The sequence below is a fragment of the Parasteatoda tepidariorum genome, chromosome 10 (genome assembly GCF_982258835.1).
Source record: "Parasteatoda tepidariorum strain Cologne lab strain chromosome 10, Ptep-v5.0, whole genome shotgun sequence".
Classification (NCBI taxonomy): domain Eukaryota; kingdom Metazoa; phylum Arthropoda; class Arachnida; order Araneae; family Theridiidae; genus Parasteatoda; species Parasteatoda tepidariorum.
The window spans coordinates 18,980,691-19,037,627 of NC_141764.1; the positions used below are offsets into that span (position 1 = coordinate 18,980,691).

Genomic DNA, 56,937 nt, shown 5'->3' on the forward strand with positions numbered 1-56,937 from the left:
ATCATGTATATAATATAGTTTAATTTATAGAAATGATTTTAGATTTAAATTAATGGTTACTATCTCATATTGAAAATCTAATACATGAGCGATGTTAGTGTAGACATCTCGATATATATGTACGATATCGATATCGATATATATGTACGACTAATACGTGTTAGACATCTCGATATATATGTACGATATCGATATATATGTACGACTAATACGTGTTAGACATCTCGATATATATGTACGATAATATATGTTCGAATTGTTTCTTTTAATTTTAAATACACAATCAAAAATCTTAGATCAATCAATAATCAAAAGAAATAAACATATAACAAAAGAAAATATTAATTATAAAAAAATATTTCTAACATCGATAGCCTTCTTTAGTTTTTTCAATTAAAATAATTAAGATACTTAAGACCGATTTCTAAAAGTAGAAAACAAACGCAAGCTTTGTTTTTACATTTTTTTTTTATCAAAAATGACTTAAGATATATTGGTTTAAAAATAATGATAAAATTCTATCAAAATATTGTATGAAATATTTTGTAAGTGTATAAAAAAAAAGAAAGTAATCGCACATTTAAGTAAAACAAATTTATAAATTATTTATTGAAAAATAAAACGTGCACTTGAAACATCGCTAAATATTTTATTTATGTAATAAATAAAAATAAATGTGGTACATTTTGTTTAATTTATTTATATTTTTTTTAAGAAAATCGGTAGAAGATCTATTGGTTTGAAAATAATAATGAATATCTAACAAAATATTTTACTTAAATGCGCTTGAAGAATTTTAAGAAAAATTGAAAAATTAAATAAAATTGTAAGTAATATTGTTGAATTATTAAAAAAAAAGGAATTTTAAAACGTAAAACCATCGCTTATCCTTTTACTTAATTATAAAAATTTAGTCGTTTTAACTTTAATGAAACAAACTTTCTTTTAATTTTTTGAAAATAAAAAAAGCTAAATATATATAAATTTGGGAAAAAAAGGAAGGAAAAAAAAAACAAGTAACTTACTTAGTAACATGGATTATGAAATTCTTAAAAAATTTTGGCGTGACAGATCACGATACGGAAATATCCCCAAAATAAATATAGGCCTGTTTTAAGTTTTTATAAATAAATAAAACTGAAAGTTTTTTGATTTAAGGGGTCACAGTACTCCAAAAATGACCAAAATATCAATATTTTTTATGGCTTAAAATAAAACTTCAAACTATTTCAAATGCACTGGGAAAAAATCATCTCTCTATCTATATTTTTTAAAAAGTTATGAATGATTTTAGATTGCCCTAAAACAGAAACTTGATCAGCAGACAGACTTTGCTTTTTCTCGATAATTTTGTGTTTTAATCTTAATTAAATCCCTAAGGAATTTTTTCTAAACTGCTGTTTGTAGAAAATGCAACACCATGAAGGAATCATCAGAATCAAATGAAATTCGCAGCAAATGTCAATTATAGGATATTATGCAAATTAATAAAGTTTCAGAGCCATCGCGCGTGCGTGGCGCGCGCAGCGCCCTCTGAATTGATGCTGAAAGCGTATAAATAAAGTGCTGTAGCGGGACGTTGAAAATAGTCTATGATTATTTGTTAGTGGCAAACGTTTAGTGAGACCTGAGTATGCCTCCACGACGGAAGAATAAGAAATTCAAGCAACTTACGGAGTTTGAACGAGGGAGGATAATCGGCCTTCGAGAAGGAGGATTTTCCTATCGCGCAATAGCAGCTCGTATGCAGCGGAACAGTTCCACAGTGATGCGAGTTTGGAAGCAGTGGACCGACGAGCACCGAACAACTCGAAAAACAGGCACTGGACGACAGAAGGTGACGTCAGAGCGCGATGATCGACACCTGCTCCGCATGGCGGTGAATGATCGCACAGCTTCCTCCAGGCAGCTGGCAGCACATTGGTCTACTGCTACAGGTGTACAATTGTCGGCTTCGTCAATTCGTCGTCGTCTGCTGCGCCGTGGATTGCGTGCAAGGGTGCCATTATACAGGATTCCCCTCACGGCGGATCATCGACGGCTGCGTCGGCAGTGGGCTCTTGAGCACAGAGACTGGCGAGCTGATTGGCACCAAGTTGTCTTTTCAGATGAATCACGCTTCAATTTGTGGACCCATGATGGCCGTGTTCGTGTTAGACGTTATGCCGGTCAACGCTGCCTTCCTGAGTGTATTATTGAACGACATAGTGGTCGAACACCCGGAGTTATGGTCTGGGGTGCGATTTCGTATCATGGACGATCCAATTTGATACGAATTGAGGGTAATCTCAATAGCAACAGATACGTCCGTGAAGTGCTACAGCCCGAAGTCGTTCCTTTCCTTCAAGGCATCCCTGGAGCTATCTTTCAGCAGGATAATGCACGCCCACATGTTGCGCGGACTGTTAGAGACTTCTGTTCAGCACAACGCATGCAACTTCTTCCTTGGCCTGCTTATTCGCCGGATATGTCGCCTATTGAGCACGTGTGGGATATGGTTGGTCGGCGTCTCACTCGTGATCCGCGTCCTGCAGTTTCCAAAGACGAACTTTGGTTGCGCATACAAGCGATATGGAATTCTCTTCCTCAAGCAGATATTCAACATCTGTTTGACTCCATGCCACGTCGTATAGCAGCACTTATTGCAGCGCGTGGTGGCTGCACCAAATACTGATTTCGGACGCTTAATTTGTTTCTTTTGTTTTGAAAATTTCATCATTTATTTGTATCAGTACAAGTCGTTTCTGCATTAAATTTCATTTGATTCTGATGATTCTTTCATGGTGTTGCATTTTCTACAAACAGCAGTTTATTTAAGATAAAGCTTTGAAATGAACTTGTTTATCTTAAGTATAATACACTTATTTAAACTGTGCTTAGAATAAGCATTTTATGAGCTATAACAATTTTTACAGTATGTTATATACAGGGTTGGGGTTTTGGACGTCCTAAACTGGTTTTGAACTGGTTTTACCTTTTAAATATTGTTCATACAAAATTGTAACATAATTTGAGTAAAAGGGTTTGGGACAGTTTAAGACAGTTTTAGGACTGTTGGGTTTTGGACAGGACGGTTTAAACCGTGGATTAATCCATTCTATCCTAAACCTTGCCAACCCTGGTTATATATGCCTAGCAGGAATTTTTAACCTTTTTTCTACTTTTTTTACAAAATAATCAATAAAAAGTGTTCTAATTGGAAGATCAACAAATGAATGCACAAAATTGTTAAGATTAATATTGTAAGCACAAAGAAAGAGAAAAATTTTGAAAATATTTTAGCCTTAAGGATTTAAAAATTTCAAACTTTAAAAAAAATTAAAATTTAAAAAAAATTAAACGGTCTAACTATTTTTTGAAGATAATTTCTTTATTGTAAGTTATGAATGCACAAAATTGTTAAAATGAATATTGTAAGCAGTAGGAAAAAAAATTTTTGAAATAAGTTAAAATAAAAAAAGCCTAAGGGATTTAAAAACTTCAAATTAGTTCAATTTTTTTTAAAAAAATTTAAAAATTAAACATTTTAAGTATTCTTTGAAGATAAATTATTGATAATAAGTTAAATGAGCATGTAAAGCATTCACAAAATGAATGATAATTAACCTTTATTTAAAAAAATGTAGCAAGGGTACTGTGACCACTTTTAAATAAACCGAATTCTATCAAATTGTGATATTTACGACATGCGTTGAGATAATTTTTTAAAAAAAAGAGAGGAAACACAAATTATACATTATTTAAATACAAAATACCACTTTTAAAGGACATCGCTTAAAATAAATTATTAAAAAGGGATCTTTTTTTTTTGTACATATTATTTATTTTTATTCATAAATAGACCGGATTCAGAACCAATCAGAGGTAACATAAGTGCTTCAGAAAATGATTATCAAGAAATAAAAGACGCGGGGGGGAAAAGGGTACATAAAGAAACTAAGCAAGGCGTTCTAAATTTTATGAGTGATCCACGTACGAAACCGCGACTTATGATTCAATTCTCTTCTTGCCATTCGACTTCATGAAGCGAACTTACTCTTCGTAAAAGTCATGTTAATCTTATGTTTAAATTGCATGTTAAATTATGTTAAATCGCATGTTAAATCTTATGTTTAAATCACGAGGGTTTTCTTCTATCGACGGCTGAAATCAGAATTTACGCTTTGCGAAAAACGAAAGCCGCTATATCGGCATGACGATTTATGCTTTAAATCTATTTTTCGTGATATATCGATTCATCACCCAGTTCCAAAATATTAATAGAAAAATATCTCTTTGTTTTCTAGCTAACATTTTACTTAATGATTAGTCACTTGCTCATAAATACATTAAAGATAAATTTACTTCCCGATAATTTCTTACGTTAGCTTTAACATAGAAATATACATTGGTATTGGTTACAAATAACTATCTTTTATCTAACAATAAATGACTATGAACAGAACTATTGAATAGAGATCAATATCTGTTGTACCAAAAACAAACCATTACCATATAAAAAATTTAAAAAAAACCAGGGTTGGGTTTTTGACGTCAAAAAGTGGTTTTTGACATGACAAGGGTATAATACTGGTTTAAACCGTCAAAAACCCGTCAAAAATGTCAAAAACTGAAGTTTGCCAAGAAAATATATAAACTTTAAAACTACCAACAGTTGCCATGCATTATATTGAAATTTAATTATACTATAGGTAATCAGCAGGTTTTAAAATATCTTTTAATTAAAATTAAGATAAAATAACAGATTTAAAATCTCAGAAATTTATATTCAAATGCATGTGCAGAAAAATTTTGCACAAAAATTGTTTAAATATTTATATTTAAAAAAAAAATTTTTTTTTTTTGATACTTAAGAAAATTAAAAGTTTATTACTATGCATTTTTGACATATAAGGAACATATAACTAATATTTATAAGGAACTTACAAGTTATGTTGTATAAATACAAACTTGATACAAGTGTATAAAAAAAATTTTTTAATGTTATACCGAATATCTTTATTATCCAGTATGTTAATTTGAATTTAAAAGTAGTTATATTTATGAATAATGATAAATATAATTCATATTGTTTATCATATTTATTTATAATTATTACACTTATCATTTTAGAACAATTTTTATCTCTTAATTTTTTTTTCTCCACTTGTATTAAGAATACAAATAATGCATATCTTGAAAGCAAGAAGTAATTATTCAACAGCTGAATATTTAGATATTCAACAAAACTATATCGTATTCAGCAAAATGAAATTCACAAGTATTTGGATAAACTAAATTTTCAGCATAGTAAATGAATAGGCTGAATATACTGTAAATCGACACTAACTACTTTGTTTAACAGAAAGCACTTAAATTTGTATTGTCTTATGTTAAAAAGATTATTAAGAAGATTTAAAAGAATATTAAAAAGATTTTTCTTTAAAAGAAGATGTCTAATGTACAAAACTGCTAATGTTTATCTTTAAAGATGTCTAATTTTTAGTATGATCTTTACTATACGCTAAATTTGGTTATAAATAAATTTCTTAATAATATCACTGCAGATTTTCAATAACACATGAAAATGAATAAATTAATTATTACAAAATAATATTACAAAATATTACATAATATTACAAAAGATGTGAGTTTTAAGTACAAGATTTTGGTTACTATTCAAAATATAAGTGTTTCTTCAAAATTTTAAATTTATTTTTTCTAGAACATATTTAGAAACACTATCCTTTATAAAAAATATATAAATTTTATGTATTAATTAAATTTCACATATGAATATAGGTTTTTGACATTTTCGACATTTTTGACAGTGAGGTTTTTGACGTGACGGTTTAAACCACGGCTTAAACTGTCAAAAACTGTCACATGTCAAAAACCTGCCAACCCTGAAAAAAACCATGCATACAAATAACATGAATAGCTACAAACTAAGTACCCATTCAAGCACAGCTTATATTTATTTAAATGCTTAAAACTTTTGAAATTGCTATCCAGGGTGCGTAGCCAAATCTCTGAATCAAAAATAAGCACTTTTTAAAAACTTTTCAAGCACTTTACAAAAGTTTTCAAGCACTCAAAAAATTCATATTCAATCAATGATATTATTGAAAAACAAAAACTTTTTATAAACAGTTTTAGCGTTAAAAAAAAAAGAAAAAAAGAAACGGGCGTAAATCGAAACAATCAGTACTTTCCCACATCACCAAGTGAATTCAACTTGACCCTGAACTCAGAACAAAAGTACCCTTACCCCCTACGTCAAAAAAAGTGTTAGAAGTAAAATAAAATAAACAAGAACAAAATTAAAATAAATTAAAAAGAAAAACATTTCATAAGGATCTGATATTCTCTATACGAATTGAAGCACTCGGGTTTCGGTTCGGTGTGCGCGCATGCGCAAGTCATAACGTGGGTACGACATGAAGTCTGCGTGAATGATTACGTAGCAACACACCCCATTTTTTCGTGAAATGCATGGGATCCACCAGATATCACTGAAGGGGGAAATAAATATTCGGAAAAAAAGCACTTTTTAAAAACGCCAGCTGAAAAAACCACCTTTAAAAGCTTTTAAAAACGAAATCCCCAAAAACGCACCTTTAAGTACTTTTTACAAACGCTACGCACCCTGCTATCAAACGATATTAAAATAAAGAGAGAAAAAAGAAAATGATTGCTTCAACTACATATATTTTTAATCTTCAAACCGCAATACCTTTACATAAAAATCATTTTTTGAGGAAATGCAATAAAAGAAAATTCCTGAAATTTTATTTCCGTGTGGGAAATACATAATTAAAATTTATTTTAATTTAAATATTTATTTTTAACGAATTAAGTTTAAAGTTCGTAGGTTTTCAGACGACGTTTAAAATAACAAATGATGAAACTCAACTCAAAATATTAACCTTTATAGGCATTTATTGAAATATTTCATCTCTCAAGTTAGAACATTTCAATTAATGCATGAACTCTCATTTCTTTTAAAGTTATTAGAAACCGTAAAGTTTAGTTTATTTTTAAGAACTTTTGTCTCGCATGGATCAAACAAAAATTACATAATTAAAAATAGCAGAAATTTAGATTTATAACGAAGTTGGCAATTTAATGTTAAAGAAAATAAAACATTTTTTATAAAATAATAATTGAAATGAATACGGAAATAGTAAAAAATTTAGTTACCAGCATTGTTTCAGTGTAGAATTTCTAAATCCAAGAAGAAATCTTCTATTAATCTCTTTTGTGTAACAAATGCAAAACTCGAATACTAGAAATTGAAATTTTACATTCTAAGTTAGAATCATCACGGGAAAGCAACATTCGAGGTCACATGCGCTGGATCGACCAATTAAAAATCTGAAACAGATTTTGTTCACAACGTCTACTTGAAATTTATGCAAATTTTTTAAATGGTTGTCCGATTTTCATCCTGGCGATATAGTTGGCTACTTTTAAGAGAAAATAATTTTTTGAGACGCAACAAGCAGTTTTTGTTTTCTCATTTCAATTTTGAGTGCTTATATTTTAATGAAAGATTAAAATTAAGTATGATGTAGACAACTTAGAAAGTTAAATAATTTTCTTTTCACTTAGCAATAATATAGGCAAATTTTTGTGATTAACTTTCTTAATTTTTTTGAAGTTACATTTACTATTTATTACAACTAAACGACAAAAAGATTTTTTTAAAAAATTATAAGATAATGCTGTTGTTAAACGCAAGTTAAAAAAAAAAAATATATCTCAGTTTTTTATAATTAGCTTCTTTGTTTTATTTCTTCATATTGCATAAAACTTACTTTCACAGGAATTTAACTTGGACTTTTAAAAGATATGTTAAAAATAAATATTGAATTTATCATATTTCAAACAGAAAATAATGCTATTTTAATACGAATCTCATTAATGGAAAGATTTTGCATAATGTTACTTGCGCTTCACTATGGATACTTGAAAGTTAGAATAGGACAGCGAATTAATTTAGAATGAATAAAATTGTTAAGGATAGGTAATAGGTTAATGCTAGGTTGTTCCGATCAAGTTACCATTGAAATTACCTCTGAAATTCAGTAATAAGTTAGAGGTTTGCGAAAAAATATTTAAGCCAGGAAAAACGCTCTAACGTGTCAAGAGAGAGAGATGTGGCTGCAAAGAATATCGAGGAAAAAGTTGAATTGTGATTATTAGCAATCAAACATGTCTGCGTGTCTCACTTTCATCACTGGTGATTCTTTAGATTCCGTCAGGGTATGTGTATATGTTTCGCCTTATTATTCTGCTTTTTAAAACGTGTACAAATTTTTACTTCGTATTTGATAAGTTTTCCACAAAAAAAATATGCTGAGATTGGTCCTTATCAAACACCCTGTATAATCTCCAGGTGACGAAAAGCTTATTAAACATGATTAACTTATTAAATATTATGAACAGCTTATTAATATAAGAAATATTTTTTTACTCATATCAGGAAACAAAAAAAATTAGGTTGTTTGAATTTAATGCTAGAAGTGCCAGAGGAAGTTATACTGTGCTAAATACAAATGTTATCCCGAATACTTAAATCAGCGAAATCAAATGATGACACAAACTAAGGTGCACGGATCATTGTCTGTCATGATTAGTTTGCTAACCAGGACAAAATCATGATTATAAGGCCGGGATAGCCTGGTTGGTAGGGGATTGGGCCCATGTCCAAGAGTTCGTGGATTCGATCCTCGCCTGCGGAGACTCCCCGCGTAGAAAATGGTGACTGACGCACGTTAAATCTGTTGAGTTGCAAAGTCCTCCATAACAAATCAATACCTCGGGAGTACTGATTCACGAGTTCCCTTGCTTTCTGGATTGGTTCAATATTACAAGGCTACGGAATTGAATATTAGTAATCGTAAACCCAAAATTGGGTCGACTGTTCAACGACGGATATAAAAAAAAATGGGTCATGATTAGTTTGCTCGGAGCTATGAATAAATCAAGGGATACAGCTCTCGCTTATCAGTTGATGATAATGAGTTGACCCAAGTTCGAATCCCAGTGATGGTTGGCGGACTACTCCCTGCTCGCAATGACCACAGTGCTGACGTATCCTCAGTGGTAGACAGCTCATGAGTTCGAATCCCCTTGCCGTCGGGGTAATGGTGGATGTTTTCTGTCGTATTCCTCTTCGTATAATGCAAATGAGGCTAAAACCCATCGAAAATTCTGCCATGATGACTGATTTATCCTAATGCTTGATTCAAGAGTTGTCTTGTCTTCTGTGTCGGGTTCAAAATTACAATGTTAAGAAGTTGGACATTGAGCCAAAGATGCAGAACTTCCCAAATCGAAATTTTTTATGATTTTCCATTGATGGACTAACCATCAATAATTCCATCATGAACCATTATATTTTTGATGGTGACCAACATAAGTAATCATCACCCCTATGTAGGAATTCGAACTGATTTATGATTGTCCAACATAAGAATAGCAACTTGTTTTGATGGTTTGTTCATGTTGAATTATCAGAAATTTCCATCATAGTTAATTAAAAATCAAATGTTGGAACGACCATGAACCCCCATCATAGCAATGTAGGAATTCAGACTGATTGATGATGGGCCATACAAAAAAAAATTGTTTTGATGGTGTATTTCTGCTGAACCAACAAGAATTTCCATTAAACCATCATGGAAATGTATAGTTAGAACCATCATGGATTGTTGGTGCATGAGAATCAAACTTCTCTTGATGGTAAAGCATCATAGAATTAAAGTGGCATTTTCCATCTTGGAATGATGGAAGTTTGTTGGCATATCAAAAACAATGAACGCATAGTGGGATGATGGCGACCATCAAATGATGTTGGACCATCAGGAATCACACTGAAAACCAACATTAACTTTCAAAATATTTTGATGGAAACATCAAGAATTTTGACTTGGGTTTGGTCGGCTGTGCAAAGCTGGTTCTAAAATTAAATGTTCCAAAATTAAATTTACTACCGAAAGCGCATGCCTCTTTTTTATGCTTTTCTAGAGTCAGAAAATAATTATTCCGTCAAATTGTATGACGCCTCTAAAATGACAAGCGAGTTTAAATCGTTACTGTTACCGGACCAGAATAAATCAGAAAATAGAGCTGTCCACAGATTTACGTGATTTTCTTCACTGCGTAACGCAAAATGAGGGTGAGTTCTTATCGCGAATGTTAGTTTGGCCCTTTACTTAATCTAGAACGTCTCTAGTTCGAAACGCGGAATTAATCATCGATAATAGTATAGTATTCTAAAAAAAATTCTTCATCGATAGTATTCTAAAAAGTGTTTTTGCTCTTATATATATAATAACCATATATATATATATATATATATATATATATATATATATATATATATATATATATATATATATATTTCAATTACGCAGTACCAATGGAAAATTTTCGATTTTGAAACGAAAGTTAGATTTGGGTAACGAAAAATAAAAAGTATTTTCCTTATGCAGTTTTTGAGATCAAGAATTATGACCACAACTGAAAAATACAAACATTTCTCGAAGAATATTCTACACATACAATAAAGAATTGAAACGTTAATTTTGTTTTATAAAAATTATATCTTTTCATTGATATTAAATCCTAAATTTAGGTATAATAAAAGTTGAAGTAAAAAATAAGAAGATATTGTAGCGTCTTTCTTCCATAAGAGTGGTAGCCTTATTCAAAAGAATTCAATCAATTACTATATATTAAACGGACTTATTCAAAAAGGAAGCCTTGCAAGAACTTCAAACATAAAAATTAAAATTAGCATGGTAATAAATCCAAAACGTGCCAAATTACATTTAATGATAAATATGATAGCGTGGCAACCCAAGGAATCGTAGACAAAGAAATTGAAAGTTTCAAAACTAAAACTTAGTAGGCAATTCTAAATTAATTTGGCAATTTGCCAGACGTTGCTTTAAAGCTTTAAAATAAAAAGAGAGAAATTAGGATTGATTTCAAGTTCAAAATGTTTTATTCTTTACATTTATTATTATTCAGTTGCTTTAAAACTTTAAAATAAAAAGAGAGAAATTAGGATTGATTTCAAGTTCAAAATGTTTTATTCTTTACATTTATTATTATTCAAAATAATTAATAGTTTTAACTAATTACCAAAATAATTCATATAAAGCTTAAAAAACAACTAAATTATACTCATTACTTAAAATAAAATTGTAACATTTGCACTTATTTGCAATGTGGGTAATATTTTAATTTTACCCACAATATGGAACAACTTTTGTGGAATAAAATATCCGGTTAAATTAAAATTCAGTTTTTATGTTCCCCTAAGCTTGTTTTGTTTCATATCACGCAATGAAACTAAAGTTTTCCAAATTTAAAAGTTTTTAAACTATTTTTCCTCGTTTAGCTTGTTACGTAGCGAAATGTTTGAAACATGTACAAAAGCAAATATTTTTTCTCCTTCTGCAGAATTATATTTTAAAGATATTTTTCTTGTTCATAGGAAAGGAAAGAAATACTCCGGATTCTTCGCTTCCCATTTCGGAATTAAAAAAAATTCGCGAGTAACTGGCTTGCTTCAGTTAGAATTTTAAATTGATAAAATAAAAAAATGAAGAAAAAAAAACAAAAATTCTGAAATCACAGAAGAGATTAAAAGATAATTCGCTCTAGAAATGATGTTTTTTCTTTCATTTTTTGAAAGAACACCATATTTTTTAAAGAACATGATAAAAACATTTTATATTTTATTAAAATATGACTGTGAGTGGGGATTTTGCTACTAATTCAGACATTCAGAACACTATAGAATTGGGAGGGAGGAATTCCACTTTAAAAATCAGATTTTTCGGCGACCTAAAACTACGCCTTTCCATGATTTTTTCTTAAAAAATAGTTAAAATCATGATATTTCATGACAAATTTTGTTCAGTACCGAAATTCATGACTTTCCAGGTGGGCAGATACCCTATTTACTTTCTATCATCCGGGAACCGAATAAATTATGTCTGGTTCTAATTTTTTCATTATTCTAAAATTGCAAAGTATTATGTATTCTAACGCACATTGTATATCAAGAACTATTCATTTTATAATGAAAAATAAGTAAAACATTCAATGTTTTATCTCTAAGAACATCATATTTTTAACATTGAAACATTTATTTTAAAGAACTTTCATTTTTATAATTTCGTTCCTGGAGCAAATTAATGGTAATAATGAGGACATCTTATCTCCATTAAAGTTAATAAACTAAAATAAAATATTTACCATACTACTTAGGTAAAGGGAGGAAGGTAAAGGGAGGAAGGTAAAGAGAGCAGAGCCGGATTATATCTTTCGTAGGCACTAGGTACAGAGCCGTATTATACCTTTCGTAGGCCCGAGGCATAGCGGTTTTGCAGTACCGACATACTGCCGATATTGCAGTTGATATCGATAATACCATTATGATTAGTTCGATCGATAACTATGTAAACACTTCACGTCAACAATACAACAACAAACCAGCAAAAAAAAACAGCGAAATTGATAGTGAGATTAATTACCAGAAATATTTATACTACAAATAGCTTCATAGTTTTCATGATACTACTATGATAACTAAGTGAAGGAAATTAACATTGTCAAAAGTAAATCTTTTGAAATTATTTATAAATAAATTTGCAAGGTAGGTTAAATGTTTACTAATAATAAAAAAATGATTTAATACTATTTTAATAAAATGCGTAGTTTGGAATTCGACAGCATAATACAAGATTTCGTTGAATCCAAAAATCGCAAAAAAGTAATATATTAGATCATAAGATTCTGCAAAATAATTTATTACCGAAAAATATTATATTTTTATTTGTATCTTCATAATTTTGTGCAAAATACACTTGTTGTTTTTAAAGCTAAATTATTTTTGTTAACAATTTTTTTCCCCCTAGTTTTTCGTAGGCCCCTGAATTTCGTAGGCCCTAGGCACGTGCCTAGTGTGCCTATAGGTTAATCCGGCCCTGAAAGAGAGGCGTAGGAATTGGTGGGTATTAGCATAAGTTTTAAAAACAAGTAATGTCTTAGATATCTAAGCGGCTAATGATTATCCTGTTTTGAATTAGGAGACCATCTAATATCTAGATTTGGATACTATTCCACGCATTCGTTGCCATAATGACTAGATAATAGTCATAATGAAAATTTTCAGATCCCATTAAGCTGCTGCATCTTTCAGACAAAACTCGAAATTTATCGTCTGAAGAATAATATCCCAGTTGCCAGTCGGAGAATTTATTTTTACTACGGCTTTTTATTCTAGAATATTTTTAGACTTCTGCCTTGAAGTATTACTTTGAAACACTGTTTTATTGTTTAGTTTCAAATTCATTCATATGGATGAAAAAGTATTAAAAATGAAGAACTTTAATGAACATGAAAATATTCCGTAAGAAATTATGACAGTTTATTTTGGAAAATATGTCATTTAGAATAAACATATTTAACTATTTTATATCTTAATTTATTTATCTCTCAATCTTTATAAGACAAGGTACTTTATTAAAAAATATAAATGGAATAAATCGTGTGAAAAATGAGATTAAACAACACGAAATTTTTAGCATGAATTTTACATTGCACTAAATTATTATACAGTCAAACCCCGCTATAGTGAACATGGTTTATAGTGAACTCTCGGATATAGAGAAAGAAATGTTCTCTCCCGTGTCTTGCTATGTACGTTAAATCTGTCGAGTCTCAAAGTCCTCCATGTTCCCATAACAAATCAATACCTCTGGTGGTACCGATCCAGGAGTTTCCTTGTCTTCTGGATTGGTTCAAAATTACAAGGCTACGGCGTTGAGCATTAGTAGTTGTAAACTCAAAAATTGGGTCGGCTGTTCAACGACGGTTATAAAATAAAATAAAATAAGTATAATTGAAAGCCGGGATAGCCTGATCGGTAGGGCGCTGGGCCCATATCCAAGAGGTCGTGGGTTCGATCCTCGCCGGCCGAAGACTCCCCGTGTAGTAAATGGTGACTGATGCACGTTAAATCTGTCGAGTCTCAAAGTCCTCCATGTTCCCATAACAAATCAATACCTCTGGTGGTACCGATCCAGGAGTTTCCTTGTCTTCTGGATTGGTTCAAAATTACAAGGCTACGGCGTTGAGCATTAGTAGTCGTAAACTCAAAAATTGGGTCGGCTGTTCAACGACGGTTATAAAATAAAATAAAATAAGTATAATTGAAAGCCGGGATAGCCTGATCGGTAGGGCGCTGGGCCCATATCCAAGAGGTCGTGGGTTCGATCCTCGCCGGCCGAAGACTCCCCGTGTAGTAAATGGTGACTGATGCACGTTAAATCTGTCGAGTCTCAAAGTCCTCCATGTTCCCATAACAAATCAATACCTCTGGTGGTACCGATCCAGGAGTTTCCTTGTCTTCTGGATTGGTTCAAATATACAAGGCTACGGCGTTGAGCATTAGTAGTCGTAAACTCAAAAATTGGGTCGGCTGTTCAACGACGGTTATAAAATAAAATAAAATAAGTATAATTGAAAGCCGGGATAGCCTGATCGGTAGGGCGCTGGGCCCATATCCAAGAGGTCGTGGGTTCGATCCTCGCCGGCCGAAGACTCCCCGTGTAGTAAATGGTGACTGATGCACGTTAAATCTGTCGAGTCTCAAAGTCCTCCATGTTCCCATAACAAATCAATACCTCTGGTGGTACCGATCCAGGAGTTTCCTTGTCTTCTGGATTGGTTCAAATATACAAGGCTACGGCGTTGAGCATTAGTAGTCGTAAACTCAAAAATTGGGTCGGCTGTTCAACGACGGTTATAAAATAAAATAAAATAAGTATAATTGAAAGCCGGGATAGCCTGATCGGTAGGGCGCTGGGCCCATATCCAAGAGGTCGTGGGTTCGATCCTCGCCGGCCGAAGACTCCCCGTGTAGTAAATGGTGACTGATGCACGTTAAATCTGTCGAGTCTCAAAGTCCTCCATGGTCCCATAACAAATCAATACCTCTGGTGGTACCGATCCAGGAGTTTCCTTGTCTTCTGGATTGGTTCAAAATTACAAGGCTACGGCGTTGAGCATTAGTAGTCGTAAACTCAAAAATTGGGTCGGCTGTTCAACGACGGTTATAAAATAAAATAAAATAAAATAAGTATAATTGAAAGCCGGGATAGCCTGATCGGTAGGGCGCTGGGCCCATATCCAAGAGGTCGTGGGTTCGATCCTCGCCGGCCGAAGACTCCCCGTGTAGTAAATGGTGACTGATGCACGTTAAATCTGTCGAGTCTCAAAGTCCTCCATGTTCCCATAACAAATCAATACCTCTGGTGGTACCGATCCAGGAGTTTCCTTGTCTTCTGGATTGGTTCAAAATTACAAGGCTACGGCGTTGAGCATTAGTAGTCGTAAACCCAAAAATTGGGTCGGCTGTTCAACGACGGTTATAAAATAAAATAAAATAAGTATAATTGAAAGCCGGGATAGCCTGATCGGTAGGGCGCTGGGCCCATATCCAAGAGGTCGTGGTTTCGATCCTCGCCGGCCGAAGACTCCCCGTGTAGTAAATGGTGACTGATGCACGTTAAATCTGTCGAGTCTCAAAGTCCTCCATGTTCCCATAACAAATCAATACCTCTGGTGGTACCGATCCAGGAGTTTCCTTGTCTTCTGGATTGGTTCAAAATTACAAGGCTACGGCGTTGAGCATTAGTAGTCGTAAACTCAAAAATTGGGTCGGCTGTTCAACGACGGTTATAAAATAAAATAAAATAAGTATAATTGAAAGCCGGGATAGCCTGATCGGTAGGGCGCTGGGCCCATATCCAAGAGGTCGTGGGTTCGATCCTCGCCGGCCGAAGACTCCCCGTGTAGTAAATGGTGACTGATGCACGTTAAATCTGTCGAGTCTCAAAGTCCTCCATGTTCCCATAACAAATCAATACCTCTGGTGGTACCGATCCAGGAGTTTCCTTGTCTTCTGGATTGGTTCAAAATTACAAGGCTACGGCGTTGAGCATTAGTAGTCGTAAACCCAAAAATTGGGTCGGCTGTTCAACGACGGTTATAAAATAAAATAAAATAAGTATAATTGAAAGCCGGGATAGCCTGATCGGTAGGGCGCTGGGCCCATATCCAAGAGGTCGTGGGTTCGATCCTCGCCGGCCGAAGACTCCCCGTGTAGTAAATGGTGACTGATGCACGTTACATCTGTCGAGTCTCAAAGTCCTCCATGTTCCCATAACAAATCAATACCTCTGGTGGTACCGATCCAGGAGTTTCCTTGTCTTCTGGATTGGTTCAAAATTACAAGGCTACGGCGTTGAGCATTAGTAGTCGTAAACTCAAAAATTGGGTCGGCTGTTCAACGACGGTTATAAAATAAAATAAAATAAGTATAATTGAAAGCCGGGATAGCCTGATCGGTAGGGCGCTGGGCCCATATCCAAGAGGTCGTGGGTTCGATCCTCGCCGGCCGAAGACTCCCCGTGTAGTAAATGGTGACTGATGCACGTTACATCTGTCGAGTCTCAAAGTCCTCCATGTTCCCATAACAAATCAATACCTCTGGTGGTACCGATCCAGGAGTTTCCTTGTCTTCTGGATTGGTTCAAAATTACAAGGCTACGGCGTTGAGCATTAGTAGTCGTAAACCCAAAAATTGGGTCGGCTGTTCAACGACGGTTATAAAATAAAATAAAATAAGTATAATTGAAAGCCGGGATAGCCTGATCGGTAGGGCACTGGGCCCATATCCAAGAGGTCGTGGGTTCGATCCTCGCCGGCCGAAGACTCCCCGTGTAGTAAATGGTGACTGATGCACGTTACATCTGTCGAGTCTCAAAGTCCTCCATGTTCCCATAACAAATCAATACCTCTGGTGGTACCGATCCAGGAGTTTCCTTGTCTTCTGGATTGGTTCAAAATTACAAGGCTACGGCGTTGAGCATTAGTAGTCGTAAACCCAAAAATTGGGTCGGCTGTTCAACGACGGTTATAAAATAAAATAAAATAAGTATAATTGAAAGCCGGGATAGCCTGATCGGTAGGGCACTGGGCCCATATCCAAGAGGTCGTGGGTTCGATCCTCGCCGGCCGAAGACTCCCCGTGTAGTAAATGGTGACTGATGCACGTTACATCTGTCGAGTCTCAAAGTCCTCCATGTTCCCATAACAAATCAATACCTCTGGTGGTACCGATCCAGGAGTTTCCTTGTCTTCTGGATTGGTTCAAAATTACAAGGCTACGGCGTTGAGCATTAGTAGTCGTAAACCCAAAAATTGGGTCGGCTGTTCAACGACGGTTATAAAATAAAATAAAATAAGTATAATTGAAAGCCGGGATAGCCTGATCGGTAGGGCACTGGGCCCATATCCAAGAGGTCGTGGGTTCGATCCTCGCCGGCCGAAGACTCCCCGTGTAGTAAATGGTGACTGATGCACGTTACATCTGTCGAGTCTCAAAGTCCTCCATGTTCCCATAACAAATCAATACCTCTGGTGGTACCGATCCAGGAGTTTCCTTGTCTTCTGGATTGGTTCAAAATTACAAGGCTACGGCGTTGAGCATTAGTAGTCGTAAACCCAAAAATTGGGTCGGCTGTTCAACGACGGTTATAAAATAAAATAAAATAAGTATAATTGAAAGCCGGGATAGCCTGATCGGTAGGGCACTGGGCCCATATCCAAGAGGTCGTGGGTTCGATCCTCGCCGGCCGAAGACTCCCCGTGTAGTAAATGGTGACTGATGCACGTTAAATCTGTCGAGTCTCAAAGTCCTCCATGTTCCCATAACAAATCAATACCTCTGGTGGTACCGATCCAGGAGTTTTTCCTTGTCTTCTGGATTGGTTCAAAATTACAAGGCTACGGCGTTGAGCATTAGTAGTCGTAAACTCAAAAATTGGGTCGGCTGTTCAACGACGGTTATAAAATAAAATAAAATAAGTATAATTGAAAGCCGGGATTGCCTGATCGGTAGGGCACTGGGCCCATATCCAAGAGGTCGTGGGTTCGATCCTCGCCGGCCGAAGACTCCCCGTGTAGTAAGTGGTGACTGATGCACGTTAAATCTGTCGAGTCTCAAAGTCCTCCATGTTCCCATAACAAATCAATACCTCTGGTGGTACCGATCCAGGAGTTTCCTTGTCTTCTGGATTGGTTCAAAATTACAAGGCTACGGCGTTGAGCATTAGTAGTCGTAAACCCAAAAATTGGGTCGGCTGTTCAACGACGGTTATAAAATAAAATAAAATAAGTATAATTGAAAGCCGGGATAGCCTGATCGGTAGGGCACTGGGCCCATATCCAAGAGGTCGTGGGTTCGATCCTCGCCGGCCGAAGACTCCCCGTGTAGTAAATGGTGACTGATGCACGTTAAATCTGTCGAGTCTCAAAGTCCTCCATGTTCCCATAACAAATCAATACCTCTGGTGGTACCGATCCAGGAGTTTTTCCTTGTCTTCTGGATTGGTTCAAAATTACAAGGCTACGGCGTTGAGCATTAGTAGTCGTAAACTCAAAAATTGGGTCGGCTGTTCAACGACGGTTATAAAATAAAATAAAATAAGTATAATTGAAAGCCGGGATTGCCTGATCGGTAGGGCACTGGGCCCATATCCAAGAGGTCGTGGGTTCGATCCTCGCCGGCCGAAGACTCCCCGTGTAGTAAGTGGTGACTGATGCACGTTAAATCTGTCGAGTCTCAAAGTCCTCCATGTTCCCATAACAAATCAATACCTCTGGTGGTACCGATCCAGGAGTTTCCTTGTCTTCTGGATTGGTTCAAAATTACAAGGCTACGGCGTTGAGCATTAGTAGTCGTAAACTCAAAAATTGGGTCGGCTGTTCAACGACGGTTATAAAATAAAATAAAATAAGTATAATTGAAAGCCGGGATAGCCTGATCGGTAGGGCACTGGGCCCATATCCAAGAGGTCGTGGGTTCGATCCTCGCCGGCCGAAGACTCCCCGTGTAGTAAATGGTGACTGATGCACGTTAAATCTGTCGAGTCTCAAAGTCCTCCATGTTCCCATAACAAATCAATACCTCTGGTGGTACCGATCCAGGAGTTTTTCCTTGTCTTCTGGATTGGTTCAAAATTACAAGGCTACGGCGTTGAGCATTAGTAGTCGTAAACTCAAAAATTGGGTCGGCTGTTCAACGACGGTTATAAAATAAAATAAAATAAGTATAATTGAAAGCCGGGATAGCCTGATCGGTAGGGCGCTGGGCCCATATCCAAGAGGTCGTGGGTTCGATCCTCGCCGGCCGAAGACTCCCCGTGTAGTAAATGGTGACTGATGCACGTTAAATCTGTCGAGTCTCAAAGTCCTCCATGTTCCCATAACAAATCAATACCTCTGGTGGTACCGATCCAGGAGTTTTTCCTTGTCTTCTGGATTGGTTCAAAATTACAAGGCTACGGCGTTGAGCATTAGTAGTCGTAAACTCAAAAATTGGGTCGGCTGTTCAACGACGGTTATAAAATAAAATAAAATAAGTATAATTGAAAGCCGGGATAGCCTGATCGGTAGGGCACTGGGCCCATATCCAAGAGGTCGTGGGTTCGATCCTCGCCGGCCGAAGACTCCCCGTGTAGTAAGTGGTGACTGATGCACGTTAAATCTGTCGAGTCTCAAAGTCCTCCATGTTCCCATAACAAATCAATACCTCTGGTGGTACCGATCCAGGAGTTTCCTTGTCTTCTGGATTGGTTCAAAATTACAAGGCTACGGCGTTGAGCATTAGTAGTCGTAAACTCAAAAATTGGGTCGGCTGTTCAACGACGGTTATAAAATAAAATAAAATAAGTATAATTGAAAGCCGGGATAGCCTGATCGGTAGGGCACTGGGCCCATATCCAAGAGGTCGTGGGTTCGATCCTCGCCGGCCGAAGACTCCCCGTGTAGTAAATGGTGACTGATGCACGTTAAATCTGTCGAGTCTCAAAGTCCTCCATGTTCCCATAACAAATCAATACCTCTGGGGGTACCGATCCAGGAGTTTCCTTGTCTTCTGGATTGGTTAAAAATTACAAGGCTACGGCGTTGAGCATTAGTAGTCGTAAACCCAAAAATTGGGTCGGCTGTTTAACGACGGTTATAAAATAAAATAAGTATAATTGGAATTTTTTAGAAATGATTTGAATAAAGAAAGAAAAATATCGAATCAAATTTCTAAAGCGTAAGCTATTGTAAGTAAGCTCCGAAGCGTAAATTTTCGCCTTTGGGTAGGAAAAAGCCAATTTCCCACCATTAGCGAAAGAATTTTTATCCTTTAGTTGGTGAAACGCCTTTACTGCCAGGCTGATGAGGTTCTCATACTGCTCTAGTTATTTATAGATTAACTTGACTAGATCTTTCACTAATTTTCCCTGTAGGTCAATTATCACTTCAAAATTTCGCTCTCTCTTTTTTATTTCTTTAATTCATTTGAATTAGTTGAACTTTCTTAAACTTGAGATTTTGTGCCTGAGGGACTACTCATAAATAGTATTAAATATTTTAGGCTTTTCTCATTGGATTTGTTATTATTTTCAATACTCGTGAGTTGTTTTATGATACAAGACTCAATAGTTTTTGGAGGAAATATTTTCAAAAAAAGTATGAACAAAAGGACTTTTCTCTATTTTAGCATTTAGCAAAAATCTTATACGATTGTAATTTACCTCTTTATCATTTGACATAACAGCAATTGAAATAAAATGTTCAACCATCTCAAATTTGTTAAATATGATGTACTGCAGTACTTATTCAATCATTTTTTAGCTACAGTACTTATTCAATTTTGATATTTCAGAATAATATTTTAAAATATTAAAATATATACGAATAAAATTTTCAAATATTTCATTAAAGAAATACTAAACAAAATTACAAATACTAATCTTATAAATATTTTTGTTGAGTGTATATTAATAAATTTTTATTCAAATTTTAACTAATTGTGATTTTGAAATTAAATTAATTTTTATACAATTGAATAAAATAATTATTAATGCAAAAAAAATAATGAGGAATTCAGTATTGAAGATGATTAAAATTGTGCATAAAATGTTTTATGGTGGCTAATAAAATCAATAATTGAGTTCTTTGTCAGAAACTTATTATTTTCAAATGATTATATAAAATGTTTATAAGTGTTAACTTTGATGATTTTATGCATAATTATAATAAACTTTCAACATGGAGAGAGAAGAAGAAAAAAAAGATTTTTTTTAGAAAAAAAATTTTTAAGTGCTTAAAACGTACTTATTTTTTGTTGAAAATTTGATTGCGCTTCCCGTTGAAAGTTATATTAATATTCTCGAACTAAAAATCGAATATTATGATTATTAATAATCAATCGAATTATTTATACATTTTCCACACACCATCGCAACTTTAAGTTCTTAAGTCTGATATGACTCAACTATTTTACTAATATAGTCATTTTTTATATACATTAAAGTATATGCTACCCTGTTCATGTGCAAAAAATCACTTTTATCTATAATTTATATAGAAGCGATACTCTGTTTTATAAAATCTGCCAATAAAACCTTCGTCTTATGAAGTATTATTTCCTACAAAATGTTATAACCAACATATCTTCTACGAAAGGGAAATTTCATTGTTTGTATAGCAAAAATGTAGTCTGGAGTTTTAATAATTTCCGAGGAAAAATTGGGAAAGTTTATCTTTGGTGTTGAGTCAAAACAATGTGCAACTAGCAATTGCAATTTATTTATTAGAATGAAATTTATTCATCGAAATTGTACAGCTTTTTCAGCTCTGCATTGGTGAAAGGCTTTCAATGTTCCAAAAGAATATAATCTTTTAAAATCTTGGGTATATCAAGCTGGTCAACACCACACGGAAGCTGAAGGCATGTTGCTAGTTGCCGACGAACGGAACACCTTGAAAGATGGACCAGAGACCTTGGTCCTCTGGGTGAAATGACGTTTTCCAGCACATGACTTACATACCAATCCCATGCTACAGTCAAGACATTTAGATCATTTCGCTCATCAAATGATTCGATTGCTATGACACTCTTTTTGAACTCCTCCTGAGACAGGAATGGCTCTGTTATACTATTCCACAATAATTTCAGTGCGCAGTGTCCTATAATTGGTTTAAACTCGATGTTTGTGAGAAAAAACAAACGCAAAGTTTGAAGAGAGCGGAATGTTGTAGAGTTGTATCTATAGTCACTGTTCACTGTTACTGACATAGGAAAACTGTAACAGGAAAAAAAATAAAATTTAAAATTACTTTAATATAAAAGTATAAATATTCCATGTATAAAATATTCCTTGCTCAATTCAACTTTAATCTTAAAATGTATGAATAAAAACAAGATAAATCTCTTTCGTCTTTTTTTTTTAAGGAAAAGAAATTAAAAATATTAATGCTAAATCTTATTTTATAAGTTTTTACAATAACTAGTGACAATTACCGCTTTAGGTTCCAAATATAGCATTTTCAAAGTTATAACACGTTATTACTTAGTAATTTTTTTTAGTTTTGTGTCTGTCACTTTGTTTCTGTCAGAAGGTGGTCAAAATTTTAAATTGTGATAAAAAAAAAGATAAGGGTCCGTTCAGATATTGTGTAAGCATCTAATGGTTGAGGGGTCTTATTATTTGCTTCTTTTTACCGGCAAAGTTAGGGAATTGGTATAAGTAATGTTTATGTTAGACTTGTAAATCCCCTTACATATTCAATTTTCTTTTCAAAAGCAAAATAAAAAAATTCACAAAAAATTAAAAATTATCCTTAAGCTAACACACAAGCGATGCAATTTTCACGAATTTTAAAATAAATTTTTCTCAAATTAATGAAAATGTCAAAAATAAGTCTTTCTCTAGGTTTTATTTATTTTACTATTACACAACTACAACTGCAGTTGATTTTAATTACAATTTTATTGGCACTGCAATAGCATGTCACAATATATTCAAGCATAAATTTTAAATAATTTTGAAAGTTATGATTCTAGGGCTGCAGTTCTGTCATGGCGCGAATTTCCGCTAAATTGTTCTCTTTCTTTCTAAAATCCGAGAATTTCTCAATACGTTTCGATTAACGCTAAAATTGCTTACAATTAGAATTTTTTTCATTCTTATTTAACAGAATTTTTTACGTTCCTAAAGCCTCAAATTAAACATGTCTTATTGATTTTACATTTAACTTAGGGAAGGTGATAGACTGATGATTCTAGGAAAGAAAGGTCCCGGTTGTTGTTGTTGTTAATTTACGTCGCACCAATGGGCTATTGGCGACGGTCTGGGAAACACCTCGGAGGATGATCCGAAGACATATCATCACAATTTTGATCCTCTGCGGTGGGGATGGCACCCCCGCTTCGGTAGCCCGACGACCTGCGCGCGAAGTCGAGCACTTTACGGTAGCACAGTTTAACGAGGACCAATACCGCACACCCTCGGTCCCTACGCAGACTGATCCAAGTGGTCACCCACCCGCACACTGACCGTAGCCAGTGATGCTTGACTTCGGTGATCTGCTGGGAACCGTGTCTTAACGATCAGTCCACTGCGGGACAAGAAAGGTCCCGGAAAAAAAGGTCCCGGTAAAAAAGGTATCTGCGTAGGGAAAATTCTGTAGGGGAAAATATTTGAAATGAGAAGATTAGATTGAAGCGCTTTTTGCTGTTCCATGCATGGTTGTTTTTTTTTTTTTTTCGTGTCGTGCGTTTTTAAAGTCAATAAACATCCAACACATAAATCCTCCCAATTTCCCCGATTGGCTACTTTAAGCCTCACATTAGCAACTTCTTCCCAAAATATAATTTAAAATAGAAAATAACACATTTTTCACTTAAAAAAATTACAAAAAAAAAAGTAAAGCATTATTGAAAAATTTAAATAGTATCTTCCCGCTTTAAAAAATAATCAAAGAAAAATAAATAAATGAAATAAAATTTTTAAAAAAAAAGCGTAATACAACCAGCCCATAAGTCCCCCCCCCCCTTACCCTTCTCCTTACCTCAATGATCTGATCTGAATTATTACAGATAAAAAGAATCTTCATTGAAACAGCGAGAAACATTCATGCTGACCAGAAAGCGAGACGGGAAATATCCCTACAGATTTTCCCTATGGAGGGACCTTTTTTCCGTCTACCTAGACTGATTACCATCCTGAAGTCAGTAAGAATACAATAGAAATAGGAATTAGAAAAGAAAAAAAAATTATAAACCAAATCTTTGACAGAAAAATTGGCGCACATGCTATTGCACAGGGAAACGCTCCACCCCCTGAGCCATCACCGCTCTAATATATCTGTCTCTGGGCCAAGGGCTTTTTTGCGAAAGAATTATTGTATTTGATCAAATATTTCAAAAGATAAGATGTGAAACTTGACATATTGGGGTAAGAAAAATTTGGAACACTATAGCGGTTAAACTATAAAACCAGCTTTTTAAAACTTTGTTTACCTCCTATATTAAGATGATAAATCTGAATTTGTTGGAAAAAAAGTATCTAAAAAAAAGTGCGTTTTCTATCGTCCAAAAAAGTATATTCCGCTACGGTTAAAGTTATAATACCTATTATGAAAACTTATGCATATTTCTATAAAATTATAATTATCAAAGGATTTTATAGAATGACCATCCGACCAGCAGTTCTAAAAATACTCGTTTTTTTTTTTTTTTTTTTTTTGTAAAGATTACTAAAGTTTTAATTTTCTAAAGCAGCGGTTTTGCTTTTAATTTCTTTCAGCCCTAAATGATTAAACTTCCCTTGGTGGAACACTGACTTTTAAAAAAAGTTATTTAGCAGATGTGAATTTGCTCCAAATAATAATTTTTTTTTCATTCTTTCATCTATACCAGGGCCCGATTATTGCCTAGGCCCAAAAGACGCGGGCCTAGGGCCCACGCTTTCTGGGGGCCTCAAAAATTAGTTAAAAATTCCACAATATTACTTTTTTTAAAATACCAAACGAAACAGTTTTTCTCAAAAAAGGCATTTTTTTTATTTCAAATTTTCATTATATGTATCGTGATAAACCAAACTCCTGTAAACATTGCACTAATCATATTCGCAATGTCTCATATAGATGATTAGTGTCAACAAGAACTAAAAGCTTATTTTTAACAAATATGTAAAACTGTAGATTGAAAGCTACAATCTTTAAAATAATTCAGCTAATCAGAGGCATCTAGCAAAAATCACTGATTTCAACTCTTTGTGGTCACCAAACTAATTTTATTTTCATACAACATTGTTTTGATGTTTTATATTTTGCTTTAATATTTAGATGCGTAAACTTTATCTTAGAAAAATAATATTCAATTGTTTGCTTTCAAAATTTTTAGAATGTTTCTCTTGAATCATGCAGTTCAATAGATTCGTTTCTTTGTTCGGACAACTTTTCAGTAATTTAATTTCAGAATATTTTGCTAGGGGCCCTCAAAATATAGTGGGCATTGGGCCTAAATTTGTCTTAATAGGTCCCTGATCTATACCAGTCTTAAAGTTCGATTTTATTTTAGGCAGTTGAATTTGTAAATCTGCAGCAACTTTTAGTCTATTACTTCTTGGCTTATGCATAAATCAAATTGAATAAATTAACCGAAAATTAAGTTATCAGTGAAAAAATAATTAGTAATCCTTAAATTTGTAACTTTATTTTGAACTTTAAAGTTCGCTGAGAAATGCTGAAACAAACCTTTTTAGTAATTTATTCAGTTTATTGTTATTGGAAAAAAATATAATAATACATTTTGATATTTGATATTTCTTTTTTTTTATTGGGGAATTACTTAATTTAAATGATTTCATAATAATAACCAAATTAAAAAAATAAATTAATTTTCAGTTGAATGCAAACCTATTACAGATTTCAAAAATTATTTCTAGTTAAAATTGTTAATCAAATTTAAATTTTGTTATTTATTTTCAATTAAATTTATTTATTAGTAAATCTACTATTATTATTATTTGTGATTATTTACTTTTTAATAAAGTTCTCTTAAAAATTGTTTGTCCGTTTTTTTAATATTATAAAATTTCAAATTCATCAGAGAAAAATAATTAGTAATTCGTAAATTTGGTATCTTCATTTTGAGCTTTAAAGTTCGCTGAGAAATGCAAATCTTTTTAGTAATTTATTCAGCATAATGCTATTGGAAAGAAACCTAATGATACATTTTAAAATTTTCTATTTCTTATTTTATAGGGAAATTATTTAAATGTTTTCACAATAATAACAACCAAATTAATAAAATAAATTAATTATGGGTTGAATGTAAACCTATTACGGAATTCAAAAATAATTTCTAGTTTTTTAAAAAAAGTGCCTAACCCCTGTGAACTTTCCACAGAACACCGGAGTTCCACGAAACACCTTTATGGAGACTTGTGGCCCACTGCTTTCAATAAACATTGTCGCCTCTTCTTAAGGCTGCCGCTTTGTTAATCAATTTTGCTGTTTATTAAGAATTAAATTTATTTATTTGTACATCTACTATTATTATTTGTGAATATATATTTTTTAATAAATCACTCTTAATTGTTTGTCCATTTTTTTTCCTCCACTCCCTGTAAGCAAGTGGATTCTTAAAGTCAGTCAAATCGGAAGATTAAATTCAATGCAATTAATAATAAAATTTATTTCACATGAATAGTAATAATTATTGATAGAAGTTATGCGGATAACCTTCAAAACAAATAAAACGTAAGAAAATTTAGAAAAAAAATAAACTTCAATTTTTTCTTACTTTACTTTTTAAAACTTTTCTATAATATTTTTTTCCTTAAAAAAAAAATATGCCGTTATTTGGTGATTACGTAGATAACTATAAATTAAGCAGCTTTCCACATTTTGGGGCAATTTGTAGGATTTTGCACTTGATATAGAAGAATGTAAGTGTTACTAAAAATTATCTATAGAAAATTTCTCAATTTCATACAACAATTTGAGACGAAGAAATAATAGTTTAACAAGCAGAGAATAAATTAAATAGAAAAATAATACTTACCAAATTTGATTAATGGAATAAGAGTTTCAACGTTTTCATATATTAAGCTTTTGAATAAATGGTAAGATCTGCTGTCTACTTTTTTCCAAAATACCAATATATCTACTTTAAGTTCGTTTGCTGTTTTAAATATATCTTCTAACAATAAAACATCGAAATGTGATCCATGTGTGATAAACAATCTGAAAAGTTCGAGAAATACACTTTGGTGAACGCGAAATTTAGATGAAAGCCTTAAAAGTTCTTTCATTATCATACTAAAAGGACGGATATTTAAAAGATAGCGAGAAATCTCATGAAAAAAGGGAAAATGAAGCACTTGTTAAAGAAACACCTTTAAGGGCTTTTAAAAATCGAAAATAAGCACTTTTTAAAAACGCTACGCACCCTGTTAATTAAACGAAACTAATTTTAAATAAAATATTTTAAAAAATGCATAGACGCTCATAAATACTTTGCTTTAGATATTTATATGCAACTTTTTTGTAGATTGATGCACATTAATTTATCCACATTGGTGTTTTGTGGGGGGGAGGAAAAGTAAACATAGACAGGAAATCATTGATCATACTTACGATTTATATTTACTGTTCTTTTTTTTCTTATTATTATTGTGGTTTTTTAACTAAACGATGCTAATTTTAAACAACAAAAAAAAATTTTATGAAAAAAAGATTTTTTTTGCTTAAATCTAAGTCGAATTCAAATTCGATGATGAAGCTTCATAGCTGGTCTTAATCGTTGTATCTCGTCATGTTTTACTGGGGAAATGGTCTTCATTAACCCAGGCGCTTGTTTGTTGTTTTATTTACGTCGCACTAGAGCTGCGCAATGGGCTATTGGCGACGGTCTGGGAAACATCCCGGAGGATGATCCGAAGACATGCCATCACAATTTTGATCCTCTGCGGAGGGGATGGCACCCCCGCTTAGGTAGCCCGACGACCTGCGCGCGAAGTCGAGCACTTTACGGTAGCACAGTTTAACGAGGACCCATACCGCACACCCTCGGTCCCTACGCAGACTGATCCAAGTGGTCACCCACCCGTACACTGACCGCAGCCAGTGATGCTTGACTTCGGTGATCTGCATTAACCTAGGCGCATTCCTCTCTATAAGAGAATATTGTCTTTTTCTTTTCTCGAAAGGAAATCCCAAGTCTTTAAGAATACGATAAAGAGTTGAGCGGATAATGTTCTTTTCAATTATGCCCTTGTCATTATTTATTTCCTTTAAAACCTTATCCAAAGTCGGCACTCCATTCCTAAGAAAAAAGCATGGAGTGTATTTCACAAGTACGTTTACCTACAGCTCTCTTTTTGTTCTTTCCAGCTGTACTTAAAGTCTTTTTTTTTCTCCTTCTTCAAACGATAAACAGTTCTTTTTGAGCAACCAGTAAGTGTAGCATCTTTGAGTGATACTTTCGCTCTTTAGTTGTGAATTAACATTTAAAATGTTTCTGCGAGCTCCACTTTTATAATTTTTCCAAACTTGATGACATAAACATCTTTGTCTCTGACATTCTTAAAATGTAAAAATAAAAGAATAAGTAAGGAATTTAATGACTAATAAAATTAATAATCAAAAAAGGAAAGAAAGCTAAAGATTAATAACTTACAAAAGAAAAAAAACTATCGATTACTGAGAAGGTATTAATTATTATTATGTTATTAATTTAACTATTTTTATTAATTTAAACATGAAATACTTCTAATACATGTTTCAAGATAAACTTTTCTTATTATACAACATTTATTTATATTTGTATGTGCATTTAAACTGCAATTAATTTCAAAATAGCAAAGAACTACTTTTCAAAGGCGATGATACTTCTCAAATAAGAATCGAAAAATCAAATGCATTCCTTTCCTCATTGATGGGCGAGAAAAGCATTGGTTAAAACTAGTTTAATAGAGCAGGGGAAATTGAGGGCCCCAACTCAAAAATCCTGAAAATTCCTTGTGTAAAATCATTCAAAAAATTAATTTTGTTATAAATTTAAATTATTGAAATTTTCAAAACATGATATTCTAAATGTATATGCAGCATAATTTAAATGAATAATTATGTATAAGTTCACTTTTATCTCTAATCACATTTATTATTCTACCAGAAAAAATATTTACAAATGAAAGAGATGCCAAGTATAAATTCTAGTTCTAATATTTTTAAATAAAATATACAAGAATTTTAATATATAAATAAATGAATGATTTCTTGAAACTTTCGGAGCGTGGTTAGTGAAAAATCCGGATTTTTTCCGGAGCACAATCACCCCTGATAGAGTAAAAAATATATTTAAAAAATTTCTGCGAAATTTTTCTTTTTTTTTTTAAACTTTATTATTAACAATTGAAACATCAAGAGCATTTCTTTACCATTTTGTGAGGCGAGAAAGACATTGTTTGAATATAATGCTGGATGGGAAAAAAACTTTCATAAATTTCCGGAGAAAATAAAAATCATGAGCATTTCCTTCCTATTGAGAATAAGGCATCTTTTGAATATAATTTTGAGGGAGGGAAATCATTCGAAAATTTCTGTACAAAAGTAATTTAAAATTTTTTACTTCCCAAAGGAAACGTCTAAATCAATCTAACGTCCCGCGAAAATATCACCATAGTTCTGGCACAATACTATCTAGAGTTTTACTTGGGTTTCAACATTTTGCTAAAACATTAAATCAGAAGTGAGTCACAATCTTATTCCTCCTTATGCAGTGCAACTGTAATTTCCCTCCACTCCAGTTGAATATGAATTGGAAGCAGACATAATGAAAATAATTCATGTTCTACCTCCTCCTCACTCTCCATTCAAAGCGAATGAATTAAAAAACAGGAGAAGTTGCAATACTTGACCTTGAGTCATTCTGTTTTCATGGCTGTCACTGTGTTCAAAGGTGGAAATATCAGATAATTTTCAAAAAAATAAGAAATAACAGGAAAAAAAGGCAAGGACAACAAAAATAATAGGTCTGCTGTCCCTGTATTATTATACATTTTTGTATAAATTAATAATAACTAATTATAAATACTAGCTATGATACAGAAATAATATATATTACTATCAGTTATAAAAAACAAAACAATATAACCATAAATAAACATGGGTTAATATTTTTTACCAAGATTATCCCGTTAAAAACCCAACCGTGCTCTGATGCCAACTAAAAATATATAAATTTAATTCCCCCCATTAATAATAAAAATTACAGATATATGATGTGCCAGTACACTCAAAAGGTACCAGTGTTGCACCATTCAGATTGGGTGCCACTGTAAAAAAATTTCAAGACTGAACTTTTTTTTGACAAATTAATACGATCTAGCGTTGTTTACCAGAATTTTCAGAAATTAACAGCTCACTAACTCCAAAATGTACCTTTTCATAATAATGGCACAAATATTAAATCAATGATTTGATTTTTTTTTTCTATTTTGTTAATTGACTGGTAAATAAACTCATTTTCTCATGAAGTTATTCATATGTCTATTTTTTTTTGCTTCATCACTGTTTATTTCTTGTCCTACTTCTAGAATTTAAAAATGAAAATAATAATAATCTTAACTTTGCTCAGCATTTCGAAATGAAAACTCGAACAAATTTAGATATCACAATAGTACAAATTTTTGTTTAATCAAGCAGCTGCAGAAGTTTAACCAATCCCATTCTTTCATTGCAGTGTGCCGAGATTTCTCAATAATTAGGAAAAATAACAATGTTTTCATACAAATGTAAAATTTATATAAAATTAACTAAAAAATAAATAGAAAATGTTTGTATAAAATTAACTTTTTTAAGGTAAAAAGAACATTTTAATATAAAGAGTGAATGGAAAAGAGATATTAATTGATGAAATTTAATCTCATAATTTTTTCTCAAGACTGATTTCAGTCCCCAGGACTGAAGAGTGGCACCCTTGAATATAGTCTTGTCTAATAAGAAGAAAATGTTCATTTTTAATAATTAATCACTAAAGAGTTAATCACTAATAACTCAATGACATGAAAAGTTAAAAAATGAAAATAAACTCATAAGTAACGCAATTAACTTGAGAGAAATATAAGCAAAAAAATACAGAAAGCTTCAAATGAAGATTTTGCTGCATGTGGAAAAGAGCACGGCAAAAACCAGTTTTCGGAGATGAGAGGACAAAAACACATTTTTGATACAAAATTGTTCCTAAAATTGAAATATATATAATTAAAAAAAATTATTCCATATACATCATAATATATCAATTTAGTAGCTTAAAACATTGATCGGAAAATTAGTGATTAGTCTCCTTTTTCAAGTGAAATGAACATATTTTGAAATAATTATAACTATAATTTAAAGCACAAAATATCTATCAACATGAGTAGTTAATTAAAATATAAAAGTATCAATGCAATTTTTTAAATCTGCGCACCCATCTTAGCTTTCTTAAGTCTCTCTTTAAATATAGTGCAAGAGTGATATAATGTAGAATACATACCAAAACTTATTATGAAGAAGTAAAAAAAAAAAAAAAAACAATTTGCAAAAAAACATTCATTTAAGGATTCTAAAATGAAAAGAGGTCAAAAACTTTCTGTCTGATAATAATTATTACCCTTATATTAATATTTTAAAAATATTTAATTAGTAATTTAGACAATTTGGTTTTTAATAATTTTGTGCCACTGTACTGGCAAAAACCACTTTTTACTGGTAAAATCTCCAACTCTGCTCATTATAAAATAAAAAACAGACACGTTGTAATTGTTTTGCATTTTAATGAGCATTTTTTGCATGTGATATACAAATATATACAAAAAGATAAAGTCTGATGAATATGTTCACGTTCAAAAGATCATTCAAAACATTCTTTCAGCAATCAAGAAAATTCGCAGCCATAAGTAATTCCAGTGATATTTCAGGAGCAATAGGAAAATCGGGAATTTCAGACGAACTGTTCGTATATCGTACCTTATAGACAAAGTATTGGCAAACTTTTTGCAAAACATGAGATGGTATTTCACGAAAATTTACTTCGTTAGATTCATTCTCAGAAAACTGACCAGGTCCACTTAACATAGCTTTTATTGTCCCAGATGTAAGAACATATTCTCGTTTGATAATAAATTCGTGACCGTCGGATGAAATTAGCTTAACATACATAGCATCAGGACCTTCACATCCACCATAAACATCAGCATCAGGCATTTTTAAGATAAAAATTTCCCAATAAAACACAAAATATCAATATATTACTGAATTAAGGAATAATTTTATGTAAGATGAGATTTTTGAATCAAGCTTCGCGTGCCTTAAGTGACTGTTGCCACGAGCAACGAATCACTATATTTCACAGTTAACAATTAGCTAAAATAAAAAGTTTGTCTAATTTAATTTTTTTAAAATAAATAAATTGTGTGATGATTCCTGGAATTATCTTTTTTGTACTAAGGAGACAAAAAAATCTATTAATTATGATGTTTTTTAAATATTTAATCAAAACATTAGCACCTTTATTTAGATAGAAATAGATAGCCGGAAACGATCGAGCAAATAATTAGTAAATATAACCAATTCAAAACAAACGTGGTGTGAATTATTGTTATTAGAAAATATGGTTAATATTTCTTATTTTCTGATGTATTTTTAATATAATTAGTTAAAATCATCATATTAATCTTACTTTTTAATTGTAGGGCAAAGGTACTCCAAAGTTTGCCGCTCCTAAAAAAGTCATTAACTTGACAGATAATCGAATGTAAGTAGCTTACAATTTCACTAAAAAGAAAATACCAAAATAAAAACTGGTAAGGAATATACTATGAAATTATTATTATAGAAAATTCAATTTTTCAGTTACTGAACAATAACAGCGAAGATCAAAATTTTGTATAATATATAATTTTCACTTCTTCATAGACCAATCTTATCATGTTTATGAATTATTTCCATTAATTGTTTTATTGTAACAATATTCCAATAATTCTTTTAGCTGTGTACTTGTTTCATGGGGCTCTAAAAAGACCTATTGCTATTATATCTATTTTAGAATATTATGAACCTATTACCACAAGTAACTGAGCATTACTTGTTACTACATCAATAGTTTGATACCTTTTAAAGCTTCCTGAAATAGATAAGGATTTATTTTTATTTAATTTTGAAGTAAACTGAAAGAAATCAATGTCTACCTTTATTTAGATCTGAAAGATTTCATTGAATGAAAATATTAACAAAATTAAAATTAATGAACTTCTTTTAGTTTTCTTGTTTTTGCATAGCATGTTATATACCTGCAAAATGTTCACATTTTACCTCGTTACCAACTTCTCATCCCGATATTAATAGTTTATACATACTTATTTACCTTTATGTTGTGATTTTTATTATAGATGTAATTTTAAATTTAATGAGGATTTTAATTTAACTTTTTAACTAAAAGTAATTTTTCTTCCAAGGTTTGTAGGTGGTAAATTTGTGCTAAACACTTTTTTGTTTGTGCTGTCTTTTGTTTGTAACTCAAGAATTTAGGGTATAGGTGTACCAATATCTGAATATATTATAATATTGTATAATGCAACCTAATAGTATGTAGGAATAATATTTAAAAAAAAAAAAACTCAGTGAACTTTTCCAAAATTAATATGAACCCAGTATAAAGAGTTACCATTTAGCCAGGTTTACAAAACTGTGGTCCCTGTGAAAAAGAATATGAAAATCTAGTGTGAAATTACTTCTACAGTGTAGCATGTTATGTGTGTAAGCCAGAGCCGGATTAACCTATAGGCACACTAGGCACGTGCCTAGGGCCTACGAAAAACTTGGGAGAAAAAAATTTGTTGACAAAAATAATTTAGCTTTAAAAACAACAAGTGTATTTTGCACAAAATTATGAAGATACAAATAAGAATATAATATTTTTCGGTAATAAATTATTTTGCAGAATCTTATGATCTAATATATTACTTTTTTGCGATTTTTGGATTCAACGAAATCTTGTATTATGCTGTCGAATTCCAAAATTCGCAAAATGTCGGATTCAATAGACATAAGTGCGAGCGATGCCAAACGATCTTGATTCATTGTTGAAAGCAAATAATTTTTTATTAATTTTAATCTGGAGAAAGATCTTTCTCCTTCCGCATTTGATCCAAGAATCGACAAATATATTCTTAATGCAATGTGAACGTTAGGAAAAGTATTCACAAGTTTATCTTTAATTTGAGCCTTCAACATTTCTTGTGCAGATTTATGTTCGTACAAATTTGAAAATAGTAAAAATTCATCTACAAAGTTTTCCTCTAAATCAGATGAGTAAATTTTCACCAAATTTTGCGCTTTTAGTTTAATCTCAGATTTTGACAAATTTTTGTGAACAGGAAAACCGAAATTATCGTACAAATCACTGTAAGCTTTACGCCTTTTAGTCATTTCTGAAATTAATACATCTAAAATAGCGTAATACGTTTGCATACGAAGAAAATTTTAGCATATATTTTGAAAAGAGGGGAGGAGTGGGGGAAGGAGGGGAGGGCCCATAAACGGCTGTGCCTAGGGCCTACGAAAGGTATAATCCGGCTCTGGTGTAAGCACTTAAGTTTATTATTTTATATCTTTGCTATATTTATTATAAAATTGTGTAGTATTAATGACCTATGCCAATCTGTATTTCTTTCCAATGTAATGTTTTGTACATTTTGTTTTCAGAAACAAAAAGGATCGAGTCATAAAGAAGAGAAAGAAGAAGGATGATCAACCGAAAGTAAAAGAAGTGTATGTAATGCCTACTTTATTTATTTAAAAGTTAATTCCCAAAATTAGTTTTCACTATTTGCCATATGGTGACTAAATAAAAGAAATTGTTGATATGATTTTAGATTATCAAATAATAATAAACAAAATGGAATTAGGAATCGACCATAACTCATTCATTTCAATTCAAACTTATTCAGTTAAACGATAAAAATTTTGTTTAGATTCAAGTAGCCCTATACTTCCGAAATTTTTTGGGGCTGAGAAATTTCAAAGCTAACTTCCAATTTTAAAGTAGGTAATTTTTATGTTAGTTGCACTAGATGAAAATCCTATTGTTCAGGGTTTAAGCTGAGTCTAAAAATTCATTAGCAAAAAAGCTAAAATCTGAAAAAAAGTTTTAGCAAAATGCCATTAGGCTTATAAAATTACTTTATATCAAACAAGTACTGTAAGTTATCTGACAAAGAATAGCTTAATGTACAAGAATATCAAAAAGAATACCTATAACAAAAAAAAAGACGCATTTATTATATTTATCAATACATTTTGGTTTTCGTGAACGCTAGCGTCATGGTTCTTCTTGCGAAAGATATTTAGATTTTTTCTCCTTCTTGTTTGATCAAGTTTTTTTCATGGATGTTAGCGTCATGGTTTTTCGCGGAAGCTTTTTTTTAATGGAATTTAGTAAAATCCTTTAACAAAAATGCGAAAATGCTTTGTTGAATTTTAGCATTTTTGAGGGGTCTTTTCGCATTTTGCGAAAAAAGCTACCGTAGCGGAAACCCTGCTATTGTTAATAGCATTTTTAAGTCCAAATTTTTCGTAAGAAAAAAAAATAGAAATGATAAATGAAACAATTAGTAGCAAGAACATTAAGAAATAAAAATTTCCTTAAAAACTAAAATAAGTTCCTATTCTTTTTTTTTTTCTAATAAAAATTATTTGTCATTAATTTCTCTTTATATTTTGGTTGTATATAACTTTATATGTACTGATATGTAGGAAGAAAAAATTATGTATTGAAAGTGTTTAATGTTAAAACCTGTTTAAAGAAATTGCCACTAGTTGACAAAAAGTGGATACAAATAAAATTAATCTTATTGGCCATTAGAAAACTTCCTAGTTTTTTTTTTCTCCTTTATTTAATTTGAAAATGGTTTAATACTATTGCTGTTATAGATAATTATATCAATAATAACATTAGATAAACATTATCTATAACAAATTATAGATATAATGTTTAATTTTGTTGTATTGTTACTGATTTGAAATGTTGAAAAATATGGTTGAGAATTCTGATGCATTAGACAATTCAAATGTCTGTTTTATATTGCTATTCGTCACATTTTTTTAGAAGCTTATTTTTTTCCATAAATGTAATTGTTTGTTATACTTATAATAAGAGTTTTTTTTTTAAATATGTAATTCTTTTTTCAATTTAATTTTAGTGCACAGTACTCATCAGCGTTGTTTTTCAAATATAACACCCAACTGGGACCGCCTTATCATATCATTGTTGATACTAATTTTGTGAATTTTTCAATAAAAAATAAATTGGATGTTTTTACTTCAATGATGGATTGCTTGTATGGAAAATGTAAGTCAATCTATTTGTACATAATTGAAGCTAAATTGTTCTCAAAAAATAGTAATGTGAAATATAAGACATTTCACACTTTTGACAAGATAAAATTTTCAGTACTCAATGTGTTATTTATTTAAATTTATATTCGAATATGTGTACCATTTTTCATGTTTTTGACAGTGTTACATGTTTTTACCTGATACAACTTATTATCTGATTTAACTTTAAAAAAATGCATTTGAAAATTTTTAAATAGACTTATATCAATGTATAAATTATTTGATTGAAAAAACAAATAATTTGTGAAGTAGTGATTTTAAACGGACAATAAAATTATGTTATACTAAAACATAATTTTTATTTAAGCAACAATACTGAGCTTTTAAATTTTCTGATCTATTTTATTAAATTTCTGAGATATGTGGTTACTCATACAAAAAAAAAAAAAAAAATTATGCTCTTTAAAATTTTATTATTAACCTTAATAATACCAAAATGTTATATGGGCATTTGCAGCAATACACTAAGTGAACTGTATTTTGGGAAGAAAGAGACTTAATATTTATGTGTTTGTCACTGATGTAAATTTTGAAACAAGAAAATTGTTAAGGAATTTTGGCATATTTGTACCAAAATTTATTTATGCAAATTATTATTTTTTTCTAAAGAGGACCTTTGTCTAAATATAGTTATTGTATAGCTTACTAAAGATTTAAAAAATATATATTGCGTAGTAGAAATCACTTTGTGTTTAATATCAATCATGATAATATTTTTATTTTATTATATTTTAATCATTAAACCACCTACATTAAAAAAAAATTGTAATTGATTTAAAGTTTTACTGAAAACTACTACATTTAAACTTTTAAATGAATGTAAACTTAGCGTGCTAAAGAAAAGCTTCTTTTTCTGTTACACATCTTGTGAAAGCCTTAAGTAAAAAGTTGATTTATGAATTTACAAAAAAAGAAAGAAAAATTGTTAAAAATTTTTCTAAATAAACTGTAGCACACAAGTATGTTCATACTTTTGTTTTCTCTGCTGCTTTCAAAACAATATAAAATAATTACTTTGCTGAGGCAATAGATTTTGAGTGGAAATTATTTTAACAGTTTTTAATCTACGTTTTAACTTAGAAAAATTGCAATATTAAAAAAAATAATAACTAAAAACAGAAAATGCTATTCTAGTTATGCTTTCTGTTGTTATTACAAAAACTAAAACAAAATAATGTTTATAAGTTTGTATGATCAGAGCAACAGTCTCATACATAATCAGATAATATCAGAATAAAAAGAAATTAAAAATTTGTAATTGCAATTAATGCAAAGTAATATATCAACCATGTAAATGTTTTGTAGGAAATAGCAAAATTTATTTATACAAATTTCCACATGTTTATAATAAAGCTTATGATTAAAAAATTGTTTCTATTATGTATAATATTTCCTACATATTTTGTTGGTAGTTCCTATATTTCCCATATTGTTGCTATGACTGTTACTGTTATACTACAGTTTAATATCCCAATTATAGAAATTCTAATATCTATTTTTTTTTACTTTGCAGGTATACCTTACATAACAGATTGTGTGCTAGGGGAACTTGAGAAACTAGGCAATAAATTCCGTTTAGCCCTCAAGTAAGTTATGCGCTCAAAGGGTGTAGAGTAGTGATAGTGGTTTTTAATCGATTTTTATTTTTTGTACTAATAACTTATCTTTCTTGATTATTGGCTACTTCTTTTCAATTAAAAAATGCTTAAAATAATTTTTTTTAAAAGCCTAATCACTGTCAATTTGTTTCTGTTCCCAAGTGTTAATCATTTTTGTAAAAGCATATATTATTTCCAATATTTGTTTATTTATTAGATAAAAAATTATCAAATATGTTGCTATGTATAAAGTATATGGCTCAAAATTAGTTATTTTTTTCGAACTTTTATTAATTTTTTTTTTTTTTTGATAAAATCATTGTGTTAAAACATAAGAGTTCAAGTGGGCTACTTTTTAATTAAAGCAAATTGTTGAAATAACTGAGTTTCTATGTCCAAGTATTACTTAGATATTGAAAATAAAATATGGTCAATAAAGCCCTATTCTATTTTCAATGTCTGTTTTGTTGATGAAAATATATTTTAAATAAGATATATGTAATTCAAAATAAATTTCTCAAGTGTAATTTTTTTTTGTACCAATAACTTGTCTTGTTTGTGTTCAAAATTTAAAATATTGAATTGACTACTTCTAATTTTTGGTAAAAGGGCTCCTTTTTTAGGTGAGTCAAATGCAAAAAGAAAAAATTATTTATTATTTTCTTTCAAACTATATATTGTTCCAAATATGATAAATAAAAAATGTCTTTCTTTGTGCATGCAATGGAGCTAAATAATATAAAATTACATAATCAAATTTGTTAAACTGAAGTAAATTGATTTATGACCACTCACTTAAAAGTTTTATATTTTTTAAAAATCCTAGCTTTTTTTTTTGTGCCTTTTACTGCTAGGTATGCAAATAGCTGTTAAAATTTATTTATTTATTTTTTTAATCACTACTCACTGTGGAAACTCTTTATCAAAATTAAATTATTAGATGTACTATAATATATTATAATGTTCTAAGTTTTTTTTTTTTTTTTTTGCAGAATTGTCAGAGATCCCAGATTTCAAAGAATGGCCTGTATGCATAAGGGGACATATGCTGATGATTGCATTGTTCAAAGAGTAACACAGGTGTTTTTCTCTTATATTTATATGATTTTATTTTAATCACCCTCCAGGACAGGAAAAAACTCGAAAAGTGCAGTCAACTGAAATTTTTGATGATTTTAGTTCATAAAAATTCTTTATTGGCATATACTAGTAAAAATGGCTGAGTTTTTTATTTTTAATAATGATATTGTAATTGTCTTTCTTAATGCAAAAATTTATTATTAGAAGTAGTACATAAAAGATTAAGCAAAAATTAAGAAAATGCTTGTTTAATTTTTGACAGGTTTGTTTATTTATAAAATTAAGTTTCTGATAATTTATTCAAATGAGTATTATTATTATTTGCTAAAATGTACCCAATCCAATGGTTTTTTTTCACCCTTTTTTTGTCAAAACGAAGTTTTCTTCAATTTAAAACGTTTAGTGTATCGAAAATAATAATAATAATAAAAAAGTTAATGAAATCCCCCACTTTACAAAAGAAATTATCCTATCTAACTCTTAAACTAGATAATATTTCATCCATTTCCTCCCTGTCTTTAAAAGCATGCTCAGCTTATAAACGTGAATTATTTGAATTTAAGATAAGTTTCAGCAAAGCTAATTAATTGTTTCACTAAACAGAAGTAGGCAATACTTTTCTACCAAAAAAATTTTTTGTATATATTTACTTAATGGACTATTTTTTCCCCTTTTCTTTAAAAACATATGCATTAAATATTCTTACTCATAATGCAATTTCATATACTGTATTTCATGAGTAATTATTTCTTTGTTTTTTCTATTTTATAATGATTTATATTTTTGTAATTTTTTCATAAAAGATTATAATATACATAGCTTACAACTCTATTGGTTTTCCAAGTAGATCACTGGATTTTGCCAGTTTCTGCTGGTTTAATAAAAATTTTCCTAGTTTTTGTACGTTTTAGAAAATTCCCTGAAATTGTCTAAGTTGCCTAAAAATCCCTATGCAAATTGAAATTTTCCACAGATTATTGCTTGCTTGAATATTTAAGTAAGTGTTACTAATGCATAATGAAGCGAGCCTCATTTATAAAAATCAGTTTAGAACTTTTTTTTATCCCGCAGTGGACTAATCATAAAGACATGGTTCCCAGTAGAACACCAAAGTCAAGCATTACTGGCTACTATCAGTAAGCAAGTGGGTGACTACCTTGATCAGTCTGAATCAGGATGTGGGGTGCACAATATCGGTCCTCTTTAAACTCTGCTACTATGAAGTTCTCGACTTCACGCGCCTGACGACTTGCGCACAAAATCATCAGGCTACCAAATCAGGATTGCCATCCCCTCTGCAGGGGATCGAATGGCTTGTCTTTTGATCATCCTCAGGGATGTTTCCCAGACCGTCGCCAATAGCCCATTTTGCAGCTCTTGTGTGACGTAAATAAAGTACCTACCTACCTTAAAACTTTTTTTCTTCCAAGACGTTCAGCTTATTTTTGTTCACAACTCCCTTTTTGAATTTTTTAAAATATATTAACTTTAACTATCTTTGATCAATTAAGTTCTTACCACTATTCAAAATTATGAGTAAACATATTACATAACATTTCAAGTTCATTTAATGTCAATCATAACAGGAAAATATTGCAGTTTTTCTAATTTGATGACTATGAAAATCCCTAAAATTCCTTGTCTGTAAAATATATAGTACATTTTGCAATAATTATCATGAATATTATATTATTTCGTAAAATTTACTGCATTTCTTCCTATCCATGTTGGTAGCTATTTGCGCATTTATGCATTTCTCTGTCATTTTGACAGAATTAACTTTTGGTGTAATTTTTTTTTCATTCTTGATATTTATTTATTTATTAAATCAAGTTGTACTTTTTAGTATGACCCACCAATACGATGTCTCTTCCATTATAACAACCAATTCATGAAGTCCCTTTTGCTATTTCATAGCCATTGAACTTTTTTTCCAATATGGTGACAAAAATGTAATCATTTGATGTAGAAAATATTTCATATAAATTGTTTAAATGATATATATATATATATATATATATATATATATATATATATATATATATATATATATATATATATATATATATATATATATTGATGTTACAACACAATAAATATGAGACAACTTGAATCCGTTTGAATGGACATAACCCCCTACATTCTTATCTTGTGAGTTCATTTACTGTTATTTTGACATATGTTATTTATAGGAAATGACAGCATCAAAACAGCAGATTACTTTTAGGGCTTTTTTTCACCTAAGAAGAATTATCTTAAAGTTTATTTTTGCATATATATTAATGTAAAAAAATTGTGTTGTTCCCAATTTCAGTTACAAAATTCTAATCAAAGTAAAGTATTGATTTGCTAAAATTAGGCAGGTATATTTTTAGCTAGTGGTTAATATTTATGGTATTTTGCGAACTCACAGTATAGTGACTTTACATTGAAGCTTCTGTTTTCGACCAGACCACATTGGTCATTATATTGAGTGTATCAATTTTTCGTTATTTTGCTAGTCTTTATTTAATTTAAATATTAAAAAAATTACCAAATAATGTGTATTTAATTATCCTTTATTTAACCATAAATTTATTTTGTTTCGGTTTTGCCATTATTTAAAATTTTGCTCTTTAATACTTTCATTTGTAAAAGAGAATGACTTAATGACTTTTATTAAATGTTATAATTGCATGTTTTTTTTATTTTTTTATTTATTTATTTTTTTTTATAGTCATAAGACTTGTGATTAAATATTTTTTTGTGGAGATCTTAGATTTTGAATAGATAAATAAGTATTACAAAATCACTTGTTAACTGAATTACAAATATCTTAGAAATTAATAGTTTAAATGTAAAATTATGTCAATAAAAACTATAATGATGATGAAGCTATATTTTAAATTGCATTTATTATTATCAGCATTTTTTAAGTTATCATTCAATGTGCTGAGATTCACACAGATTCAGTACTAAATAAAATAAATAAATAATAATAAAAATATAACAATTTTTAATAATTTTAGCTCAAGCATAACATTATTTTCTCTGTAATTTAGTCAGTAAATTTAGTCAATAATAACTGTAATTATGATAAAGATATATTTTAAATAGCATTCACAATTATCAGCATTTTTAAGTTATCATACAATGTGCTGAATTAACATAGATTCAGTACTAAATAAAATAAATAATAATACAACAATAATTTTTCATAATTTTAGCTCAAGCACAACATTATTTTCTCAGTAAGTTTATATGTATATATAATGAGGTAGGCTAGTGTCAACATCAACAAATGTAATTAAATAAAATATTTCTATTATTTATCACTCAAAATATATATAAAAATTTATCAGATTGAAAAAACTGTGTTACACCTTTCATATGCTGTTACATAACATCGCATGTGATTTCTAAGTTGTGAATTAAAAACAGGTTTTGAGGGTGGGAATAAAATTCTTAATTGCCACTATTCTATTTATTGCTTTAATAGTCACATTTGATTTGCCCTTTCTTTAATTAACCAATAATCAGCTTAAGTAAGCAAATGACTCCATAGGACTAATACTAGTAGCAATTGGAGTTGCTTCAAATGTGTAGGTTCCTAGGGCTTAATAGTGATCATGAATTCAATTTCATAATTGATTTATGAAATTGGTAAATTATATTATATGAAATAGTTGTAATGAATTATGTTTTTAATCATTGCTTGGAGAGTTTTTTTTATTTTAAACTTTTGTGCTAATATTAAATGTTATTTTAGTATTTGTTTTTTCTTTCTTGGGGGAGTTATCTGTTTTGCAGTAAGAAACTGATGAAACTATAAAACTGAAGAAACTATAAAACTGAAGAAACTATATGAAATTATAAGGAACAATAAGCAGGAAACCTCGTTTTTTTTTCTCTAATTTTGAGTTTTTCAAAATATGGATATAATATAATTATATCCACTAATTATTTTTTTAAAATTTTTGATGACAATCATTTTGTACAAATGAAGAAAAAAAATCATTAACTTAAATAGCTGTTGGAATTGTTTTTGTCCCATTGTCTATTATTTTATTTCCCCTACAAATTAATTTGAAAATAAAATCTTATGTTATTTGTTTATTTGAAAAGAACCTTCAAACCTCATGATTTAATAATTGCTCTTATAAATTAAATACTTATGATATATTTTTTAATGAAATTTTTTATAAAAAAAATATGAAGAATTTTATTTTAGATTTTTTTTTATCAAGACAGTAAACTAAATTGTGTTGTTCATTATTCTATGCTTTTTTGTTATATACATATCATTAAATTAATAAATCTTTGTTTCCAGCACAAATGCTATATTGTGGCAACCTGTGATAAAGATCTGAAGAGGAGAATTCGTAAAATTCCTGGTGTTCCTATCATGTACATTAATAAACACAGGTATGTTCATTTCACATATTTTAGTTACCTGTATTGCTTTTTTTCTTTTGTCTAAATCCTTGACTAATTTTTATGATATGCAAGTATGGAAAACATACATTTTTTTATATTTTTTATTTTCTCTAGTTGGGCATTTTTCTAATTTTACTTTCTGTGTTGTGTATATTTGGTGGAAATAATAATAAGATAATTTGTATTCATTTTAGATATAAATTTTAAAGTATGAAGGTGCTACATTAAAGAAGTGTTTATATATAAAGAAGTGTTTTATATATTTGTGTATTAAAAGTAAATAATCAAAAATTATGAGCAGGTCCTTATTTAACAATAATCAACACTTCTTTAACATAGCACCTACATACTTTAAGATTTTTATATAAATTTATTACAAATTATCTTGTTATTATTTATATTATTATATTCCTATTATTATTTTATTCTTATTATTATATATCATGTGATAATTTGAATTAAATTTATATAAAATTCTTAAAAGTTTGTAGGTGCTATGTTAAAGAAGTGTTGATTATTGTTAAATAAGGACCTGCTCATAATTTTTGATTATTTACTTTTACTACACAAATATATAAAAACTAGTAAATATAACTTTAAATTATTCATTGGTAAAGGGTTAAATCGGATTTTAGAATTTTAGAGAGTTCAAGATAGCTTACTAAGGAATTATTCATTACTTTATTATTGTTAAGGATGATAAAGTGTACCTCAAACCCAAATTCAAACAGTTTGCAAATATATCTTTCACCAAGTTTAACCTTGTTTGTTTTCCTAGAATTGAATGATTGTGAAGTACTTTACTTAATAAATTCTCTTTCTAATAAAAACTCCTTTGACTATGACGGTATTAATGTAAAATTAATTAAACTATTTGCTCTCAATAATATAAATTTTATAACTAATTTCATCAATACCTCAATCAAATCATCCATTTTTCCAACTTCTTTAAAAAGAGCAACCATAACTCCTATTTTTAAAACCGGCGATAACAATTGCTTATCAAACTATAGACCAATTTCAATATTACCTGTTTTTTCCAAAATCATTGAAAAAGCTCTAGCTGATAAAATGTACAATTATTTAAAATATACACATTTTTTCTCTGTTAATCAACATGGATTTATTAAAGGCAAAAGTACAGAAAAAGCTCTTTTGGAATTTTCAAAATTTATTCATAATAGTATTGCTGAAAATAAGATAACAGTAGCTATATTTCTTGATATATCAAAAGCTTTCGATAATGTCAATCACTATCTTTTAATCAAAAAATTAGAATTTGCTGACTTCAGAGGAATTATTTTAAATTGGTTTATTTCATATCTTTCAAACAGAGAACATGGAGTTAAAATCCGAAGTAATTTTAGTAATTGTATTTTTTCAAACTGTGGTGTTGCTCAAGGATCTATTCTAGGACCCTTATTTTTATTATATTCATCAATGACTTTTGTCAGCTCAAACTTTTTGGTAAGATAATAACATATGCTGATGATTCCGTAATTTTGTATTCTTGCCCTGATTTAAATCAACTAATTTTTCAAATTGAATCTGATTTACGCGTAATTTCGAAATGGTTTACAATAAATGACTTAAATTTAAATCTAAATAAAACTAAATATATTTATTTCAGTTTAAGAAAATCAGAATTTAACTTAAACTTAAATTTCACTCTCTCTCCTGCAAAAGTACTAATGAAAATTGTCAATGCTATATTCTACAATTTGTAAATAATATCAAATATTTAGAACTATATATCGATTCTAATTTGAAATGGAAAACACATATTAACAATTTAGTTAAAAAATTGCGTTTTGTTTTAGTTAAATTTTATCACCTTAAGAATAAAATTCATTTTAATTTTGTGAAAGCACTCTATTACTCCTGGTTTTATTCTTTAATTAATTATGGTGCAATAATATATGGCGGTGAATATGAAACTAATTTACTTTCTTTAATCTCAGTTCAGAATAAATGCTTCAAGATTATTAATTCTCTAAATATAAATAATTCAAGTATAACTACTACCTATATATATACAAGAATAAACCTATTACCATTTCGCCATAATGTATTTTTTCGTATTTTACTCTATTTACACAACAATAAATTAATATGCAAATTAAAAACTAATGTGTCTGAAAGGAGACCAACTGAAATATATGAAAATCCCCACTTTACAAAAGAAATTTCACGAAAACAGTGTTTTTACTTAGCACCTAAATTATATAATAAATTACCATTTCAGTTGCAAAACATCCAAATATATTCTTCTTTTAAGCATGCTTTATTTCAATTTGTAATGAACATTGACAATTTAGATCTCTATTTTTCACTTTAAAGGAAGCATTTAATTTTTTGTACCAGTCTTGTGCCAAGCCAAATGAATTTCTAATGTTACCTTTGTTATTTTTTTATATAGTTTCATGCATTTTTTTTTTTCTTTTTCTATTATTACAGTGGTCAACAATATATGACGTCTTATGATGAGTAAAATAATTTATGATTGTAATATCGCCCCCTCCCCCTTTTTTTTTCTTTTCTTTTTTTTAAATTTATTGTATTACTTTTCTTTGCCGCCTGGACAGGATTTTCCTCTTGATGACGAATATATATTCTTTGTATTTATGTGTTTTTGTTCCCAATAAAGTTATATTTGTTTGTTAAAAAAAAGAAAAGAAAAGTATTTAACATATAAACTAAGGTTTGTGTGTGCTACATAAGTTAATCTATTCTGTAAGTCTATCTGCATGCATAAAAAGCTAAGTTCTGCCACATTCATCTTCTCACTTCCCATGAATTTGAAAAGTTGAAATTTAGATTTGCTCTTTGTGAGATAAAGGAAAACTAAAAAAGTTTCATTGCAATATTCTATTGGGTGGATTTTAAATTTGATGCATTTTTGATCGTCGGCAAATGAATATTTTATTTATAAAATTTAATAACCTGTTGTGTTTGAAGTTTGTGATTTTCAAAAATGTATACAATAAATAGTAATTCTATAATTTTTTAAGAAAGAGCAATCCTAGAAAATAGACTGTCCAAAGTGACCAAGTCAAACTTCTTTTTAATATATTACTGATTTCCAATATGTAAGATAACTTAAAAACACTTTTGTGTTTTGGAAAAGTTATTTTTATAACACATCTAAAAGTATCTTTGATTGTTATTTAAATTTCCTAATTCTTGGTTATTTTTTGTTGTCTAAGAGAAGTGTTTGGTCTTGTATCAAAGGTAATCATTTTTAAGATTATGCAGTAGATGTTACTCCCACTTTTTAATATTGCTTTATTAATTCAGTATGTGATAGTAATCATTTTAAAAAACAATTTTGTGAAAGATTCCTTTTGAAGACTTTCACATTTTCAAAAGTTTCCCCCCCCCCCTTATGTTGTCCAGTCTGTTACCAACTTTTTAAAGGAACTTTTTTAGCTTCTTGTCACACATAAAGTAAGTTTGTAAGCTATATTTGAGCCACGATGTATAAGCTTAAAAAGTTTACACATAGCATTAAAAATATTCAATTATATTAAATTCTATGGTGCGTTATCTATTAATGTATAAAAACTGGTTGGTTAAAAATAATTGCTTATAAGAGATAAAAACTATTACAATTTTAGTAGTTTATGTTATTGGCAAAAAGTAGTGGGGCAATTTTTATCCCGCCATTCTTAAAAGTATTAATGATGAGTTATAGGATCCCTTCGGGTCTATATTTTAATTCAATCTTGATGCTGTATATTAAAATATGTGCTATTAAAAAAAATGATCAATTTTATTTTTAAAACAATTTCAGTTTCAAAAATGTTTCAAATTTTAAAATCACCCTTTAATTATTAGGGTAATCTATTAAGAGATGAGAATTATTGTGTAGGCTGTTAGTTTGAATAAATTCAGTGCGAGCCTATTTTTAAAACATTTTATTACAAACTTAATAGAACGACGACAAACAATTACACTGAAGAGAAAAATTAAAAGCCTTTCGCTCCTTTTTATGATATGCAATGTTGTAATTTTATCTTATTATATTAACAAACGCTCTATTATTCGAAACTAGTTTAAACATTTTTTTTTTTTAAATGATTATTTTTCTGATCTTTTGGTTTAGTAGGGATTACTGATTAAAAAAAAAATTTCCCTTTTCATTTAAGTATTTGATTAAAGCTCTCTTCTATCAAATGAACAATACATTACTAATAATAGTTTTTTAAGTTGATTTTTCAGGTTTAATAAATTAATGAAGTTGACATTTTAAAAATTAACAAAGAACTTATGCTTATCTTCTTTGTTAATTCATCTGTATACTAAATTTATAATGTTTGAAAAATATTATTGATGGTGTTCTTATTAGTGTTATCTACTATTAAGTTTTGATCAATAGTTTCATAATATTTAAAAAATGTAGTGCATCAATTTAGTTTGTTTGTTTTCTAATAAAGTTTTTTCCTTTTTTTTTAGATACTCAATAGAAAGAATGCCAGATGCATATGGGGCTCCTCCATTGTAAATAATTATTGTTTGTTAATAAATGTTTTTTTTTTATTTCAAAATTGGTGTACTTATTTACTTTCTAATTAACTATAATTCTTGGGCAGAATGGACTTTCCTTTTATTCCCTGTCCACGATAAGTCCGACAGTGGACTTATCATGGACAGCAGCTTTAGTGCTGCGTAAATAAAACTACAACCTTTTACTCCCCAGGTGCGTAGCATTTTTAAAAAGTGCTTATTTTCGTTTTTCACTATGCGTTTTTTAAAAGTGCTTAATTTTCCCTTCTCTAAAATGTGATTTTTTTTTCTTTACCATATCAATTTTTGCTACGAATTACTCAAAAAGCATGGTTTTCATATAGTTCTATTCAACCACAATCTATTTCGACTTGCCAGCAGCCTGTAGCTTATGAAAATGCCAATCATTCAAATACTGATCTGGATTAGATGAGAGGGATTCATGCATTCTCATGAGCAACTCTGCTGCATTTTGCTAGAAAGATAATATTTTTAAATGATAGTTAAATTAATTATTCATAATTTTGAATAAATTTTTTTTATATAATTGTGTAAAGTAATTACAGTCAAGCCCCGCTATAGTGAACACGGTTTATAGTGAACTCCCGGATATAGTGAACGAAATGTTAGGTCCCGTGCCTTGCTATACACGTATAATGTTATTTTTTGTGGATATAGTGAACCAAAAAAGTGAGGAAGTTGGATATAATGAACTTTTTTCTGTCTTCAACTGATTTTTTTCTTCATTTTTTTGTAATAATTTTGAAATTTTTACTTTAAAATAAATACATATACCGATTTTTAAAACCACCTATAGAGGGGAATTTAGCGATAAACTTCTTTTATCTCACTTTCCCATCCCTAAACAAACCAAGCAGATATTTCCAACCCTGGCAGATAGTGCACCTGTAAGGTGTCAGTGGGATCAATATGAATTTTCTGTCAGGATTGCTCATCTGCTAAAGATTACTAAATTTTTTTTTGTTTTGTAAGCAAGTCGAAGAGTAATGAAAAATAACACATTTTTCGCTACTAAAAAATATTTTTCAGTCATTTATTTAAATAGTGTGGAGTTTATTTAAGTAATAAAAGAGGAGTTTGGGAACCATTAGTTAAATTGCCTGCGTAACGGATATAGTTAACTCCCGGTTATAGTGAACCAAAATTTCGGTCCCTTGAAGGTTCACTATAGCGGGGTTTGACTGTATAAATTTAAAAAACTGAATGATGCACTTAATATTGAATGTACAATTTAAAATATTGAAATTGTTTATATGGTGCTTAATATAATCACGAAAAGAATTCTTTGTCAGAAACTAGTTATTTTATCATGATCATGTAACTTAGAAAACTATTTTGTATTTTCATATATATCTGAAGAGCTTACAACAATATGAAGGAAATAAATTATTAGTGCTCATATCTTAATTATAATATTTTTTTAAAGTGCTTGGAAATATTTTTTGAGTGCTTAAAAGTTGCTTATTTTTTGTTGAAAAATTTGGCTAAGTACCTTGCTCCCATCATAATTTTTCAAATTTATGTTTGTCCGTGTACTAATTGACATTAATAAAAATATTTGGCACTAAGTTTTTCTTTATTCCCCCCCCCGAGTTCTAGCCATTATCATATTTTTATTTTATTTGTTGTTCCCAATTTTCGGTTTACGACTACTAATGTTCGACTCTGTAGCCTTGTAATTTTGAACCAATCCAGAAGACAAGGAAACACCTGGATCAGTACCGTAGGATTATTGATTTTTTAATGGGAACATGGATGACTTTGTGACTAGAAAGATTTAACCTGCATCAGACACCATTTACTACATGGGAAGTCTTCGGTCAACAGGGATTGAACCCACGAACTCTTGGACATGGGCCCAGTGTCCTACCAACCAGGTTGTTATCCCGGCCCTTAGCCAGGGTCATATTGGCTCCCAACGTCGCCTGTTCAAAATTTATCTTCGTTTCTGCTCAATAATATTTTCCCGCTCAACAGCATTTTTCTTTGAAAAACCTTTTTCATGCTCAACAACACACAATTGGAACACTTCGAGCTCTAGCCACGATCTTGTATTTCTATTTTTAAACTGTGAATACCATTTTTTTCTCCCTAATAGCAGTTTCTAGGAATAGTGGTTGATAAAGGAAAACAATGTGTAAGGAGATGATTTATTTAAACAGTATAAAACAGTTCGATGCACGTGTTTTATTAATAAATAATTTATGAATCTGAAATATTTTCTACTTATTTATTTTTTTGAAAGAAGTAAAGTCAAATAAGCAATTAAAAAATTTTAGAATTGCTTTTCAGTTAATTGCGAAAAAAATTATGGAGGCTTGAGTAAAAGGGAAAAAAAAGTCACGTCTCAAATAAATAAATAAAAAACAAATTTACATAACTTCAGATGATTTGATAATTGTTGATCAAAAATTTTTTTTTCATAAATTTTAAAGTCAACCTATCTTCTCCACAGTGAGGCTACTTGACGGTAAAAAAGCATTTAAGTGTACAACTTTGACCCTGAGGTGTTAGGCTCAAAGCCCATGTTGACTAAGTTTTTTTTTTTAGTTTTTACCCCCTCTTTGTATATGGTTTGTCTATTGTAAGAACTCTTCTGTCCCAAAGTCTGAGGCAGGCTGCTGTTATGGAAACAAAAATAATGCATTTTAGGGAGGGTAGCTTCCCTTCACTCTAGGGCTAACACAATAGAGAAAAAGATTCCCAGTTTGTTGTTACCATAGGACTATGGTAACAAGGTTATTTTTGTGTTACCTTTCTTCCATCCGAAATAATTAGAGATGTAACACATATTAGAGATGCCTTTAAGAGATCTGCTTATGATAAAGATAGTTCAAATTATTTCAAAACTGTATTTCGGTTTTAAACAATTCAATTGTATTACAAACGTTAGAGTTATAAATATCACGAATTATTTTGTGCATATCATAGGACAGATTGATATTTTTCAGTATTAATAAAAATTTGAAGAGAGCCATTTAAGGGATTTTCTGGTCCAGAGGTCCAATGTAAGCATAATTTTTTTTCTTCAGTGAAATGAAAAAAAATAAGTTGTATAATGCTTTCATGGTTTTATTTCGTTACTTTTCAGTTACATTTTTTTTTAATCTCCCATCCATGATTACGTAACCAAGTCGAGATACCCCCTTATTTTTTGTTTCAACTTTTACTGCAGTAATCTAATGTAGAATATAAATAGATAATCATGATTAAAAAAAATAGATAAATTTTTTAAATTAATTAAATAGATAATTTTTTTTTCAAGAAGCGAACTTTAATTTCTATTAAAATTTTACTTATATCTTTAAATTTTTGAAACTCTTGAAGAAAATCTTCTTTCCCGAAAATTTAACTTTTATTTCAAAATTGAAATTTTTCCAAGTTTATTTATTTGCCCAATTTTTTGTAAAAATTTTCATTTTAAAATTTCAATTAAATAAATTTAAAACAAGGAGATTTTAGTGTCTTACATAAATCTTGCTCATACTTCATTTCTCATTGCCCTTCCCCTCCCTTTTTAGATGCTTATATATTTGCATGGTCCCTCATTAAATATAATAAAAGTTAAAGAAAAACCTAACAAAAAATCCATCTAAAACCATAAAATTACAATATATAAAAATAATAGGCAAAATATTCTTACGAAAATATGCCAGTTTTTAATCCGTGATCTTTTGAATGAAAGAAGTTTTTGCTGAGCTTTTCCATTGTGTTATCAGGAAAATGAGATTCATTCAACTTTCTTCAAAACGTATTCGAAATCAGCGTCTCAAAATCTATAAAATTTTAGTAAAATTTAGAATTGCACTTAATGCTATTTCTTTGTCAGAATTAAAGCGTCAAAAAATCCAAATTAAAAGAATTTGTTTCCTTTAAAATCAGAGCTGTGGAGTTGGTAGTTGAAATGTTCCACTCCGAACTTTTTCTAGAGGTTGAATCCGACTATTTAAATTTCCCCAAAAATTTTCAGTAAATATTGTTATTAAATAAATATTAATATTTATGTAATAACAATATTCATTGAAAGTTTTGGAGAAAATTTTAATAGTCGGATTCAACCACTCAATCAACCTATATATGCAAGGTTTCAGTGAAAAGTATTTTATTTAAAACTATATTTCTACATACACTCTATAACAAAAAAATCGACTCACCAAGAAGGAGTTGTCCGATTGATTGAAACGAAAATTGGTGGATAGGGAGACAATGTACAGAATAGTAAATGATTAAAATTTCAGAACAATTGAATAATTTATTACAGTGTTACAGTAACATGTTCAATAAGGTGTTGACCCGCCTCTAGACTGGATACAAGCTGCCACACGGTGTGGCATAGACCGATAAAGCTCCCGGATGATCTCTTGCGGTATTTCAAGCCAAATTCGATCCAATTGTCGAACGAGGTCATCAACATTCCGTGCCAGATGCAATCGCCTTCCCATCATATCCCAGACATGCTCGATGGAAGAGAGATCTGGCAGGCCAGGGAAGAGTAAGAGTTTGACAAGCTTTCAGACAGTTCATAGCAACACGTGCCGTATGTGGTCTGGCATTGCCTGCTGAAAAACCAGCCCAGGGTGCTGCAAAAGGAACGGTAGCAAAACAGGTTTTAGGATGTCGTCGACGTACGCTGTGCAGTAAGTGTACTTCTAATGACGACCAAAGGGTTACGGCTATCAAAGGAAATGGCACCCCAGACCATAATGCTTTGTTGAGGGCCGGTGTGGCGTGCAATAGTGAAGGCAGGATCCCCCCTCTGCCCTGTGCGTCTCCAAACACGTCTTCGATGATCGCCAGGACACAGTTGGAAGCGGGATTCGTCGCTAAAGACTATACGTCCCCAGTCGGCATCGAGCCGAAACATTCATGCATACGACATTTCAAAGCAATCGGATGATTACTTCTTGGTGCGTCGAATTTTTTTTTTTTTTGTTATAGAGTGTATATATTTAAAACTATGTAACTTACACAAATTATATCTGTACAAAATATTGAAATTGTACAATGATGGATCATTGTAATTAAAAAGATATGAATATCTCACACGCGTACAAGAAAATTTATAAGGAACTTGAAAGATTCTCCTTAAAACAAAGCGATTTTTTACTGAATATTCTGGATAACTAATATTCTAGATGAAATCCGTAATATTCTGTATAATAGGAGTGTACTATAATATACTATTACAAATGATGCATAGAATTTATTCGAATATCTTTTTTGATTAACCTATTAAATAAACTATATTAATTTGGTTTTTGGAATTTGCATTCTTTCCCAATAGTTTTTTTTTTTTTTTAACTTTCTGACCTTTAGATTTTTAAACTCCGCTATTTTGCATTTTTAATCCGATCTGTGGGCCCTACATCCTTTTATCAACACTTTGTTTTTTAAAAAAAAATTTAATCTTTTCACTATTATCCGTTATTTTACATTGTCCATTTTAGCTCTTACGACATTCCAACCTCTAGCTCACGATGTACGATTTATCTATGACATTTTTTTATTTCTATGTATTACTTTTCTAATGTTTATCAATTTTAATACTAAGGCATAATGTAACACCATCCTGGCCTAGTTTTTACATTCAACGTTTTAATAATATTCAATATTGTGGAATTTTAACATTTGTTGTCTTTTGACCTTATTACACTATAATGGTCATTTGAACTCATTTTCGAATGTTTATCATCTTTTATATGATTTAGTGTGAATATCGATGTATGTATTCTATATTCCTTAGCTGTTGTCACCAACCAAATAATGTTTGTAATGTGTTTTGCTTTTATTCAATAAATGTCACGGTGGAGGGGGGGGGGCTTTGCCCGGCCTCTCGACCAGTACGTGTGCCGGTTCTGACCTGCCTCTCCTTTTCAGAGGGGGAGGGCTGTCATGGTAATGAGTCTGTCAATTCCCGTATACCCAAGTTTGGGTGGGTGGGGGTTGTTAAAATCTTTTTCCAATAGTTTAATCAAATATAAGCTCAAAAGTTCTAATTTAAACAGTAGTCTATAATGGAAATATACTTTTTTTTAATAGTTGTCTGAATGATTTTCATTTGATCAAAAACTTCTATTTAGACCTAAAGTCGGAGTCGAGCAAATTTGTTTCCATTTGAGACTCCGCAATGCTGTTCAAATGTTCTTTCATTCTCTGCACCAGGCCCGTAGCCAGGAGGGGGGCGTCGGGACAAATCCCCCCCCCGAAATTCTGGGATTCAAACTTTTTAGTCTTTCTTTGAGCCTCTCAGTAAAAAGAAAAACAAAAACTGTCGAATCACTTCACTTGACCTTGTGGCTCATCTTTCCTTCGGTTGGACTCCTCCCCCGAAATCAATTGTTTTTCAGCATATTAATTTATGCAATTTCTGAATCTACGCAGATTTCATTGACATCGAAAACCTCATGGGAGAAATGGAAGTATAGGCATCAAAGTGGAACCTGCGTGTACCCCTTAGTAGACCAGATCTTTTTCCCAAACATTTATTGCTTGTTTTTAATATTGGCTACGTTGCCAATCACCACAGCAACTGCAGAAAGAACTTTTTCTACTCTTAAACGCGTAAAAACAGCAACAAGAAATGCTACTAAAGAAGAAAGGCTAACTTTAATAAGCATATTTCGGGATATTGCGATTTGTCCTAAAAAAGTAATCGAAAAATTTTCTTCAATTCCCCGTCGCATGTCTTTGTAAACTTTGTTTACAAATTGATTATAATTATTATGCAATATTAATTGAAAAATAATTATTATGTAATATTTTTTAATTACTAGTTTCCTTGCTTCTTACCATATCCCCCCCCCCCGAAAAAATATCCTGACTACGGCCTTGCTCTGCACTATCTGTCCTTTCTGTGCGAGCAATGTTGGCCCACCTAGTACGGTGCCCCTGAAAGAGTGGTCAACAAATCTACCCTTTAGATGCCCGTATGACCTACGTCATTCTCCAGGAGGGGCATTGAAAAAAAAATGTTCAAATGTGAGACTTTATCTTGGTAAAAATGCGAAATTTAGCAATTCTGTCAACTAGACTGATTACCCCATAATTTCCCCGTTAATTACAAATATCAAAATAAAACTTTTTTTTTTGCATCTCATAAAGAATACGAAATTCATATGTCAGACAGCAACCTTAATAGAAACGTGTTATTTACCATAACTGTCAAGAAGGCTAATTACGCCGTAATTACTCAGATAATTAGAAATATTTTTTAATTTTCATATAAATCTTCATGAAGAACTCACATCGTTCAAATTTGAGACTTCTATCTTGGTAAAAACGGGCCGTTTACCATAACTCTCGTACTCTCGATTAGGCTAAGTTACTCCGGTAATTTACAAAGATCAAAGTGAAACTTTCTTAAATGAAATGAGACTTTTTCAGTTCTTCCATTTATCTGATAAGAAACAAGTCATCGAAATTTATGACTTCTATCTTTGTAGCAAACTTTTGTTTAGCATACCTTAAAAATTGGGGTAATTACAAAATATCGAAGGTTTTTCTTTATTTTTGAAAAGAATTATATGGTCGAATTGGGACTTCAATCTTGGTCAATCACGTTACTTAGCACTACTGTTAATTAAGCTCTAATTACCTCGAAAATTATAAAATATCGAAATGAAACTTTTTTAGTTTCTCTATCTCATAAAGAATACATGTTCCAAATTTTAGCTTTCTAACTTCTTGGGAAGTGGGAGAATTAGTGAGGAATGAGTAAATGAATGAGTGAGTAACGGCTTTGCATTTAATACATACAGATTAGTCTTTTTCTCTTTCGCTATGTTTGTCCACGTGTAATTTTTTTTCTTTTGTATTTTATTTATTACACGGATGCAGTAAACGTCAAAAATAAGCAAATTCTCCTATGCTTACGCAAGTCACAAACTCCTTCCTTTTTGTCTTACTATAACTTTACTGCAGCAATTTCATTTTACGAATTTTAGGATTAAAATCAAATAAAATTTCAACTTATTAGGAAAGCATAATTTATGTTTTTAAAAAAAATATTTTATATAAGTTTGAAATTAATCGGAGAAATTTTTTTCTGCATTTTTGGTCTCCCATATGAGTTTTAATTCCAAACATGGAAATTTTCCAAATATAATTTTTTCCGACGTGCCTTTCATTTCATTTATTTATTTTGCGCAGGAGAAGCAAAAGTCAAAAATAAGGAAATCACTTTTCTCCTATGCTTACGTAAGAACTTCGCTACACCCCGTCCTTGTTTTTTAATCTAACTTTGACTTTACTGTAGCAATTTAATTTTACGAATTTCAGGATTAAATTTAAATGAAAGATGCAACTTGGCATAGAAAAAAATTCGTGTCTCAAAAAAAAAAAAAAAAAAATTCATAAATTTGGAAATTCTTTGGAGAAAAAAAATTTTTTTTACTTTCTCCGTTCTCTAAATAAACTTATATTCCAAATTTGAAACTCATCCGAGTTTAATTTTTTTATTGCATTTATTTTTATTTTAAAAAAAATGGAAAATAAGGGTATTTTGGGTCTTTTTACATTCGACTCTGTTAGACCTCCCGTCTTTCCTTGACAGAAAAAATAAGCAAATGACAAAAACCTCTTTCATGCTTGCGTAAGGAAGTCGCAAAACATCACCCCCCCCCCCCCCGAAAAAAAACTGTTTCTGCTTTAACTATTAATGTAGTAATCTAATTTTATGATTGAATTAAAATATAATATGTTTACATTTTAATTAATTTAATAAAATTCTAGTAGAATTTTCTTTTGTGTTTAAGTTTATGAATTCGAATCACTATTCGAAGATATTTCTTTTCTACATGTTTTTCTTTTCCCAAATATAACTTTTATTCAAAATTTTAAATTTCTCCTCAAAATATTAACGTAATTAATTTTTCTAGGCATAGACATTATGAAAACGAGATGAATAAAACAAATAAACCCATAAATGCTGATGTTTGTTTTCATTTTCGTTTGTATC

General features: G+C 30.6%; 1 protein-coding gene and 1 pseudogene across 2 annotated transcripts; one reads left to right on the forward strand and one right to left on the reverse strand.

Moving 5' to 3' along the window:
• Positions 1-31,719: 31,719 nt before the first annotated feature.
• Positions 31,720-32,292, reverse strand: LOC147802202 (elongin-C pseudogene; annotated as a pseudogene). The gene has a single exon (XR_015430020.1). The product of XR_015430020.1 is annotated as an elongin-C pseudogene (transcript).
• A 21-nt stretch (positions 32,293-32,313) lies between these two features.
• On the forward strand, positions 32,314-48,001 carry Bka (FCF1 rRNA-processing protein Bka). Its single transcript, XM_043050783.3, has 8 exons — positions 32,314-32,578; positions 32,658-32,719; positions 34,669-34,734; positions 36,165-36,313; positions 37,874-37,946; positions 38,951-39,038; positions 43,348-43,442; positions 47,910-48,001. The coding sequence occupies exons 1-8, from the start codon at positions 32,576-32,578 to the stop codon at positions 47,956-47,958; spliced, it is 585 nt and encodes a 194-aa protein (XP_042906717.2). The 5' UTR covers positions 32,314-32,575; the 3' UTR covers positions 47,959-48,001.
• The last annotated feature ends 8,936 nt before the right edge of the window (positions 48,002-56,937 follow it).

Bases quoted from the DNA above. Each gene is read 5' to 3' on its own strand.
- Bka (XM_043050783.3), top strand. The intron at 37,947-38,950 runs GTAAGTTATGCG...TTTTTTTTGCAG, and splicing joins AAATTCCGTTTAGCCCTCAA to AATTGTCAGAGATCCCAGAT. The intron at 43,443-47,909 runs GTATGTTCATTT...CTTTTTTTTTAG, and splicing joins ATGTACATTAATAAACACAG to ATACTCAATAGAAAGAATGC.